The sequence below is a fragment of the Borostomias antarcticus genome, assembly GCF_949987555.1.
Source record: "Borostomias antarcticus genome assembly, chromosome: 17".
Classification (NCBI taxonomy): Eukaryota; Metazoa; Chordata; class Actinopteri; order Stomiiformes; family Stomiidae; genus Borostomias; species Borostomias antarcticus.
Window position 1 is genome coordinate 8,816,624 of NC_140250.1, and position 72,089 is coordinate 8,888,712.

Genomic DNA, 72,089 nt, shown 5'->3' on the forward strand with positions numbered 1-72,089 from the left:
CATTTAAACATGTGCTGTGCACGAGCCTCGGGGACGCGCTGGTCGCGCGTTCGTGAGTCCTGCGAACTCGGGAAAGCACGTGACCATAGGAAGACCCGCCCTACTCTGCCTCTGATTGGATAGGAAGTCATGTAATGACGTCGCTAACATTTGCTATGCTTTAGCAATGAAGCTTATGATCATGCTAATCAGAACGTATGTCTATGATGCAAATGATCATGACATGTGGTTACTTTAGGACATCGTTGGAAAAGATCTAGAGGGTAAGTGGGTCAATGTTGAATAACTTAGCTAACATTATCTAATGTTACATTTCTTTATATTAACATCAACTATATTGATAGGCTAGGGAGCTATGCTAACGGTAGCTAATGCTAACGGCTTAGGGTTAACATTAGATGCTAACGTTACGTTCGGAGGTCTCAGATGTATTTCAATTTTAACAATGTTGAGCATGATCAATGTGACATTGTTCATACATTGATTACAGTCTGTAATCTTGTCTGGCATTATTTAGCTATAGTGGGCTGATGCTTGCTGCTGCTACTATAGCATTTGCCACATTATACATCAAATTAATCAAGCATAGTGTTATTACCTGAAGGCATTATTACCATTGCAAGTAAGCATGCCATGTATATGCCATGCCTGGAAATCAAATTAATAGTGTAATTATTCCCCATCATAGCTCATTGTACACTGATATAATCATTCTCCTTGCCTTTGCTAATACTCATCTCTTTTATCAAACTTTGTGCTAGGAAAGAAATCTGGCTGTGATTCGTCGCTAGTGCTCATCCAGGCTGTTGTCATCTCCCGCCTGGACTCCTGCAACTCCCTACTTGCTGCCATCCTGCAGCGTTGGCCATCAGACTCCTGGAGAAAGCTGCTGCTAATCCCGTGTTCAACGGCCCCATGCTCTTCCACACAACTTCCCTACTCCTATATGTATAGTCTATATGTTTTTACGTGTTTCTTTACATGTCTTTACATGTGTATTTGTCAGGGTTTGTCTGTTAGTGATTGTCGTGTCCCCACTCTTGGCCTGCACCTTGACGTGGTGAGTGGGCTTTAAACCAAGCCAGGCCTTTTATAGTTGTGTTTTGTGTTTTTCTGTTTGCTTAAGTGTCTAATATTGAAGGTACAAAACCTTTAAAAAAAGAAAGAAAAAAGAAGCCCCTTCCTTCCCATAAAATTCCTGCGATTGTAACAGGTGTATTGATTCCACCACACTTGCCCACACTGGGTTCAAACCCGGGTCCTCTGACTTAGGAACGCACATGACCACCTTTCTAGAACACTGCCACCAGCTATCCCAATGAAAAGCTAGCGAATCAATTGTGCACATGGGCAGTACTAATACTGAGGACAGAGTTTAAACCAGTTCAACCAGATATTCACTGAGCCTGACGGGCACCTGCCAGCTAAAAAACCTAGTACTGTCACCCTCCACTTCTGCTGCGCCTGTATCCAGCCATAGGGGCTGATTATTTATAATGATGTTGATGAAGTTTAAAACCTTATTTACACATAGTGTTTGCTGTTTTAAAAGATAAATGCAGTGATATGAGGCGCCACCTATTGGTGAGGACAAAATCATTTTTTGACTGACTAGATGAGATAATGAATTCCTGATGTGCATAATGATGTCACTAAATCCCACTGTGATTGCTTTTTCAGTCAGTGAACAGGAAGCAGAGCAACCCCTCTGTGTTCGATCACCTGATAGAAGAACCTCCTAGGTGAGATCACACTACAGTACGTTGCTCCAGTAAACATATGAAGACCCAGCTGTATTTAAGCTGTCTTGTCTAATTTGAGCTGTCTTGTGAAGTCCCTGTTTTTCACATACTCCCCCCAACCCCCCCCCCCCACCTACAGATGTGTAGTGCTCTGATCTACAGTCCCCCAAGTACAGGCAAGACCCCAGTGGCGCGGGTGCAGACTAACGAGTGTAGGCAGGGAAACACAAAGGTGTCTATAAGGAAAGGAGCTGACTGCCTTAGCAAGTGGGTTGGTGAATCAGAACACATAATCAGCTCTGCCTTCTCTTTGACCAGGTTAGCCAATGGGGCAACTGTGGCGGTGGGGGGAGGGGGGTATAATTATTGGACAGGACACCTGACCATCATCCTCAGTGTTGACTGAGAGCTTGTGATGGCTGTTTGTTGGTCTCTCCCAAGGTCAACCTAATGAGACCCTCCTTCATCTTCTTCCACAAGATAGACCGGCTGGCCCCAGTATGCTCCAGCAGACAGGACCAGATACACAGGTGAGGCCTGTCTGTCACGGAGCCACCGCCTCGCTCCGCCTCTGATGTAACTCGGTTCTTCAGCTTGGCTGCGTACTTGATTGATGTTGCACATGGGCGATTGGAACTAAACTAACCTTGCGTTGCATTTGTCTCTCTCTCTCTGGCTCTATCGTGTCCACTCTGCTGGCGCTGATGGATGGGTTGGACAGTCAAGGGGAGCCAGTGGTCCAGTTCCTGTTCATGCTTGGTTGTTGCCTACTCACCTTCCCATCTCCTGCATCACCTGCCACCTGTCTCCGCTCTGCCCAGCTGCACCTCATCCGTCATTACTCTTAGCATTAATACCAGTCAATTTCCCTTGGTTCTCTGTAAGATCATCCAGTCATCTACCAAGTCTGCTCAGCTCTTCTGTCTGCCATATTTTGGAGTTGTTTATTGAAATTGAGTTAAAGTAGTTTGTATGGGTCAAGCATCCTCCAGTTTGTATGACTCAAGATCTGTTTACTGCCATGTATATGGTTCACACATACTAGAAATTTGACTAGGGTTAAGGCATACACTGGTGACATGTTTTTAATTGTTTTGTGATCACTGTCTTTGTGATATTTTCTGATGACCAAGCCTTTGATCTAAGCAGAGCCTTAGCACATTATGGAGGAACCATGTCCCTTTCTTTTACCGATCCCTGAGAGCAAGACCTGTGAATGTCCTGAACAGTGTGGTGGCCACATTTGTTGGGAATTTGGGTGGAAACAGTGTGGAACATCATTGCATAGTTTGACTGCCATTTCATTCCAACATTAAGAGAAAGTGGAGAAGTAGGCTATACCTAGAAAATACTATAGTTGTGCAATTCGTTTGTACAGTCTAGTAGTTAAATGGTTAAAAATGGGCAAGCAATAACATTGGAGGGAAATGTATACTGACACTGATGATTGTTTCAGAAATGGTCTGAGACAAAATAATGAAATGTTATACATCAGTATTGTGAAACACTGAACATATTTTAATGACTGACAAGGAGAGAGGAAACAGTCCAAGTTAATCAATAATAACTAGGCTCACTATGAACAGTGTGTATTATTGGCTCTGTTCTGACATCAGTGCACAGTTCATTCCACCACTGTGAGGCCAGGACAGAAAAAAGCCATGGCCGTTACAATCTGCCGTAGGGGGGCTTGGAGCAACTGGGGAACCAATCACCTCAAGGCAGCAGAGCTTGACCACAGCCTGGAGGTCGGAGGGAGCTGTTCATTTGCCCTGTAGGCTTGAACCACAGTCCTAAACTGGATGGGACAGCGCAGGGAGCCAGTGCAGAGAACAGAGTAGGGAAGTTTTGTGGAAGAGCATGGGGCTGTTGAACACCAGGTCAGCAGCAGCTTTCTCCAGGAGTCTGATGGCCAACGCTGCAGGATGGCAGCAAGTAGGGAGTTGCAGGAGTCCAGGCGGGAGATGACAACAGCCTGGATGAGCACTAGCGACGAATCACAGCCAGATTTCTTTCCTAGCACAAAGTTTGATAAAAGAGATGAGTATTAGCAAAGGCAAGGAGAATGATTATATCAGTGTACAATGAGCTATGATGGGGAATAATTACACTATTAATTTGATTTCCAGGCATGGCATATACATGGCATGCTTACTTGCAATGGTAATAATGCCTTCAGGTAATAACACTATGCTTGATTAATTTGATGTATAATGTGGCAAATGCTATAGTAGCAGCAGCAAGCATCAGCCCACTATAGCTAAATAATGCCAGACAAGATTACAGACTGTAATCAATGTATGAACAATGTCACATTGATCATGCTCAACATTGTTAAAATTGAAATACATCTGAGACCTCCGAACGTAACGTTAGCATCTAATGTTAACCCTAAGCCGTTAGCATTAGCTACCGTTAGCATAGCTCCCTAGCCTATCAATATAGTTGATGTTAATATAAAGAAATGTAACATTAGATAATGTTAGCCAAGTTATTCAACATTGACCCACTTACCCTCTAGATCTTTTCCAACGATGTCCTAAAGTAACCACATGTCATGATCATTTGCATCATAGACATACGTTCTGATTAGCATGATCATAAGCTTCATTGCTAAAGCATAGCAAATGTTAGCGACGTCATTACATGACTTCCTATCCAATCAGAGGCAGAGTAGGGCGGGTCTTCCTATGGTCACGTGCTTTCCCGAGTTCGCAGGACTCACGAACGCGCGACCAGCGCGTCCCCGAGGCTCGTGCACAGCACATGTTTAAATGGCTCGATACCGGTATTGGTGGCTTCAAAAACCCCAAAACCACATTGAATTAAAAGTTTATATTGATAAGATTGGTCTCTGATGCTGAATGATACCCAGAAAAATTTTGTTTTCCTTTTCTAGCCCTATCTATCATCATCCACTAACATGGGAAATAAGGGTTCTTGGGCCGCATGCCGTGACATGACTTGCAATACCGGGCTTGGCCTGAAAGCCCATGGTGGCTTCAATGCGCCAAGCTGATCCTGGGGGCTTGGGTCCAACCTACAGCAGTGTCTGAATGGAACTGGCAGCCTTTTATACTACTGCTAGGCAATTAACCTGGACCATACCATGTCAAAGGGAAATGCAAATAACACTCTAATTCAATATTACCACTACACATTCCACATCTCTATTAATTACAAAACATCAAATACATTATCATACAACATTACATTTACTTCAATACATATCAGCTCCTATGAATAATCTAAACATTCCCATCAAACAAACACTCTACCCCCCCTCTATAATTCTAGCACATGGTTCCCTCCTGGAACTATAAATACAGGTGCTCGGAGATCTGGGGACTCTTTTGCCCGAACACCTGCAGACCAAAGAGAGCATGGTAAGTACTTGACCAACAATTCTAAAATGTGTTAAATTCCACCATCCTATTGCACAAATCCCATTTTATGATACTTATGACATCTTTTGTTTGCTCTTCTCAGGTGAAGTTCACAATACTGCTGAGCAAGACAAACGTGCACCAACAAACAATTCAACAATCAATAAATACTATAAGTATTGCCTATATCTCATCATTATATTGTGCAAATGTATGTGTAACCCACCCACAAAAGTGGTTTAGTTATCAATGCTTATATATCTTCATACCATACATTTCAGACACTAACTTGACATAAAGTATACTAATTTTCATCTAAGTTATAGGCCTGCTGCGTATTTGGTATAATGAACATCTCTTTACGGCAGCGCCCCCTAGCTTTATACAGCTGCGCCTGCGTGCACGTGCTGTTTTAGAGAAATGATTGATGGGTGACGAGGGAAAGTTCTGCTGCGCAGCCTATAGAGAAATTATTGAAAGGGTATATTATTCCCAAGTATTTGGTGTGTCTACCACAGAATTGTGTGTCTGAAATCCTGCTTCTGTATTAGGTAAGCTCATTTGAGTTTGAGTATTGAAAATAAGTATTTTGTTGATAACTTGACTAATCCACATGTAGTCTATTGTACTAGCTAGCGACAGAACGTAACTAGCTGTCTTACTCTTTGCAATGCGAGTGACAATTCGTTTTCCTGGGCATTCTGTTTAATTGCAATACTGTTCTAGAAGGTTGTGCATGTTATCAAATGATCATTTTGATGTTTGTCATTTTGCACTTTAGGTTGTCATGTTTTAGCAATGCAATTCAATGCAACAGGTTTGATACTATTCTGCACGGTGTGCATTGATTCGTGCATGACGTTCTCTGCAAAGCTAGCTTTATACAGCTGCGCCTGCTTGCACGTGCTGTTTTAGAGAAATGATTGATGGGTGACGAGGGAAAGTTCTGCTGCGCAGCCTATAGAGAAATTATTGAAAGAGTATATTATTCCCAAGTATTTGGTGTGTCTACCACAGAATTGTGTGTCTGAAATCCTGCTTCTGTATTAGTGTGCTGCTGCGACATCTGCGCTGGAGAGACGGGACCTTTGTGGGTTCACGTGACGGGTGCATGCGGACTGCTTGGACTGTCTGGACATCACGCCAGCATTTGGCTCCTTTGCTTCAAAACAAAGGACACTAGGAAGATTTCTCTTCAATCAGAAGTAAGACCATTCCGAGCACCAGTGGCTCAGAACACTGTGGGACACGGTTGTGCACAACAAATAACCTTGATATTGCTGCAGCTAGGCTCTTTATTTTATTTTGCATTTTTGTTATTTCTGAGTGGCCATCTCATTTTGGATGTGGAACAATAATATTGTATAAGGGTTGCTAATTGATTCTAAGTGATTTTGACAAATCCAATATTTTCAAAATAATAATATTTTTCTAAAACCTGTGTTTCCGGAGTTTGATTCAAACTAAGTATTCCCACAGCCCGTAAGTGAGGAAATAGTTGTATGTCTTCACAATTATCATCCTTCTTCATACTCCAACCCAGGACTCTTGCTGTAGTGATCCTAGACCCTGTAGACTTGTTTCAGCAGGAAATTATAGGTTTTATGTAATACCTGGTTACATATGCTTGTGCAAATATTGCAGTTATGATAAATATGCACCTTGTATAGGTAAACAAAGTACCACAAGTACCCCTTTGTTACACGGTGGCTGGCCCAAAGCTCTGGAACAGCCTCCCTCCACACATTAGACACGCACAGAACCTAGGGCTCTTTAAGTCTCAGCTTAAAACGCACTTGTTTTCACTGGCTTTTGAGGCCTGATGGCCTACATCCCTTGTCCTGTTTTGTGTCCTGTCCTTTTATTGTTTTGTGATTATGTGCACTTTATTGTTTTTTGTTTTAGTTTATTTTATATATTGTACAGCACTTTGGTGCAACTTCGCTTGACCTTGAGCCTGGATAGCCTACATTCCCCTCAGCTCAGTTCGTCTGAAACTTCTGTCTTTGTCTCATCAATTGCCCATGAAATAAATTGGCCTTTTTCTACATACAAAGTCGTTGTGTGTTCTCTGTGCTTGCTGTCCGACAGTGAGCCGGTCTGGTCTACCCCACCTATAGTAGGAGGTGTATTACAATATCTAGGACCTTCAAGGATCATAACCTGGGTGCACAACCTGGTCAACTAGCTACTAGAAACCTACAGGAAAATTGTATCAGTACCACAGGAAAAAGGATCGCCTATACTGTACAGTACATACCAACCGGTTGAAATTGCAAACTTTGAACAGGCATATCTCATGCCTCGTTTGACCTGGACTCATTCACTTTTGCACACACATGCCTCTCCTCACAACAAACTAATTTGCCTCACAAACCCATAACTTCGGGTTACTCAGATTTTGAGCCTTTTTTTTTTTTTTTTAATACTTCAAATCTATCTCCTTCTAGGAAGTTTCACCAATCTGCATTATACTTGGTAGCCACAATCTAGGGACCAATATCTTAAGTTCCATCTTGGCAAAAGTAAAAAAAAAAAAAAATATTATACTTATACTTGGTAAAAGTAAAAAACAGCCACTATGAGCCATGAACGTTGCGGAGGGTGTGGCTTTTCACTTAAAGGTGTCCTATTATGCTAATTTTCAACAATTTAAAGGGCACCACATATGCTGTTTTTACCTACCTAAAATCGGTTTCTGGGGTCCCAGAAAAGTGAATATTAATGTCCTATGCAGAAAAAAACCCTCACATTTAGGGTTGTGACGGTATGGATTTTTTCTGACCGCGGTGAAAAGCAATGCATGACCGCCTGACCCGCAGTTAGGCGGTTATTCCCCCCCCCCCCCCCCCAAAAAAAAAGAATCATAATAATTTGCAAAAATAACTAAACAATCCTGTTTATTGCACAATTTTCAAAATGCAGATACAACTGTTTCAAAGGCCTTTTTGAAATCCAGTCTCAAAATGCTAATAAAACAGACTCAAATAAATAATAATTATTCTTTAAACTGCAATAATTAGACAAAATTACACTTAAAATAATAATAATTAGGCTTTAGTTTAGGCCAATTTGGCCTTTTCAGAATACAAATAAAGGTCTTGAATAAAGGCCTTTTCAAAATGCAAATAAATCGTAGGCCTACTTACTGGGCCGAGGCATATCCTGCTGGTTTATTTTTCGGTCTTCATGTTTCGAGCAAGGAAAACCGATGGTTACGTATTGTAACCCTAGTTCTATGAGTGGAGCGGAGCCCCACAGGGCTAGCTCCTATTGGCTAGCGAAACCCAGCTAGCTACATTGACTGAAGAAAAAAACATACACGCACCTGTGTCCAACCAGGTCCGGTGCACCACTGTATAAGCGGGCTACGCCCGCACATCTGCTCCTAACCAAAATTTTCAGCGAGCAGACTGCGGGGTCAGCAAGTCTGTTCCCTGTGGGGCTCCACTCCACTCATAGAACTAGGGTTACAATACGTAACCATCGTTCTATTTCGTGGAGCTCCGCCCCACAGGGCTAGCTCCTATTGGCATAAGCGGAGCTACACGACCGCACCATACACTCTTGCTGGCCCCAGTAAGGGAAAAACCAGTCAGGACACAAGCCAGGGCTCCAAGGCGAGACCATACTAACAGTTGATCCGACCCAAGCACTGGCCCCACCCCGCCACACTCAGTCTATCACAGCCGAGGGCAAGGAGAGGTACGTGGGGCGAGAGCTGGACCAAAGCGGTTACTCCGTAACAAGCCCGTCCCAGCCCCACACATAAACAGGAGCGGAACGTCACTAGACGGGCCTGCTCCTACCTTAGCTGAACCGGTGAGACCTGAGTGAGTCACGTCTGCTTTCCTAGCAGGAAAAGACCCCGCGGCTCAAACCGGTTCTCCAGTAGCGGCGAGACCTGCCGTGGTCAATTCTGACTCTTTCACAGAAGACCCGGCGACTCGAGCCGAACACCTACATGAAAAATCCTGTCTAACGCCGGCTCGCACCGGCGGCTGTGTTTAGCACAGATGACGCCAGAGACAGAGGACATGGATAAAAGGTAATAACGGACAAAAGGAGACGGGGACGACCAAGTCACCGCCGCACAGATGTCCTTTGCGAGCTGAAAATTTCGTAGGAGCAGATGTGCGGGCGTAGCCCGCTTATACAGTGGTGCACCGGACCTGGTTGGACACAGGTGCGTGTATGTTTTTTTCTTCAGTCAATGTAGCTAGCTGGGTTTCGCTAGCCAATAGGAGCTAGCCCTGTGGGGCGGAGCTCCACGAAATAGAACAACATGTTCACTTTGTCCAGTTTAAGTGAGGGTCGCAACGGAGTGACAATATTGCCAGCCGCACTGAATACACGCTCTGAGGGAGTGCTCGTAGCGCATACTGTGGGAATTGACCCTGATTGTCCCGCCACCAGGCAAGTGGATCCGCATGCGCATCAAGGGTTTCCTCCTGCATATACCTAGTGAGTTCCATGTCCGCCCTGATTCTCTTGGGGACCACAGCAGAAGTCTGTTCTTTTCTTTTCCCAAGCAGGTCTGCGAGATTCTCTTTCTTGGGTGGAGGTGGTGCATTTGCTCCTTATTCATCACCAGCCATCGAGGTACTGGGCTGCATGGCCGCGTCTCCACCCCATCAATCCGCCGCTCTCTAGGCACTGGCAGTGCCAACATCTCCAGGAGTGCATCTTTGATGTCATCTCCGTGCTGGTCGTCCTTGTATCTTGGCAGTGGCGATTGCTCCTATAAGCCAGGGTAAGCCTGGTTTACCCATACAAATCCAAATAAAACTTGTTTTTTGCGCCCCCTTTCAGTGAAAGAAGGCACAAAAATCGACTTTCAGACTGTTTTTGACTTAAATGCGTCTTGTATTCTGCCATATCGCTTCATTTTCAACAGTGTTTAGCGTTTTGGTAGTGCTCCGTCTCCCCCTACAGTCCTCATGAAAATACAGTCCACATTACGGTCCGTTGGCAGCTGTTTTACTAGCTCGTCATTCACTTAACATTGTAGGCCAGGTAAAATGATTCTGGCTTACGGAAATCAAGACCGAATGAAAAATAAACCAATCAAATTAGCCCACACATACAAAACCGCGAAAAATGTCATCATCAGTCGAAATGTAACCTAATCTGTCATTTGTCAAAATGCTTAAAAGTGGGTGTAGGGTAAGCCAGTTCTCAAAGTGCTTACATTGGAATTCCCATTGACATTTTGACATTCAACACGGACGGTATCCAATCAAAACTTGTCATGACTGTCCCGTCATTCACGTCACCTGTCAATCAAATTACCCACTTTAGCTATCTAGCTAGCATCAATGAACATGGAAAACGGAGATCTTGAGTATTTGTTGAAAGTTGATTCCAAAATGAATTGGATTAAACGAGTTTGGGTTACGATATAAGGTAGGTCTTTTGTGATTAATTACCAGTTGTTATGGCTGTGCATTTTGCTTTGATTAGATTTAATCAGCACTCGAGAGCGTGAACTTTGCTTCCTGGAGCGGTGGGCTAATAGGGCTAGTAGCCTAGTAGTATCCTAAACATTGTATTAGTGAAGTAGGGGCATAGGCTATTGAGTGCTGTGCCCTAAAGGGGTTGTATTTTATCATCCTGTCATTCCTCTTCGTGGTGCTTGGCTATTGTTGTCATATAATGTCTCTGTAGTTTATTTAGTGTTTCCCTAAAAGCTTGGTTGTTTCGGCCTAAATATTGTCCTCTTATTCGCTCGCTCTAAAATTATTGGCCTTTGTTGACGTGTTAAAAAACATCAGTAGCCTAGGCTACTGTAGTTTTCCTGTATGTTTTTTACATATAAAAATGCCACTGCTCAGCGCCCTTCTGGTGCTGTGAAACCGCCCATCAGGGAATGCTTTGAAAGCGCAGCCCCAAGAAAATCATGCGCGCTGTGCGTGCGTGCTTCATTGGTCCTGGCTTACCCAGTTTTGGGACCCACCAGACGCCACTGTATCTTGGGTCAATGAATGAGGCCTTTGCCAACAGTTGCTGCGTTGCAAGTGCACTGTATTTATTTTTCAAGACTTCTCACCCATCATCTTCCGGCTCTGCCTCGATCGTAGAGGGTGGATTAGTCGGGTTCAGGAGTTCCTCAAAGTGTTCCTTCCAACGCTCAACAACCTCCTCAGTTGAGGTCAGCAGTGTCCCCTCCTTGCTGTATACAGCTTGGATGGTCCCCCGCTTTCCCTTCCTGAGGTGTCTGATGGTCTTCCAGAAACTTTGGTGCAGACAGAAAGTCCTTCTACATGGTTTCTACAAACTCCTCCCACACCCGCTGCTTTGCCTTGGTCACGGCCGAAGCCGCAGCCCTCCAGGCCAGTCGATACCCTGCAACTGCTTCTGGGGTCTCCCGGGCTAACATATCCCAGAAGGCCTCCTTCTTCAGTCGGACGGCTTCCCTGACCACCGCTGTCCACCACGGTTTCCGAGAGTTACCGCCCCTTGAGGTACCTATGGCCCTCAGGCCACAGCTCCCAGCCGCAGCTTCAGTGATTTCAATTAATTCACGATTAATTTTGCAGCCCTACACCGCAGCGACTATATTGGCCCCATTGTCCGGGGTTAATGTAGGCCAGTTTTGTCTCATCCAGGGAACACTCTTGGAAGGAGGACCTGAGGGCTTCTGCCAGGTTATCAGCCGTGTGGCTTTCTGGCGTGAACACGGTCTCCAGGCACTTGGATTTTAGTTCACAGTTTGTGCTGAGATAGTGTATGGTCAGGCTTGTGTAGGGTCAGGCTTATGTAGGGCAGGCTTGTGTAGGGTCAGGCTTATGTAGGGCATCATGTTCACGCTTGACCACATATGTCGTCACTGAGAAATGGTCAACTTCTTTCAAGTCCCGTTTTATCTCATCCTTGACTGTCATGTACATTTTAGGGATTGCTGTTTGAGAAAAGTACTTTCGGTCGGGAAGTAGGCTACATAGTGATTCTCAAAGGCCTGTAGCATGGCTTGGAATGCTGGCTTCTCGAGGTACGGAATGGCACAGACTCTTCAACCAAGTAGCGAGTCACTGTTTTAGTAAGCCGTCGCCACTGATCGCTGTCTTGTCGGTACTTCACACCTCTCACAAAGGCCTCAGAAACTCCCAACTGTCGCTGGCCTGAGGTTGTAGGTGTAGTATATTTTTATACTGTATTACATTAATCACATCTGTATAACTGTCATGTAGTAATTAGGGATGGATATTGATAAGATTTTAGCGATTCCGATTCGATTTTCGATTCTGCTTATCGATCCGATTCCTTAGCGATTCTCTTATCGATTCTCATTGGGCAAAAGAGTACAAACAGGTTTATTAACATTCATTTTCTTTTATATATACTTTGAACATGCCAATTACAGTGCTGTTTTTTTTAGGTGTATTCACCAAAACTGACATAAACAAATCAGTATTTTTTCTATAGAAAAAGATAAATAAAACATGAATTAATCTGTTGAATTTTAAATCCAATAACAGTCTTACATGTGACTAGTAGAAATTACAATGCTCCTTCCATTCAAAAAGGGTATATGAGCTGAGCTGACAAAAATAAAACTAGCAGCGGCAACTGGCAACAAATACAATCAAGTGAAGTCCAAATGGAACTGAGTAGGTCTGCAACCATCAACTGTATGGAGAATTAACAATTCTACTACTTCTACAAGAAGTAGCCTCTGACCCAGACCGACCACGAGCCTGACTCTGAACGTCATCATCTAAATTACATGGATGGAAATGGAGATTATTCATATAGTGAAAGCTGGTTTACACAATTAAACAAATGGCACTAACACAATAGACAGGGACTCTGGAGGAGTTTACCTTCCTTTACCTATATGTTAGCTGCACTGCTGTCATCACCCTTAAGTGCATCAAAAACGGGACATTCCTGCAAAGTTATCGCATGCTGTGTGGCCAAATGTTTTTGCATATTTGTAGTACTTCCCCCCTTTGATGATATACATTTTTTGCAAGCATTGCAAGTGGCCGTGTTGTCATCTTGTTGCGTGAAATGTAACCACACTTTCAAACGTTTATGCCTAGACGACATGTTGCTGGCCTCTTCTACTGCGGTCTAATAAAACAAAACAAGGCATTGTGCGTGCGACGTCATCACGGAATCGTTAAAGGAAAATGCTCGTTTTTGACAACCTGGACCTTATTTACGACATATTATAAGAAGTTTGACTCACCGAGATCACTCTTGTGTTGTTCGGAGGCCTGTAGAAGAAATTTAAAATCCAGCGCGAGCCAGTATATCCATGTAATGGCGTCGGACGGGGCAATGGGAATGCAGTTTCTCAAAATCCATTTTCGGCCGCTAAACGGTTGTTTTCATCAATCAGATTGGATGAATCGACAGTTGAGATTCCTCAACGCGAGCCATTGTTGTTTTCGTTTTCAAATACGGGGTCTTTAGCCTCTGTAATATGATCTTTACACGCCTTTCCCCACTTGCTCCAGCACGCATGCGCACAGGCCAGCGCGCAGACTGGCTATTCTCCGGCTCACATTCTCTGCGCTACGATCGGATTGTTGCTGACGAATGACGACGACAATATTCTCGGCACCAACAACGACAAGTGATCTCGGTGAGTCAAACTTCTTATAATATGTCGTAAATAAGGTCCAGGTTGTCAAAAACGAGCATTTTCCTTTAAAGTCCAGGTTAACCCAGTTCAAATTTTTGTTATGAGCTTCACACACCACAGGAAAACATGTCATTAACCGCCCAGCCAAATCTGAGTGATTAAAAATGTCGCTAAGTATATAAAATAAGGCTTCAAAATCGGTTAAAAATCAGCAGCATTCTCTGGTCTGAGACTGTGGGGGCGTGTCTGCTGAAGGCACCGAAGCCACACCCAATTGCGTGGGGAGGGGGTGTGGAGGGAAGAACCTGTCAAATAGTACCGTTCTCTGGTCTGCATATTGTCACACTGGCACGCCGTCTCTTTTGTGGTAGGAAGGCACAGCTTTGTGAAAACAGAGAGGAGTTGAAATTACACTTGTCTAATGAGTGAAACGCACAGATGCTTCCTCCTAACCTACCTCCTGACAAACAACACAGGTAAAACTGTAGCTACTCTATACCAACGCGCCAGTGTTACTGCCCTTAGATGCAAAATACAAAAACAGGCAACGCGGAATGTATGAGTCTGTCCCTATTTTCTCCCTGCCACCTCCGGACCCATTCCTATCCCTCCCAGGCGATCCTGTCGTCCCTTGGGATCAATGGAAAAAGTAGTTTAAAATGTACCTTTTAGTCACTGGCTTGAACAGCGCTGATAGCGCGAAGAAGCGTACACTACCGGAGTTGATAATCGGGACAGACTCATCCACTCTCGTTGGCAATGTTATGTGTGAGAATAACGAGCACTCGGCTTCAACTTTCCCGCAACATATCCAACAGAACTGGAATGTTCAGCCAGTAGCCGCCGAGCACCGCTTCACTGGGAGAGGGTGCGTCTTTCTCCAGCTGCAGCTCGTCTACCTAACCACCCCCCTCGCTCCCACCTCCCGGTCTCCCGCTGGACAAATATACTGTAACCATTACCGGTGAACCCATACGCACATCAGGTGCCACAAACATGGCAGGCAGTTTCTGTATAGTTAACGCTTATAGTCATAATATATCATCCGTAACGTTATTTGGTGGGTGGTCGCCTGGTCGGTGCTGCTAGCTATGTTAGCTAGACTAAGGTTATATACACACTCCCATCTGCAACAAGCTACATAGCTAATGTTAGCTATAATTCCTCCTAAGATTACATATAATTCATCATAGCTGACATTACCACATAAATGTCAAGACACATTTTGTAGATGAACGTGGCAGTGTATTTTCCTATTGCTTACGTTACCTAGCTAACGTTATAACGTTAATTAGCTATAAGCACACAAGGCAGCGGTGTCGGCACCAAAGGTTGATGCGACAGGAGGAGAATGGAGGCCGGGGAGGGAGATGGTTGGCTCCGCCGAATTCACCAGGACCAGTCGTGAGTCCGTGAAACCCAAAAGCCTCATATTATAATTGCAGAAGCTTTCGGGAGTGAAATGTTTGCTGCAGAGGCGGGCGCTAGCGGTGACAGACTCTGTAACACCATGGCTCTTCAAAAATGCTAACCATTTGCTTCTCATTTCAGCTTTACTCGGGAGTGAAAGAAGGAGACCTTATCATCCCATTCCTGCTGGCATCCAGGAAGGATGCATTTTCGTTTAGTTTTATGCATAGGCATTGCTAACTAAGAAAAACTAGCTAATTCTAGACTGCTGGTTAAAACTAGCTAATTCTAGACTCAAGATTGAGCAGAAGAACCGAAGATTTAAATCCATTCTAGCTTTATATAGTGTTAGGGCGGGGATATGCTAAGAACACCGCTCTACGTCATCCGGTACCGTTTTAAGCCCGCCCAGAAAATCCAGAAATCAAAACTGGTGAAAAACACAAAACTGGTCTAACTTCACAATTCAGTACTACACATGGTTCATCCCATTTTTACATGTTATCAGCAATGCATCACTAACACATAGAATGTGTTTTCAAGCAAATCTCTGATTTTGGTTAACTGGGACTTTAAGGATTTTGGCTAACGATTCCAAGGAATCGGCAGTGGCTAGTTGCAAAACTAGAATGGAGAAGTAAGACGCCTCCTTCCCTCCACTAGTCTGGGGGTCCACCTTGGGCAAGTGGTAGTACCCCCTAGCCCCCCTACCTGGGGTTACAGGAAAAACCCTGATGACATTACAACAAAAAGGAAGAGAGACCCGGCCCGGAGGAAGCCCGGGGCCCTCGTCTGGAGCCAGGCCCAGACGGAGGGCCCGCATGCGAGCGCCTGGTGGCCGGGCTTACCACGGAGCCCGGCCGGGCCCAGCCCGAATAAGCAACGTGGAAACACCACCCGCGGGAGGAATTGTCGGGGTCGGGTGCGCTGCCAACTAGGTGGCGGTGAAGGCGGGGGGCACCGACGGACCGGACCCGAGCGGCAAAGGCTGGCTCTGGGGACATGGAACGTGACCTCGCTGGGGGGGAAGGAGCCGGAGCTTGTGAGGGAGGTGGAGCGATACCAATTACACCTGGTGGGGCTAACCTCCACGCACAGCACCGGCGCCGGAACCAAACTCCTGGATAGGGGTTGGACCCTGTTCTTCTCCGGAGTTGCTCACGGTATGAGGCGTAAGGCAGGTGTGGCTATACTAGCTAGCCCCCAGCTGAGCGCCTCTGTGCTGGAGTTCACCCCAGTGGACGAGAGGGTCGCCTCCCTGCGCCTTAGGACTGTGGGGGGGGGGACTCTGACTGTGGTTTGTGCTTATGCACCGAACAGCAGTTCAGAGTACTCAGCCTTCCTGCAGACCCTGAGTGGAGTCCTTTTGGGGGCTCCTGCAGGGGACTCCAGTGTCCTACTGGGGGACTTCAATGCACACGTAGGCAATGATGGAGAAACTTGGAGGGGCGTGATTGGGAGGCATGGCCACCACGATCTGAACCCGAGTGGTGTTTTGTTGTTGGACTTCTGTGCTAGTCACGGTTTGTCCATAACAAACACCATGTTCGAACACAAGGATGCCCAGAAGTACACCTGGCATCAGAACACCTTAGGCCGAAGGTCGATGATCGATTTCGTTATCGTATCATCTGATCTGAGGCCATGCGTTTTGGACACTCGGGTAAAGAGAGGGGCAGAGCTGTCCACTGATCACCATCTGGTGGTGAGCTGGTTTCGATGGCGGGGGAAACTTCTGGACAGACCTGGAAAACCCAAGCGTGTAGTGAGGGTGAACTGGGAACGTCTGGAGGAAGAGCCTGTCCGGAGAGATTTCAATTGCCACCTCCGGCAGAGCTTCTCAGGCATCCCTGTGGAGGTTGGGGACATCGAGCATGAGTGGTCGGTGTTCAAAGCCTCCATTGCTGAAGCTGCGACTGGGAGCTGTGGCCTGAGGGCCATAGGTACCTCAAGGGGCGGTAACCCTCGGACACCGTGGTGGACAGCGGTGGTGAGGGAAGCCGTCCGACTGAAGAAGGAGGCCTTCCGGGATATGTTAGCCCGGGAGACCCCAGAAACAGTTGCAGGGTATCGACTGGCCCGGAGGGCTGCGGCTTCGGCCGTGACCAAGGCAAAGCAGCGGGTGTGGGAGGAGTTCGGAGAAACCATGGAGAAGGACTTTCGGTCGGCACCAAAGTGTTTCTGGAAGACCATCAGACACCTCAGGAAGGGAAAGCGGGGGACCATCCAAGCTGTATACAGCAAGGAGGGGACACTGCTGACCTCAACTGAGGAGGTTGTTGAGCGTTGGAAGGAGCACTTTGAGGAACTCCTGAACCCGACTAATCCACCCTCTACGAACGAGGCAGAGCCGGAAGATGATGGGGGGTCGTCAATGTCCTTGGAGGAGGTCACTGAGGTAGTCAAACAACTCCACAGTGGCAGAGCCCCAGGGACTGATGAGATCCGTCCAGAAATGCTGAAGGCGCTGGGTGTAGAGGGGCTGTCTTGGTTGACACGCCTCTGTAACATTGCGTGGAAGTCTGGGTCAGTGCCGAAGGAGTGGCAGACTGGGGTGGTGGTCCCCATATTCAAAAAAGGGGACCAGAGGGTGTGTGCGAATTATAGAGGCATCACATTACTCAGCCTCCCAGGGAAAGTTTACTCCAAGGTGCTGGAAAGGAGGGTCCGGCCGATAGTCGAACCTCAGATCGAAGAGGAACAATGCGGATTTCGTCCTGGTCGTGGAACTACCGACCAGCTCTTCACTCTCGCAAGGATCTTGGAGGGGGCTTGGGAGTTTGCCCAACCTGTCTACATGTGTTTTGTGGACTTGGAGAAGGCTTACGACCGGGTCCCTCGAGAGGTCTTGTGGAGGGTTATGCGGGAGTATGGGGTGAGGGGGTCCCTACTTAGGGCCATCCAATCCCTGTACACCCAGAGCGAGAGCTGTGTCCGGGTCCTCGGCAGTAAGTCGTCTTCCTTTCCGGTGGGTGTTGGCCTCCGCCAGGGCTGCGCTTTGTCACCAATCCTGTTTGTGATTTTCATGGACAGGATATCGAGGCGTAGCCGGGGGGAGGAGGGTTTGCAGTTCGGTGAGCTGGGGATCACGTCACTGCTTTTTGCAGATGATGTGGTCCTGATGGCATCAGCTGCCTGCGACCTCCAGCACTGTCTGGATAGGTTCGCAACTGAGTGTGAAGCGGCTGGGATGAGAATAAGCACTTCTAAATCTGAGGCCATGGTTCTCAGCAGGAAACCGGTGGCCTGTCCGCTCCGAGTAGGAAATGAGTCCTTACCCCAAGTGAAGGAGTTCAAGTATCTGGGGGTCTTGTTCACGAGTGAGGGAACCATGGAGAGGGAGTTTGGCCGGAGAATTGGAGCAGCTGGTGCGGTTCTGCAGTCGCTTTACCGCACTGTTGTGACGAAAAGAGAGCTGAGCCAAAAGGCAAAGCTCTCGATCTACCGGTCTATCTTCGTCCCCACCCTCACCTATGGTCATGAAGGATGGGTCATGACCGAAAGAACGAGATCACGGATACAAGCGGCCGAAATGAGTTTTCTCCGGAGGATGGCTGGGGTCTCCCTGAGAGATCGGGTGAGAAGTTCAGTCATCCGGGAGAGACTCGGAGTAGAGCCGCTGCTCCTTTGCGTCGAAAGGAGCCAGTTGAGGTGGTTCGGGCATCTAGTGAGGATGCCTCCTGGGCGCCTCCCTAGGGAGGTGTTCCAGGCATGTCCGGCTGGGAGGAGGCCGCGGGGTAGACCCAGGACTAGGTGGCGGGACTACATCTCCGCACTGGCCTGTGAGCGGCTAAAGATTCCCCAGGCAGAGCTGGTTGATGCTGCTAGGGAAAGGGATGTCTGGGGCCCCCTGCTGGAGCTGCTGCCTCCGCGACCCGACCCTGGATAAGCGGATGAAGATGATGATGATGATGATGATGATTCCAAGGAATCGATTCACTCTCAACAAGAACCGGTTTTCGATGCGCATCCCTAGTAGTAATCATTTTTATAGAATAATGAATAAACCTCAACTAGTTTGAACCGTGTTAATCTAAGGAGTTTAACATGTGAGTTACAACAGATGGGTTTGTCTCTGAGTCAGCATGATCTTTTGTCTATAGCAAATGGTCACCTCTGGAGTGAGTAGCCTACAGTCTTGTAACATGATCCTAGGAGGACACAGGAAGCTCCTAGGGCCCAGAGGGCAGAGCTCAGCTGATGCAAAGACCATTCAGAAGACTAGTTGACCTTTTGTGACCATATCTGTGTAAATGAACCTTCCTTGTATGCAAATTTGTTTGTCATGTGATTCCTGGCTTGAAGCCAGGATAAAAGCTGAAGTCACGACACTGAGAATTCAGTATTGCCTAGAGATTCGGCCCCTGTGTTAAGCATGCTCAATAAATTGTTGATTCAACAGTTTTTGCCTCCCTGAAGTTCTGTTCCACACGAAGATTATGCATTTGAAATGCACTGCATAGGCCTACCTCCTCCGGTGTCTGATGTGCTGGCTGTGCCGAGCCTAGCAAATGTAGCATGATGGTTAATTCTAAATTGCGGTCTTAGATTCGATGTATTTGCTCGCGAGACGGGTATTTTTTTTCTTACAAATGCGGCATATAGCCTCTTCTAAAGTCACCGGCTGCCCCTTGTCGTCTGGCTCAAAGCCAAAATGTTCCCAAATGGGCGAAGTCACATTTAGTTTAGGTACCAGACCTGCTGTGGCCATTTTTTAAATGAATTCCCTCCGGCTAGATTCCCTTCTGCCCCTCCCCCTCGCACATGAATCTGAGTGACTAGCTGATAAGTTTCATTATTACAGAAATTCTTGCACTTTGCGCATGGCGCTGAAGTGACGGAAGTTTTGTTTGTCCAGAAACTTTTTTTCTGCATAAAATTGCGGTGATGACGGTAATGAGCTTACCCTGCGGTAGGCCTCACATAACCGTGTCATTGCGGTAATGCAGTTACCGTCACAGCCCTAGTACCAAGTCCCTTTTATTGATGCCTGATTAGGTCTTTTGATGGGGGGCTTGAAAGATGTGTACAACTTGTGGTTCTGTAAGCATACAGAGTAAAATAAATAAGAATACTAACATTACTCTCAATAGTCTATACAAAACACCCCAGCTGGCACACGACCGACCTTCAACATTGAAATGTAGTTGGATTAATGTCAGTTTCAACCTTGAAACAATATTGAATGCTCAATGGTTGAAAAAGGTTGATAAAATACTTATGTCTTCAACCTGCCTTATAGCCCTTTAATGCACAATATGGGTAAAAAGTGGCCCAATGAAGATTTTGCTTTATATATTTGATTGCTTTGCAATCTTACATAGAGAGCATAGGCCTGTTGTGGTATTTCACATGCCTCTGTAATATGATCTTTAGAAACGTCTTTAGACACGAAATAGCTTCCTCACTTGCTCCAGCACGCATGCGCACAGCGTGCTGGAGCAACGATTGCGCGCTGTGCGAATGCGTGCTGGAGCAAGTGAGGAAGCTATTTCGTTTAGAAAGACGTTTCTAAAGATCATGGCATGTGAAAACCACAACAGTTATGCTCTATGTAAGCACAACTAGCGATTCATCAAGAAAGATTGATGAAAACAACCGTTTCGCGGCAGAAAATAGATTTTTAGAAACTGCATTCTCAGTGCCCCCACCACCGCCATTACATGGATTTACTGGCTCGCGCTGGATTTTAAATTTCTTCTACATGCCTCCGAACTACACCAAAGTGATCTCAGTGAGTCAAACGTCTTATAATATGTTGTAAATGAGGTCCAGGTTGTCAAAAACGAGCATTGTCCTTTAAGGCTACATACGGCATGACTAGAACAAATGTAGGCAACTTACATTCTCATGGATGCACAAATCATACCTATATGCCCACTGAACTATACCTTACCTTAGTGAATTCATCACCAAACTAAACTCTCTCTTGTGACTCTAAACTACACTAGCCAACTCCTTTTCAGTGGAGCCAGTCTTCCCTCTCGTGAAGCATACTTCGTTGCGGGCTAGCGATTGGCTGCCCGGTCTGCTCAGCTCCACAGTCTTAAAGAGACAGACGGCCTTTTGAACAGACAGCAAGCAACTCACTATCGCTGACGTTAATGTGTTCTCTTGCTTCCTCCAAGTGGTTCTGATGTGCTTAGAAAATTTTAGCTAGCTAGCAAGTTGGCCAGGGCAGGGGCAGTAGCCTGGCTTTGCCATCCTGATCACGTAAGCTCACATTCTGTTTCTCTCCACAGATCAGTCTGGTCTCGCTCCCATTCAGACTGATTTCTACCCAGAAAATATTTTCTGGGCAAATCACAACCGTTTATCTAATATGGGGAGGGTTTGATACAGTGACAGTACCCACTTGATAGGATGACGATGACTAACCCATGTTTCGTTGCTCTGATTGGTTATACGTCTAACCAATTGCGTCCAGAGGCATTTTGATCTACGGCCGTTGATAATGCTATCCTGACGTGCCAGATGGTTTGTTTCTCAACCATCTGGGAACTCTCCATTGGAAACTGTTTGGAAAAGGGCTGGCACTTTAAAAAAAGAAAAAAAAAATACTTGGCAGGTGATTAGATGAAAAACCGTTGAAAAAGAGGGGATCTAGAAGATGGTTATCTCACCTAACTCAATAAAGCTAGTATGAAGTCTAGGGCCTCTAAAGTGTGGATCATAAGAGCTGGCAGACACTATGGGGGTGTGACACCCAGAGAGCCACGGAGACAGGTCACAGGGCAAGGGGAAAACAATTAACATGAACACATTTCATTATCAATAATAAACCATTACTCCGATCAATAATCCAATCAGTAATCAACGAAAATAATGAAGGCAAATAATAAGGTAAATTGGCATAAATAATGAATCATATGCTCCCTACAATGGGGGCGCCCCCAATCTGGCTACACAGTGCAAAATGAATTACTCATTACTGAGCATTGACAAATATCCTAATAATGGTGGTTCTACACTTTGGCATACACTGGCATTCAATAGACATAGACAGCAGTCCACATAAACAGTGAAACAATAGGCAACGTGATGCACTGATGTAACTCAAACAACAAAATGCATGTCATTCATCACCACGGTGCTTTCACACACTGAAATCTCACCACCATGGACGGAGAGCCAGCAGTGTGTTAAATGTAGGCTATTCTGATTCATAGTTTCTAACTTCCAATAAGGTGATCAAGGATCAAGGCATCTGTTATGATAAACTTTGACAGTTTCCCAGCAAACTGATACAGGCACATACTAACACATCAGGGAAAGTCTGGCCAGCTATGTTTCTTGGGTTTCTCCACGGGTCCCTCTCTGGGTGGGGCTTTTGCAAACTAATTACTCAAATTAATTACTCAAATTAGTCACTAATTACAACTAGCCTACTTGAGGCAGCTTGAAAACAGCTGTAGGCTACAGTGGGTCCCCAGTCAGGAATGACGTAACAGAACTCTGGATAAGATAGTGATCAGATCTAGAGGCTGCACACAAGCAGGCACAGACCTTTTCTATGAGCCATTAGTGACCTCTCCTGGTGGTTTATGGCAGTGTGGGAATGTACAGAATAGGGTAGGCTTGACTCTTTAAATAATTTAGGTATACATTCTATATTAAAACTAGTGTTTTTTGGACAGCCTCCAAGACACTGAGACTTTTTCCGTACCTTTTCGGCCTAGCCTACAATCACTAGCCAGGACCTAGAGAAACAGAAAGGCAGCCTCCAACCTACCTGTGAATCCTCTCTATACATTGGTGTATATCCTGCTTTGCACTGTATGTATATCGAGATGTGTACAGAAGCTGGTTGCCCTGAAACAGGCATGTTCTGTTCTAATATCTGTGTTGCTTCTATTGCTCAGCATGCTACTAACCGTTTTCTGTCTCCCCTCTCCCTAGTGCCTCTCTCTCTCCCTCCTACCTTCTAACCAGGTCCAGTGGATGCCCCACTATCACCTGCAAACTATCCGATAGATACCCCATTGTCAGCTGTGGATGTCGTAGTATTTAGTTAACACACACGTACACACACGTACACACAGACATACATCAGTCCACATCCGGCTTAGGCCTGGACCTGGGCCCAGTCCCCCTTCCCCTCACCCTAACCCGAGTCCGTATCCTTTTCCCACCCCCACCCTACCCCTGACCCCTGCCTCTACCTGGACCCAGGCACACTCACGCTCACACACACACACAGACATACATCAGTCCTGGGCTCAGATCCCCTCCCCCTAACCCGGGTCTGCATCCTTTTCCTAACCCCATCCTACCCCAACCCCTGCCTCTATTTGGGCCCAGGCACACTCACGCACACACAGACATACACCACTGTTTTCCATACCTCTCCCATGATGCTCTTAGCCTTTCTTGCTCTGAAAATGTAATTTATTGCTCTATAAATGTTCTTAGCCGTTAGACAAATATACTCCAGGAGTTTGCTCCAGGTTGCCTGTTTTAATATCTGTGTTGCTTTTATGGCTCTGTGTGCTACTAACCCTCTTCTGCCTCCCCTCTCCCTAGTGCCTCTCTCTCTCCCTCCTATCTTCTAACCAGGTCCAGTGGATGCCCAACTGTCCCCAGCAGACCACCCTGAGTCCGATAGATACCCCTGTGTCTGCTGTGGATGTTGTAGCATTTAGTTAACACACACACACATGTACACACAGACATACACCAGTCCACTTCCGGCTTTAGGCCTGGACCTGGGCCCAGTACCCCTTCCCCTATCCCGGGTCCGTATCCTTTTCCTACCCCCTCCCTACCCCAACCCCTGCCTCTATCTGAGCCCAGGCACATTCACGCACACACAGACATACACCTGTGTTTGCCATGTCTCTCCTATGATGTTTTTAGCCCTTCTTACTCTGAAAATGTAATTTAATGTAATTTATTGCTTTATAAATGTGTTCTTAGCCGTTAGACAAACATACTCCAGGAGCTTGCTCGATCGCCTTGTTGAGAGGAGTCAGGGAAGAATTTTTACAGCTCATTTTTCTGGCCCCCGGGTGATACTGTTTTTTTGCTTCCCTCTGGAATATGTAGGGGTGGGGCGTATGTCCATGTTCTCTGTAAAGCGCATTGTGTTGCCTCTGGGTATAAAATGTACTATACAAATATAGATTTGATTGATTGATTGACTTTTATATTAACCTAACATGCGTACACCAATGTAACCAACTCACATACATACAAATTAAATGCCAGCGTAGAAGATGATAATCAGGGCAACTATTTGTTGGTGTAACTTGTGACCGTTATATGATTAGAACCGGTGATCTTTGTGAAGCTTGATTGTTTGATTCATAACCAAGTTTCCTTTGAGCAGGCCAGCGTATCGCTGCTGTTATGCCCTCCAACCACACATATTTCCTTGCTTTTTTTTTCTTTTTATTCTGTTGCCAGACATTGGTGTCTTTGTCTTTCCTTTCAACAGAGTTACAGGACTCACATACAACATTTAAAACCAACACGTACTTGTAAAACACTCAATAACACAGTCTGTGCATGTGTGGCTTGAACATAGATCTTTCTTACATGAAGCAACATTTTTGCTGAGGACTTACAGGGTGACATGCTTCATCATATACCCTCTAGTCCAAAAGCTGTCTTAGTCCAAATCTCTACAAAGTATTGTGAAGGACAGTTTCTCGGTAGCTGACAGTGTGTAACTCTTAGCTAGTTTGTCTTTGTCTTTTATGGGAGAGGCTTCCCCCTGCGCAGTGGCCCATAATGATGACCCAGAGAGCCGGCACAGAGCTGTGGAACAGGGGGTTGCGTTCTGTGCTGAGCTGCAGGGGGGGGGGGCTCGCCGCAGGCCTCGGGGTCAGGAGGTCACGGACCCATTGTGTCGGGTAGAGAGAAGGTAGGGTCACGGCAAGTCATGTGGCACGTTCCCACTGTAGTTGGATAGAGCCGTCCAAAAAGCTGAACCGTGAATCTGTTTCACAGACCTTATTGTGCAGAGTACAACTTCCGAGCTTCAGCACATTCTAGAAATGTACCCCTGTGTCCTAATTACGAATATAGTATTTCATGTATAATAGGACATAACTTTTGACATGGAAGATTCTGGGAAGACATTCCCGGCATCACATGACTGGAATAAGGAGGAGGGCTGGATGGAGTGTCGGCGGGTGGGCAAGCATGCCCCTCTTCAGGGGAAGTGGTCATATGAACGGCCCATAGTTCAACATTAATGACTCCCACTGTGCCTTTTTGACCAAAGGCAAGGATTACCATTAAGCTCCAGTCACATCTTCTCACATGATTCCAGACCGTGCAAAGGTTCGCTTTACTTTACTCACTCTCACACACACACACACACACACACACACACAACCAGAGTAGTTGGAAATAGGATTAAAGAGCTGTGCTGGCTAGAGGATATGTGCAGTAATGTGTTGGCCCTTACTCTAAGTGTTGTTTTTTTCTGGGTGAGTCTTCAAATCCACACGGGCTGCATGTAAACAGTCATACCGAGAACATCTCTACCTGCAAGGAGCTTCATGGGGCTTTGTCATCATAATGTATGGTGTGTGTGTGTGTGTGTGTGTGTGTGTGTGTGTACACACTGTACAGTATGTCTGTGTGTATCTGTGTGTGTGTTGTAACATTTGTATTAAACTATTGACCCTACTGCTATGTTTAGGGAACTCCAGCTGTAATATCTGCCTATAACTCCAGTAACTATAACTCCAATATTCATATCTGCCTATAACTCCAATAACTACAACTCCAATATTCATTATCTGCCTATAACTCCAATAATTATAACTCCTATATTCATATCTGCCTATAACTCCAATAATAATATCTCCAATATTTATATCTACCCTAACTCCAATATCTGCCTATAACTCCAATAACTATAACTGCAATATTCATATATAACTATAACTACAATATTCACCATCAATTTACATCATGATTTACAAGCCTGTATAGCGTGCCTATTTTTGTGTATTATACAATTGTTGCTGTGCACAATCCAACCATAGGACCGATTTTATGTCAAGTCTGACATTACGTATCAGGTCCTTGTTCTGATTTAATAAAAACGACAGAGATGAAGCAGCCACTGAATGGCTTTGCAACCTCTTCAGATGTGCCAGGTCAACACTGTTGCTTTTCAATTATTCAAAGGCTTAATGGAAAATCGCAATAATGATAAATCACTCGAATTGTGCTCAAGTCTGACAACAAGCAAGTACAGTATACTGCTAAATAAGTGACATTGTCTTTGAAATATTTGTATCACACTTACAGGTATTACTGTGTATATGGCTTCCAATAAAAGGAAAATAAAAGGAACCCTGAGTCTAAATTAGTTTCAGGGTAAGTGATGTTTACAATAGTTGTATGGAATTTGGTAGTATTTTGATAGTATTTCATGAGAATGGGATTATAGCTTTGTGTAATCCTCACAGGCACGAATCTGTTATGATCTTGTACTTGGTCTGGTATGACCTACAACGTGAAAAGCATGTGACTTCTCTGTAAAAAAAAAGATTTCCCTTTCTTGTCACCCAGGCTAGAAGAACTCCAGGTTTTCAAAATGGCTATTTTTTAAAGCACAGATCCCTATCTGACCTGTAATTTATTACACACAATAGTAAATACATCATTAAATCGGGCATGATACCTTTCTGTTCTGTGAGAAAATACTTTAGAAAGACTATATATTTCTCATTACTTCACTGGGGTAATACCGCTTCAATAAGAATACATCAGAGGGAGTTTATTTATTTGGAGGTATTTACCATATATGATACTATTACATAATTGTAATTGGGTCAAAGACATGACGCTTGGTTTTTTGTGTCCCTTTGGTTAAGTTTACATTTTTTAGGTTAAAATTTGAAAATAAACTTAAAGATTACTTGCATACATTCTTTTCTGACAACCTGCCCTAAAAAGTTGTGGTTTTAATTCATTTTGAGAGAATGGTGTATCCATAAAAACTGAGTAGAGAAAAATTGTAATTGCTCAAAAGAGCTGAAAGTCTAAAAAAACAAACATATAAACTAGTTTGGCATAATCTTACATAAGAACTATTTTAAAGTTAATAAAAGAAGTGGAACTATATTGTTCTGGATATTATAAATAATCTGGGGAATCATGTCAGTCAGGTCAACTTACATAAGTGTCTAGATGGTGTAACCACAATATAAGGAGTTTTTTTTTCTACAAGAAGACAATTTTGGTGGGAAATGTATCAGAGAGAAGGATCCCTCTCTGTTCTTCATGGTTGCATGTCAAGGTTAGTAACTCTCTTAGAAATATTGAGATAATTTGAAATTTTAGGGTATGGTCAAGCATGATTAGGTTTACATGTCAAATGGTGTAACCAGAGGAAAATGGTGTAACCAGTGAAAAACATTGATTATTGATCTTTATCATAAAAACAAGTATTTACTTTAAAAAGTATGTTTGAAAGTAGCTGGGTGTCCATGTAAATGCCTGACTAATTTGATTTTTAATGTAAATGTCAAATGGTGTAACCAGTTACACCATTTAATTCAAATATGATTCCTATTATAAGTCTTTCTGTTTGATACTATTTTGGGCAAGGACCAATATTTTATGATGCAGCACAAGGACAACTAGCCTTAAGAATCTTAAGAATAAATTTTTTGTTTATCAATCAGTTTTATTTAATTTCCAAGTATTCTTTCAAGAAAAGGGGAATTGTCATTTACATCATAGCCTACATGTTATTTGGCCAGACATTCTATGTTGTGTTGAGACTCAGAGATGGCCTGCCTAATAAGTCAGATACTTGTCTGCCATTTCATCATTAATACAATATAATAAATGTGGTAAATGTGGATGGTTACACCAATTGACACTGGGTTGTGTCAAATTGTGTAACCAGTGTTTGTTCATGAAAATATGAAATTATACAGGAATATTAATTATATTCATATTCCTATCAAAGCATTTTATCCTACTGTAGTGTAACAACATGTTTTAGCCATTTTGACATACATTTCCATAGATTATAACAAAAACCAAGGTGTTTTTAGCATACCATATGACCCACTCGATGTTGCAAAACTGGTGAAATATTAAAATTTGAGATCACCCTGATAAAATCTATTGTTAGGTAACATGTTGCAATTGATTATTATTAGTACACCTACATACACTCTAGGTAGATAAAATATTGAATATTTACCACTTTTCTCTAGTTACACCCCTTGACATTTTCAGGTGCATTTGGTCTTACATTTTGAAAAAAAAGTGCAAATGTAATTTCAAATGACATAAAACCAACATAAAAACAAAATCCACATATTAACACACCTGATGCATGCTTTTAAAACAGTATTTCCCCCAATTCTTTTTTCATCTTTCCCACCCTTATTTGTCACTGACCCAATTACACAATTACACTTCTATACATTATACTTTTAGTGACATGGTACCAGGTACTGATATTAAAGCAACTACATGGAGTTTTTGGCTGGTTAGGGTTAGGGTCTCATTTTAATACCAATGCCTGTACATTACCCACCAGGTTACCTATAGGGGCGGCATGTAGCTCGGGAGGTAGAGCAGCCGGCTGGGGATCGCAAGGTCCCTGGTTCGATCCCAGCTCCCAGCCTGTGCTCACGTGGTACACAGTACCTAGTATTGTCGCCTCACAGCAAGGTCTTCTTTCTGTGCATGTTCTCCTGAGGCGGCCTGCTGGTGACCTGGCTATTGAACGGCGGAGATTGTCTGGTAGAGGACTCTCTCCGGAGATTGTCTGGTAGAGGACTCTCTCCGGCAATGAACAAAACTATTCAGAGTGCACGGACGGCTTCCACTTCTTTGGTCTACTCTGGCAAGTGAGACACTTTTACTCAACACCTGGTAGATCATGAGGATGCCAGTCTAGCGGTGTATGCGTGCGCTATTTCCACATGTCATGAGGGGTTTGCCAAGACTATGGTCTATGGGCATTCCCTAGTCAAGCGTGTTTGACCGGCGTGCACCATCTTCGCTATGTGCACAAAGCTGCATTGCCGCCTTGGGTTCTGCTTTTGGCTTTGAACGCGCTCTGTGGACCGTTTGAACCAATGGAGCAGGTTTCCCTCAAGTGGCTTTCGATTAAGACTGGGTTGCTCCTCGCTTTAACGTCGGTCAAGCGGGTTAGTGATTTGAGAGTGCCGACAGTCTTTCTCATCACGGGTGATGGGAGTAAGGCTGTTTTGTTCACAGATCCATCTTTCATCCCGAAAGTGGCTCCGAGCGCATTCAGCGCACAGGATGGCGGGTAAGGGCCAGTGCTTGGGTTGGGCCAACATTTGGTATGGTCTCACCTTGGAGCCCTGGCTTGTGTCCTGGCTGGACAGTTTTTGTTAACGGGTCCAGCAAGAGTGTATGGTGCTGTCGTGAAGCTCTGCATATGCCAACAGGAGCTTGCCCTGTGGGGCAGAGCTCAATGAAATAGAATGAAAGTTACGTATTGTAACCCTAGTTCTATGAGTGGAGCGTAGCCCCACAGGGTGCAGACTTTGCTGAGCTCGCTGAAAGTTTTGGTTAGGAGCAAATGTGCGGGCAAGGCCTGCTTATACGGCGGCACACCGGACCTAGTTAGGCACAGGTGCGTGTATGTTTTTTTTCTTCAGTCAACATAGCTGGCTAAGGTTTCTCAAGCCAATAGGAGCTACGCTCGACTCATATAACTAGGATTACAATACGTAACCATTTAGATATTTAGACAGGAAGCGTTGGTGCTCATGGGAAATGAAGTCATCTTTATTTTGTTCACATGGTGCTGCTAAAATTTACAAAAACTGAAAACCTCTTCGGATCTTTAACATTTACTAGTTCTGATACCTTTAACATTTACTAGTTCTGATAACACATTGGACACCAACTTAAAACTGTAGCCATCTTTTATCACTCCAGCTTAGCCCATCCAATCAACTTATCTGCTATTGATACCCATACCCCCCCCCAGAACATAGTGGACGTTGTGTTTGGCAAATCCGTCTGAATCCCTAGTATGGTTTGGCTAGGGATGGACCAGTGGACTGACAGCGGACAGGCTGGCTGAGGGTAATACTTGTATGTGTTAGATATAATTCCCCAGTACATAAAGGGTAACTGCTTCATCCCAGTTGTGCATGTATGTAAATTCAGGGCTGAATTAATGTTTTTTTTTTAAAAAGGTACTAGGCAAGCACTGCAAGTTGGTGCACTTTATTTGCCTGTTAATATTGCCACCCACTGTAGCTACTTTTTATATTTGGCAACGACCATCTGGGGCTGCCTGTACGTAGTGCAGCCTACCTTTGTGCCTGTTTAGATTTTTTTAAGGAATGTCAGATTCCTGCCAGTTCGTTCTTGAAAGCAAGATCTGCCTTTGCAAAGCTGACAGTGTATGAGGGAAATTATACAGTAGCTATGACTACTAGGAATCAAAAATGCTCTTTAAAGAGAACTCATCTGCCTCACCAATCATGTTCCAGTCTTTGAGGATTGCTATGATGATTTTTTGGTCAAATATTGAAAATGTTTTTATATGTCTCATACATTTGCAGTTCACAAATGTATTGAATGTCTTGGACAATGACGGGGCAGTAACAAGTCCGCGTGACCTGGACACTGAGTACTGCCAGGATCAATTCGACTTTTGAATAGTCTACACTATTAGTCTACATAATGACCTTTGAACGTCAGCACCATTTCAGTGAAATACAATGTCCAATGACTGTCAGCTGAGAGAGGGATGTGAACATCCTGGGTGCAACCCTGTGAGACCCCCTCCCCAAGAGATGACCAGCCTCACATGCTGGCCCCCGAGGGTGTATAGCTCACATGAGGAGCTATTGTATTGGCAGCAGGGAGGAGGCACAACTGAGAGGTGTGTGTGTGTGTGTGTGTGTGTGTTTGTTTGTGTGTGTGTGTGTGTGTGTGTGTGTTTGTTTGTGTGTGTGTGTGTGTGTGTGGGGGGGGGGGGGTAGTATCTCAATTCTAACCCTAATCCTAGTCCTGACCTCGCAAACCTGCCCAAAATTGAGTTTAGACACTGTGGGGAAAGAGCAACATTTCACTGTAACTGTGCACCGTACATTGCATGTGACGAATAAAAGAGTATTGAGCACAGGCATAGGCCTACCTCATGTCCAGATCACATTCATCATCAGTTATCAGATAGCTGTGGGCTGTACATGATTTTGTGTTAGTACCAACAATGTGAAACAGTCAGTCTCTATGGCAACGACTTCTTGGTCCAAGTAAACTGTGGTTAGTATAGTATAGTTTTGAATATGAAGAACATTCCATGAAATGGTCAGTAAAGCTGGATATGTCGGGAGGCGGTTCAGCGCAGTGTCTTGCTTGATTAGGGGGAATTTATTTGCATGCATCTATTGAAGACATGGTGATAATTAAATTATTTGTCTATGTCATTGGTAGCATTGTCCATGGCATTGATATAAAATTGTCCATGACATTAATAACAATATGCTTTGGACTTGGTATAACATTTTAGGCTTTTATTTATGAAAAAACACCATGATGAACCCAGTTTGTGGACATAGCACTGTAGTACAGAAATGCAAGCAGCTGCATGGTTTTTTGTCTCTCTTCTGTTTAATAGTCTACACAGTATACAGATCCTTTAAAAAAAAAAAAGAATATCATGGAAAAATTAGTTTTTTAATAATGTAATAGATTATAGATTAATTACACAAGTTAAATATGTATAGCCTTTATTTGTTTCGTTTTTCATAATTTTGTCTTACAGCTCCAGAAACCCCCCAAAACAGTATTTCAAAAAAATCTGAATAGTGTGAAGAAAATCAGCATTTACTACTTCAGAGAAGGGAAGTTTTAGACTGAGTGTCACACTCTAATCATCTAATTAACTCAAAACACCTGCAAAGTTGTCCTATGTCGTTAAATTGTATAGGTAGGCTATATGACATCTCACAGCTATAGGATACTGTTTGCATGAGTGGATCAGAAATGTGACGTGATCACGCGGGCAGTCATGCGCTAATCCGGTATTTAAGGCCAAGGGGTTTATTTGACAGCGGAGGCAATTAGAACAACTGTGTCCACTGCCTTGCAACCGAAAACTCGGTTTGGAGTAATGTGAATTCGGTGTTCTACAAGAAAGTTGAATCCGGTTGATTGAGTCGATAAATAATAATTTTACTCCTGTCTGGGTGGCGTTTTCGTGGGTATGTGGAAGTACGGAGTTCTGGTCATGCTGGGCGCGGTACTGGTGCGCGCACAGTTTCCAAGGGAATGCGTCACTCCAGAAGGGCTGAGAAGTGGTCGGTGCTGTCCGTCTCCCTTTAGCCTCAACGACGATGCTTGTGGATCCAGCACAGGACGTGGGCAGTGCGTTTCATTATCAGTAGACTCACGACCTCACGGCCCGCAGTACCCCCACGACGGACGGGACGACCGGGAACGTTGGCCCATACGCTTTTTCAACGGCACCTGTCAGTGCAATGGAAACTTCTACGGTTATAATTGCGGCCGTTGCAGACCCGGGTGGACCGGGGTAAACTGTGATCAGCCAGTCACTGTTGGTAAGTTAGTCTGACTCAACGGATGTAGGTTTTGGGGATAAAAAATACAGCCCCCCCTCCATCCTAACCCCGAATGGTAATGACTCCAGACAGACCTTTCTCCAGCGCTGGCACAGTGTAAACGAATTGTGGAGATAGATCTGGCTATGCGAGACTAGTAAACTATTAACTTTAACGTAACTATTGCGGTAACAGCCGACTTTTTTTTTTAGTCGCTGGTAACTTATTGCCTGAGATATAGGTCTAGTGCATGTTGTTGTCAATAGCATGTATAGCCCTGCGATCAAGCGCAGGCTGGTCTTTACGCGTGGGTACCAGCCAGCCCAGAAGAGGTTGAAATGTTGCTGGAGACGATACTGGACGATACAAATCGATAATCAGATGGGAAACACAATCGTATAATGTATACATTATTGAAATCACAGTATGATGTAGGCCCATACATTTTATTTTTAATAGTGTAGGAAATATGCTCGTATAGCCTAATTCTCGCGCCATTACGTCTGGTGTCATATACTAAATAGTTTAGGCATAGGCCTACACCACCTTTGAGCTACTATTTTGTCCTCATTAAACTCATTTCGGATTAACGCATGAATGCCTCACATAATCTCATTGTTACCATCCTGTGGTCTTTGAGCAGTTCGGAGAAACGTGATGCAGCTCAGCGCAGACGAGAAGCGGGCGTTCGTGAACGCGCTCGACCAGGCCAAGCGTACCGTGCACCCGGACCTGGTGATCGCAACCAGGCGGTACCAGGAGGTCTTCGGGCCGGATGGGAACACGATGCAGTTTGAAAGCATCACTATTTACAATTACTTTGTGTGGACCCACTACTATTCGACCAGTAAAACGTTTCTTGGAGCCGGCCAGCCGAGTTTCGGAGGAGTGGATTTCTCGCACGAAGGCCCGGGGTTCGTCACCTGGCACCGGTACCACCTTCTCCAACTAGAGCGCGACATGCAGGTGAGCGTTGCTTGACAGTGAAAGTCCGTTACGTTTGCCATTGACAAATTATAGAGTGCCAATTTCGTGCCATAATCAAGTGAACTCAGCAGAAAACTCATTGGTTCATTACCAACAAAGACCATCATCTGTAGGCTATTTCAGAGATCTTACGTGTTATCTTTATTAGACTTGGCAGATTGGAAATCAAGTGAAGTCCATTTGAAATATTTGAATAGTGTAGGCCTATATTAGGCTATAGATGTAAAGGCAAAACGATTATTTCAATTACTTGTAATATATATATATATATATATATATATTTATATATATATATATATATATAATAGGCTAATAATAATAATAATAATAATAATCTTTCAGGCCAATTATTGAATTGAATGCCTAAAATCTGTCAACACCCCGACCCCCACAGTCATGCACCACCAATGAGACTGTAGGCGTTTAGTGGAATTATGGCCCAATCCCAATACTCCCCCTTAGCCCTAGCCCCTAGTTTTGGAGTGCCCTCGACTGGGTAGTGGCCCTTCTGAACGGAGCCACAAGGGATATGGAGTGAAATCCACTCGCTACGTCTTCAATCAGAATGTTATTAGAGTCCCTTGGGTGTTACAGTATGACTATAGGATATTATAGTAACACATCTGACCAAATTTCAGGACAGGACAAGACAGATTAATCAATTGTACAGCCAGGAAGCATGTTTACACTTAACGTTAGTCCTGTCCATAGAAATGCACGAGCAGAGAAGTGCAGACAAAATGCTACTGGATTATTTTTCGGACTTCATGAACGGGACATGGAATCAACTGTCACTCAAAAATAGTTGTTTACACAAAGTGCTATTGATTAGATTAGATTCACCATTGCATCGTAGCTTACTGGAACATCAAAATGTGGTTATAAATGCAGTTGACATCGTGAATAGCGTTTTTTTCTGAAATGTGTCATAACAATCAATGACATGTTCCTTTGCATCTACTATAAACTAAGCTATTCCACGGATTTTACATTTTAATGTTTATTTGTGAAGATGTTGGACTACTTTCCCATGTTTTTTCACGGCACCGGCAGCTATGTTTCACATCACTGCCTCTGTTCGCAAAGCATTGTGTGAATTTTCATCTACCCCTTGGTTTAAAGTCAGCATCTGAAAACCCTCGTTTTAAAGGGCTGTTTGAAAGTCCACTAGTCCTCAATATGCCCCCTAGATATAGAAGCTAAAAGGAATGGGACACACTACCCCACGCGTGAACGCGCAAAATGTAGGGGTAGGGCCAAGGGCTATGGCTAAGTGGGGGTATTGGGATTGGGCCTATATCTCCCTACTAGCTACTCATGCTTTCTTATAGATATTGTACTATAAATCCAGTGTGGTTGGGCATTATATTTTGCATGACGTGCAACAGCTGCACGCGTTCTGGCCTATTGTCACAATCCTCACTAACCCCTCTGTGGACCCCCAGGACATGCTGCAGGACCCTTCGTTCGCACTGCCCTACTGGAACTTCGCCATCGGCGGTAACACGTGCGACATCTGCACAGACGACCTCATGGGCGCCAGGAGCAGCCTGGACATGAACTCCCTCAGCGTCAATTCTGTCTTCGCCCAATGGAGGGTCATCTGCGAGAGCGTGGAGGACTACGACACGCTGGGCACCCTCTGCAACAGTACGTCGTCCCCCTGTAGTTGTCCAGACCTGGGTCAAACACCATGATGACCGCGTGGAGGAAAAGTTACACTAGAGTGGTACAGAGTTTTATCAGAGTACATTCCACTAGCATAATTACCCCTATATACCAATGTACATCCCTTTGAAATCAACAAGGGGGAATCAATCAGTGTGTAGGCTACCGAAGAAGAGTTTATAGTCAGTCTGAAGCCCCCTCACGCTGGAAAGAAAATATAGAAGTTACATTACTGATTGTCAGGTCTCCTATGAAGTATTTAGTCCATGTTTATTGCTCTATAAATATTCTTAGCCAATAGAGAAACATTTTCCAGGAGCTTGCTCGATTGTCTCATTGCGAGAGGTCAGGGAAGAATTTTTACAGCTCACTTTTTCAACCCTTGGGTGAGTTTTTTTTTTTTTGCTTTCCTCTGGAATAATACAGTATGTAGGGGTAGGACCTATGTCCATTCCCCCATTGCTCTCTGTAAAGCGCATTACTCTATGTTGCCTCTGTGTATGAAATGCGCTATGCAAATAAAGTTTGATTTAACTTAGAAGAAACCTACTGTTTATTTGTGAAGTTTAAATGACATTTTCTCTTCCTGCCCTCCTCCCTCAACCAGACACTGAGACCACCCCCATCCGGAGGAACCCAGCCGGGAACGTCAACCGTCCCATGGTGCAGCGTCTCCCCGAACCTCAGGATGTGGCCGACTGCCTAGAGGTCAACACCTTCGACACCCCTCCCTACTACTCCACCTCCTCCGAGAGCTTCCGCAACACCATCGAGGGTGAGTGTGTGAACCGATGGACGTACAGTTCATACTGTAGGCATAGTCTACTGTAAACTCATCTTATACGTCAGCCATCACCAACAGGCGGACCACGGTCCGGACCCAGAAGCCATCCAATCCGGACTGCGTCTTATAACCCGATAAATTAATGAGAATTTCTCCCTTTTGACGGAGCATAGGCAACTAGTTTGAGCCTGCGCAGCTTTTGTAGTATTTTACGGCATTTGTTTACTATCTCACGCGTCGCTAGCCAATCGAATATGTGTGTTCATTGCCTGACGTCACCCAGTCTACATGTGACAGCCTAGCTATCGTTAACGTTAGTGTTATCAGTGGAGATGGGATTTATGGCTCTTTGAAGGGATCTGGATCTTGAGGATCCGTTCCTTTCAAAGAGCCGTTCAAAAGACTGGCTCATTTTTATATTTATTTATTTTTAAGAAGCCAGCCGTGGGGGACCAATTTTATCTGGGAAATAATCACTGGGAGGATGATAGGGTAATATTTGGATCAGAATCATTCAAACTTAGACCTCCAATATATATTCTATTGGTGGGATATTCTGAAATAACGATTAGGCTATAATTTCATTTGGTAATGGCTTGTGTGGACATTTGTGGTAAACATTCCACAGGGGGGCGGCACATGCCTCTGCTTTGACAGCAAGATATTTTTTTTCGATTTACCCTTTGTATAAAATGTGTTTGTGTTTAAATAAACCTGACTTATGTAATCCACGCAACACCTAAAAAAAATAAGCAGGCTACAATGAATCACTGTGATCTCCTCCTGCCTGTTCGCCAGTGAAGTAGTAGGGAACAGCTTGAGTGAAAAAAGAACGGCTATCACAACTGCGAATCGGTTCCAATCGTTCGTTTTAAAGAGCCGTTCAAAAGAACTGGATCGTTTGCGAACATCACATCACTAGTTATCAGAGCGATTCCTTGCTAATATTAGTTGGAGTTGGACACTGCATGACCGGAGAAACGTAACGACAAACGAAGAGGGAAGTGAGATAATATAAGACAGAAGTAACGTCAGCCTATACATGCCGTGCTCTAAAATAAGAAAAGTAGATGTTGAAAATAGGGCGTTCCATCAAGTGGACCGAGTTCTATAGCCTACTGTATTCATTCTCCCCGCGGGTACAGTAACTCTAAACCTGTTTGTCTCATATGTTCAGAGAAATGTAGCCTACTTTATTTGATTTCAAAGTAAGTTGTGGACCATACAACTAAAGTCAACAATATTTTAACTTCCATGCGTATTTCACAGTAACATACATACATACATAAAACAATTTCATAGGAATATGCAAAGAAACAAATCTGCGTTGAGGGCATAACAAACGCACACATCACCACCGGATCCTGGCTTGAGGCCATTTTGTCAAACTGGACCTCTTAGAACTTTACTTGATTACCCCTGTTATACATTAATGCGGACACAGGCCAGTACACACATTGCTTTTAATATATTTTTAATACTGTATACACACACACATTACAGCATACACACTCACAGTTCCTGTATTTCCCACAAATGTACCTGAAGGACAATGTTGTTGTTGTTGTACCTGAATTGTGTGCACTGGCAATAGTGATCCCTCATGCAGTTGTTTTTCCCCAAAATGATCTGAGGCTGCATTCCGAATCGCATACTTCCATACTATATGGAATGCAGTATGGCAAAAATACCAGGATGTCCTACTACATCCGGTCATATTTTGCTGTATGCAAGCCAGCAGACTTTTCTGGCTATTCTGACCCACAATCCTGTGCTCAGCGGAAATTATGTCACATGTGCGAGTCAAGCCGGAGGCGTTTTGATGAAAGTCAGTTGTGGACGAATGTCACGTCATGGACAGCGACAGATGTGGTTGAATTTCAAGGCGCAATATGACAAGGTAGTATGTCCCAATTGTATGCATACTGCGTGCGAAGTACATACTTTATAGGGGCAACTGTAGTACATACTGGTAGTAAAGTACAAGTACAAGTATGCGATTCGGAACGCAGCCTGACACAATCTGGTTGTTGTGCTGTGTGCGCAGGCTATAGCGCTCCCCAGGGCAACTACGACCCGGTGGTGAGGAGCCTACACAACCTGGCCCACCTGTTCCTGAACGGAACAGGCGGCCAGACCCACCTCTCCCCGAACGACCCCATCTTCGTCCTGCTCCACACCTTCACAGACGCCATCTTTGACGAGTGGCTCAGGAGACACAGTCCTGGTAAAGACACCATGCCCGACATTTGACCGTTGACTTCGATGTTTAATTTGTATACATAAAATACACGTTGAGGTGATACACATTAATAAAATAATACTACACTCTATCTCTGTTTGATGTGTGTGTGTGTGTGTGTGGTTGAAAGTTGAACATCCTGCCTGATCTTGTAGATTCAGCGGTCTACCCTTCGGAGAATGCTCCCATCGGTCACAACAGTGGGTACAACATGGTTCCCTTCTGGCCGCCGGTGACCAACGCTGAGATGTTTGTGATGGCCGCTAATAATCTGGGCTACTCCTACGACGCTGAATGGCCAGGTATGGAACCAGACCTCTCCGTAATAGTGATAATAATAAGTCTTTCAAATCTTTTGTAGGTACATTGTTGCATCGGCTCAATTAGTCTCGCATTCCACTGAGGTGGTGTGTGTCAACCTGACATGGCGTTTAGGTCTTGTATGACAATCAATCAAAGTCAGTTGTTTGTCTATGCCCATCTTTCGCCGCAGGCGCAAAACTCGCCTCTTGAAGAAGTACTACCACAATCCTCCCTCTTAAGCACTTATTTTTAGTTTGCTATTCTTGCACTTTGCCTTCGGCACTAGATTATGCTTGTTTACTTACACTAAATGCAATTATTGTAAGTCGCTGTAGAGAAAAGGGTCGGCTAAATGATGGTAATATAATGTAAAAATGTAATGTCTTCTCTCTCCAGCCAGCCCCTTCACTCTGACTGAGATCATCACCCTCAGCATCGTGGCAGCCCTCATGGTCGTAGCGGTCATCTTCGCCACCACCACCTGCGTCGTGCGTTCCAAGTCCAAGGCGGAGGGTCGCCAGGCGCTGCTGGTGGAACAGTACCAACGCTATGACGACGTCAGTCAATCTGTAGTCTAGGAGATGAGTGTTCTAACTTGCAGACTTGGCTGAACAAATACTAATTCCAATGACATTATCATTCGCTTGAGTCGTCCCGGAGTGTCAGGTGGGCGGGGTTTGCATTCATGGGAGCAGCCCATTGGGTTCCATTGTGTCAGATGCAAACAATCCAACAGATAAGTAATTCAAGTGATTTTGAATAGTATTCTGACCTAGGTCTTGTAACCAAAGGCGTTGCCTGCATATTTTTTGTTTTATTTGCATTCTCTCCTGAATGCCACAGTTCCTTATGTACATACTGTACACAATAATAGAATGTATCACACACACCACTGTTTATAATAAAATACAATGTTGTCTTTAACTTACTGAACCAAGAGTGCCTTATGTACATACTCTACACAATAATAGTATGTATCACGCGCACACACACACAAACACACACACACACACACACACACACACACACCACTGTTTTTAATAAAAGACACCACTGTTTTTAATAAGACTGTTGTGAAGACCTTGATAGATAGTATTATATAATGCTCACTTTTCTGTCTCAAAAGAAGGATAACAGACAGTATTCACTGGGCGGCTAGAAAAGACATGTGCGGCAGTTCTTATTCCAGCCACAAGGGGGTGGTAGTACGAAGTCAATTTCTCTACAAAGATGTGATCTGTGTTAATTTCCAATGTTCCTTGCATCTCTTTGACCTTAGGCACTAATAATAGCCTACAATTTTAGTAATATTATTGTTCAATGTATTGTCCTACGTATAATTTTAGCATTAACAATATCATTTAGCTTTGTAAAAAAAAACACATTGATTTTCACATAATTCAATATTAAACATACTTCCATTAATTCTATGTTTAACTGCACATATGAGCATGTTTGTTCAGTTCGTTCATGAATAGTGAGATAATACAGATAACTTCGGTCAACTTATATGTCATAGGCTGTTTCTTTTTTTAACCTTCTTAATAAACCTCGAACTTCAAAAATGATGTCACCATTGAACAGCCTTGGCCTTGCATTTATGTCTCGAGGGCACTTTACGCAGTTTTTTTACGCACACAATCATAGCTTCAATAATTATGACAGATAGCCTATAGGCGCGATTTCCGTCTCCCACCTGTTCGTGGTGTTGGGTTACAGAGGAAAGGCTGTATGGGCGGCTCTGGAGCAGAGCACGTTGTCATCAAACCGTCTGTTCTCAACTGCTAGACTTATCGCAAAGTTCCAATGGACACGACTGACACCGGGGGACAAGGAACACTTCTGTGTTGTAGCCTACACGCTGATTTACTGCTGCATTAACCCGCGCCTGTGGAATATTTGTTTCGGATTGCACTGTTTATTTTGCGACTGCTTTGGAGTTGTTGCAACTTGGTTTATATATTTAAAACCTTAGGTTTGCCTTGTTGGAAAGTCGTTTTCGATCGAGCTTCTCACCGTATGCAGTCTGCTGACAGGCTCATTCTGTGTGCAGTCAGTCAGTGGAGTTGGGGCAAGTAAACCCATAATTTATTTACTCGTCGTTTTTTCTAGAGCTCCCAGTAGGCTAAAACCCCTTTTTGTTCTGGCAGTAGTATAGTCTGCCATGGACGAGGATAACGTCTTATCCGATTTTAAGGACATTGAGACAAAGTTGGGTCGCAAAGTCCCCGACAGTCTTATTCGCTCACTCGCCGGAGGAAAACATCACGACAAGCACGAGGAGAAGCCAGCCGCACCAAGGTGGAAAAACCAAGCGAACTCTGCCGACCTAAAACGACTGGAGAGCAAGATGTTATTTTTGAAACAGGAAATGGTATGTTGTCTACTCTTCTTCCAATATGCATCTGTGGCGTGGCCCCTCATGTGCAATGTGTTTCTGCCAAAGCTGTAAGCCAAACAATTATAGCCCATGAGCTCAGGCTACTATCTGTGTAAATTGTGTAATACAACATTGTAAACCAATTCGACTGTAGTGGATATTCATTGTTGTTGCCCAAGGTCATTGTGGTCCTGTGCTTTTAGATGTGTCGAAAGTTCACTGACCTTGTGCACTGAATTTATGCTATCAGAACTGATTATGCAACAACCTCTCCACACGTGAGCCCATCCAACCTTAAGGTTCCTCAGAGGTGACTCTGCCTAAGCAACAAGTATTGAACTGGACTTCCTAAAGGGACTTTCATTTCTGTTAGAGAAGTTTAGACAAAGAGGAGGATACGTGTCACTGCATAAGGCCTACCAGTCTCTTTAACAGTCTTATATGCATGAGATGTGCATTGTGCACAGCAATCGATTACTCGCATCACAGCAAAAAACTCTCGAAACTGGTGATTGTGATGCAGTATCTTTTCCGGGTGTGAAACCACCCATTTCGCGACAGCCATTCACACTTAACTATCTACAACATGCACACTGCAGCGACATGTTGACAGACCATTCTCTCACCTTGTTAGTCTCAAGTGTGATTCTAGCCTGGAAGCCAGACTTCCTCGCAAGAAAAGAAAAGTTTTTGTTTGCACTATTTTTTGTGTTTGGCTTTCAGGGTAGAAAATAACGCCACCTTGTCCATCATTTACATTTTCTTTTAGTCTGCTTCTTAAAATTGCTATTCTACGGCTCAAAACGTTGTAGACTGCTTGAGGTGGTCGTCTGTAGACCCCCCCACCCCCACCAACCCTGTTCAAGGCTTAATGTCAGTAGCGGTATTAGGATCCTTGTACAGATGGTCAAGTTGACCGAGTTCTGTTGGATAGGGGGTCTGTCTGTGTCATGGCTAGGTTGACTGACCACGACAGACACGTCTTCATGTGAGCTTTCTTCTCTGCGCTGATCTGAAAGGGTGGCTTCCACAAAACCATGTGGATGAATGGGGTTCAATCTGAGACGGATCTCAGAACCATGTGGATGAATGGGTTTTAATCTGAGACGGATCTCAGAACCATGTGGATGAATGGGGTTTAATCTGAGACGGATCTCAGAACCATGTGGATGAATGGGGTTTAATCTGAGACGGATCTCAGAACCATGTGGATGAATGGGGTTTAATCTGAGACGGATCTCAGAACCATGTGGATGAATGGAGTTTAATCTGAGACGGATCTCAGAGAAGATATCCTGTTTTTTTCTGAGCAGCATCCTCCAGTGACTGCTTCAAAGAGAGCATTTCCTGTTTTAGATGGGTAATCCAGTCAGTAGAGCAGAGAAGATTAGACACAAGTTTGCCTAGACTCATTTCCATTCACAGAAAACCAAATTACATCCAAGTGCTAGTAGAATAAAGCTGTGAAGATTCTATTGTCAACCAGTAGTCTGTTTACTCCTTTCTTCTGCCCAGTATTTCGGGCCATCTTGGGCTTTTGTCCTGCTGTCACTTCCTACACTCACAACTTAATCACTAATCCAATCAGAGCCTGCTTTTCTCATGGGCCCTCTGCTCACACCAGGCACACCACTTGTTAATTTACTCATTGTTTTGACATGATTAAGATCCAGTAGCCTGAGACATTTTTATCCTGCCAAATTAAAACATTAACCATTTGCTGCGCTTTTGTTTTAAACATTTTTAGTAAAACGGTGCTCCGTGTATAAAACAGGAACATTCCAAGCTTTGAGATTAGTAAGGCAGTGGATATTATCATCATTGGCCCAGACTAAAAAAGCCGTGCTCTGTTAATGACATTACCCAGACTCATCTTGTGATTCCCCCAGACTGCTCACGGTGTGGAATTCCAGCAGGGGCTCTGGTCTGGACTGAGCTGCACATGAAGGGAGTCTTACGCCAGCAAAGCAAACTCAGGCATCATTGTGAGCAGGAGCGGGCCCTGTCTGTCGCGGATCCACTCCCCAAGAAAGGCTATGTTTTTATTAAGCCAGCTGTGTGGAACATTGTGCCGGCCTTGTCAGCCACCATCTGGATTAGTGCTTTCTAACCGGCCTGTAGGCCACAATCACTGGCACTGTCCTTTTGCCTAATGGGTGTCTATTTGTCTCTAGCCAGGGGGTGAGTGGGTGGTGAGGGGTGGGATGAGACCACAGTTTAGCTGCCCTGCCACCCCCCCCCCCCCCCCCACTATTCATGCCAGAGAGCTTAAATCAATGGCCACACTGTATGGGCACTGTATCTCCGTGACTGTCCTGCTATGCCCTTACATGGAGATCATTGATTATTTCCTGTTGCGAGTGTTAAGTCTAGTTGCATAGGGCCACCACAAAGACACACATTGGTACAAGTGGAATGTATATCTATGCGTTGTGTGATGCATTCTTTGGAAGTGTTATATATCTAGTGTGAACTTGCATGATTAGCTTCATGTAAAAAATGTGTTTTCCATGTCTGTCTCTTTCAAATCCCCTAAACGATCCTTTTTCTCCGACACGCAGGCCCATCTGCGTGCCATCGACTTGAAGCTGATGCAGCAGCTGATGTCAATCAACGAGGGCATCGAGTCCATCCGCTGGGTGATGGAGGACAAAGGGGGCGTGGCCAGCCGGGGGAGCAGCTTGACTGGCAGCCTGTACAGCCTATCGGACAGCCAGGATGGCGCCTCGACGCAGGGCAGCTACACCAGTCTTCTCGATGGAAATAGCGACGGTTTGGACGGCATATCTGTGGGCAGCTATCTGGACACACTGGCAGAGGACCTCCCAGACCACCCTTCCCCAACGGATCTCGACAGCTTCTCAGAAGAACCCATTCATGAAGAGGGCACGTTCAGCAAACCTGCCATGGGACTTAGAGTGGAATCGGATGAATACTACTGCTTTGGATAATGTTCAGAGACTTGCCTACCATGGGCCAGTAGGATATTTTACACAGGGTTCTCAATGAGTTAACATTTGAGATGGTAAAGATGAGATCCAAATGATCCCGTTGAGCTCACTTTGGGAATCTACTCTGGGGGGCAGGTCTTCCTGATTTTGACTAGTTGTGTTGTGTTTACCAGCTGCTGCACAGTGCTCTTATTATAATGTGACAGTGACATTCAAGTGGCTCTGGAATGGCTTGTGCTGTTGTGTTTCAAAACCACATTTCTAATAATTCAACTGTTGGCCCAGTGATATTTCCCTAGGTGCACAGATGTTATTTTACTACATTTAGATTGCAAAATTTAACTGCATTACAAGTGTGAAATTATACCGACCATATAACAATGGCACTGCCTCCTTGAGTACAAGTTCTTATCAAAACCACAGTGATCCTTAGATTATTGTGATAACAATCTGTTTGAAGAAGCTTTATAGTTTTTACGTTATCTGCTCTAGACTGCATGGGTTGCTATCTAGAGCAGATAAAGCAGATTGCCTTCCTCTTTCAGTTAGTCACCTTCAGACTCCCCATCCACCCCGGTGTGTCTGAATGATAGATTACCAGTCATTTGGAGTCTTAGTGATGTCATTCTGAGAGAGGGGAGGGTCTCTGTATCCAGAAAAGCCACCGCAGTGTCTTCATCTGGTAGCAGTATTCAAGTGCAATTTACTTTATGTAGTAATGCCAAATCTTTTACGTCACTGGACATTCTGCTTGTTTTGTTTCTTGTATGGTGTTATTCTCAACAGGTGGCATTCCTAGTTGCCATACCCAAGTCAAAATGGCAGAAACCTTTCCATTTGCTTTGCTTTGACCATAAGAGATTAATTGAAAGAAGGTTCTGATGCAGATTTCTCAACACTTAAATTAAGTGCTGTGATTGATAAACTTAAGCTTGAAGTTAGCAACACTTGAGTAATTGGTTGTTGTTTGTTTTTTTTAAATACTAGATGGACTTTTTGTGAATATTTGTCATAGTTTACTGGTAAGACAGGTTTTATGTACAACAGCCATTGATTACTGTACAAAGATGAATGAATATAGCTGTTGATTGATTTTACCTGTTTGGACTTTCATGTTGCCAACTTTTTAACTTTCTATTTCTAACTTATTTTTCCCACTACTGTGGACACTTGTTTTTACTGGTTGTTTGAAGATATGTTGGGGAAAGAAATAATATATTGTGATTTTCTTTTTTGCTCAAATTCCGTGTACAGTGTAAGTTTTAAGAGCAAGACACACTCACGTTGAGTTAGAGTTTCAGATCAGTGTACCTGAAACCTCTCAGCTGTAGTGACACAACTAAAAGCAAAGTGGTTGATTATGTATGCTAATTCAGGACATACACGCTAAATTCAGGACATGACAGCCTATTCTCCCTTTAATCACCTTATTGCTGTTAGAAAGGCATTTGGGATCACAGTCAGGAGTGACAAGGTCAGACTTCTCACAGACGAACGAGGCATCACATCTTTTTTCCCTCCAATATTCAACAGCCCTTGAGTATCTATAATAAAGTTTGGTGCTGGGATGGAGTCGATGGCACTAGAGAGAAACCAGACAAAAGCATAAGGAATGCTGAGCAGGCGGTGTAGTTTTATTACTGTTTGAATTCATCTCGCTGGTGTGTTGCTATGTTGAGAGGGATGATTGAATTTCCAGACGTGACTACATGGGGAATGTCGTTATTGGAAGTTTGAGCCTGGTCATTGATGCCAGCAAATAAATCATGAGCAGGCAATACTTCACCAGACTGGTGACTCCCTCCACTTTATTTTGCTTGACATCGGACCTTTAGTTGTGAATACTCTATCTCTCACACACACACACACACTATTCTTACTCTCTGAAAGTGCCAAGTACAATTACCGTGGCGATCAAATTGTTTTTTTTTAGCACGGTGAGCTGAAAAGGGTAGAAAGACGTATTGCTCGCAGTTGCTACCAAATGTAAAATATTGTCACTAACTGCAGTTTGTACATCATTGTAGCATAGAGTATAGCTAAATTATTTATCTTAATATCTTCAGTGTTTGTGTTCGTCAGCCTGATCGTGTGAGCTCACATTCTGTTTTACTCTTACTCTGTTTTACTCTTGTCACACTAACATTCAGACTGATATCCACCCAGTTTGTTCTTGACCGGGCCAATCACGACCGTTTATCTAATATGGGGCGATTTGATGTAATGGCTGTACCCACTTGATATGATGGTATGATGACTACCCCCCGTTTCATTGCTCTGATTAATTATAGGTCTATCAAATTGCGGCCAGAGGCATTTTGATCTACGTCCGTTGATAACGCCCCTTGGAAATCGAAAATAAACTCAGCGTTTCCAGATCCTTTTTTGTGAATTGGGCCTGGCGGAGACAGCCTAGCTCACACCATGCAGCACTATAAACCACTTGGTATCCATGGAGGGATGAACTGGACTGAAGATTCACCAAAGCAGCTTTATTTGCGTCATGTGCGTAGCATCAGTGGCTCTTCTCCAAACCGTCTGCTGGCATAAAAACTCTGTAAAACAAAGCCAAAAATCTTTCCACCAGGAAGTCTTTTGAATGACAACATTCCCCTTTGTACGTGTAAAGACTACACCTTTAGTCTTTTATCTGTCTGTGACAGACTGATGAACTGCCTTTTACTCAATCATTCACCATGTCAAGTCTTGACTCAGCTGAACAGGCCTTTGGTTGGTAGTGTAAACAGTGAACGTTGTACATAATTCCCAGCATGCATTGGGTGTGCAGTTGAAACATCTGAAAAGTTGTCACCTTGAACCCCAGACAACAGAAACATGCAAGGAGCCACCTTTACTTACAGTAGTTCCATGCTGTTATCTTGTTTAGACTACATTATAGATAAATTGCACTGTTGCAGTATCAAAGACAACAAAGCTAGATACAAATTTACTGTAGATACAAAATCTACAGAAATCCAAGTCCAATACAAGAGTATGAATAAAAAAGTAGCCTATGTTGCTAGCATGTCTGGATTGTGCAAAAACATGTTTAGTGAGTGTGTACATATATTACATGTACATACACCCTTGCTAGACATGTTTTTGTTTTTTTTAACAATCCAGGCATCCTAGGAACATACTGTTATATTTATACTCTTTACACTGTTATACACAATTTTTTCATTCACACTCATGCAAATAAATACATATATCTTAGAATAATATCTTAATTGTGATATTTATTCATTTATTTACTTACTTATTAATGTACCTGTCTGCCCATAACCCATCCATGCAGTTTAGCAGAGAGCAGAGATATGATGGGTCATGGTCCACTAATTTCTACTGTGACTACTGCTATTTTTAAGCTTAGGAGTTATATTATTATTTGGTGAAATTTTAGCCGTCACCACTGACATTTCTCTTTGAAAGATATGTATAGGAAACAAACAATCTCAAAACTGTAAACCCACATCACACAAGTGCAAAACAATGATTTATTCATTCAAGTAGCTTAGACGCCAGTTACCCCCCTTCCCCCCGGAGTGAGTAATTCCTCCCCCATACATCTGAGGGAGAGCAGGATTCGCTGGGAGCCATTAGTAAATTAGACAGTGGGGTTGGGCCTGAGCCACGAGGCCAGGGAAACCAATACGTCTCTGGGCTCTGGGAAAGTGTCAGTGTGCGTCCAGAGTGGGACAGACAGGATACGAGATATGGGTTACTGGAGCAGGACAGGGGAATCAAAGGACCCCATAGAGTGAAGGGAGGCCTCTCCAGCCGGAAGGTGCAGATAGCATTCAGACCAGGGAAGGTCCTTGAGTCAAATTAGAGTCATTCAATTAGGTTTTCTATGCCTGTAGGATGTGATGTGATGTCAGAAGCCAGATGCCTCAACATTTATCTTAATATCATAATTTAGGTACATTTACAATCGTAGGCCTATTTGGAGGCCTTAGGTTGTGATTTTGTGTGTGTGTGTGTGTGTGTGTGTGTGTGTGTGTGTGTGTGTGTGTGTGTGGGTGTGTGGGTGACTTTAGGGAGAGAGTTGCTAAGCATGCAATCTTCCTCTGAGCTAGCTTTCTCTGAATCATTTTATAGGTCATGGTTTTGAGAAAGTATTCGAAACCCTGACAGTTGTAGTGAACTGGATCCATATCCCATCAGCCCTTTCACATTCCCAGACATAAAGGAGTGAATGTTGGAAAATTTATGAAGCTGTGGAAAACTTAATAAGGTCTACTCCTTACCATGAATATCTCGTTTCTGCTTGGAAAAATACTTTTTGCATGTCAAGGTTAACCACACTCCTCATGTCATGTTTCTTGGGCGATTTTATGCTCGGCCAATATCACATATGTTATTCTAGTTCACAGTCAGGATCCATAGTGGATTATACCTCTTTTGTATAACTAAGCAACTGTGACTCGTCCTGTTTTGGATGTTTTAATGTCTGAAGTGTGAAATAAGTTTTCAGTTGGACGCTGGTCATGTTGTAGACACATTACGTTGAATCTTGGGCACCAGTCTAACCAAATATGGAAGAGCACTTAAAACCTTTTTTGGTCCTCTGTGCAAATGGGGGACTCATAAAGTCCTCATCTGAAATGTACAAGAATGCCATTGGTAAGCTTTTGTAAACACTAAATGGAAAACGAAATATACAAATTCCCACCATCATGAGAACTGCCCTCGAGTTCGTCATGGTACATTCCAGCCACTGATATTTTCTTTGTGCGGGTATTTTTATCGCAATAAATACACAAGCAGAGACATTTTTTAATCATCTATCAGAGGGGGTTATTTTAGTTTGAATACCACACACAATGTCCCGTGGGATATTTTGATGGTCTATTATCCTCTGTAATATTTACAAAGTGAAGCGAAAGCCACATCATGCTCAAGATATAGTTGAGTGGTTAAGTGTTCCCTAACACGTCCATCAGTCTTACTTACCCAGGCACCATCATTACCCCCCTCTGGTGCTCCTGACCCATGCTGTGGGATATTCTCCATGAACAGCATGGAGCAGTAGAGGAAGTGGCATCTGACGAACAGCACTACTCTGTTAGCCTCGCTGTTTATTCGATCAGAAGGATCTACTCCATCTTAAATGGTTTGGAACCCCTTGTTATTAGAACTTTTTTCAAAGTCTAAATGATTTAAATAGCTTTGGCGTGAACTACACCTTAAATGATATGGTATTTCCCCTATTGCGAATACCTCAAGGACACTTACATGTGCTCACAGTTACCTCCGTAACTGGTGGAACCAGTGTATGACCAATAATGTCAACATAATATCTTAGTTGGGATGAAACTGTTCTGGTAGATTTCCACGGACGGCTTTGTTTGCATGTAACTACAGTTTGGATAATTAGTCAGTATTTGTCACACAGTCGGGGGTGTGACCCCTAGCCTTCAGACTGAAGTTGCCATTTTGTCTGACCAGAATCTGATGGCTTAACTGTGACCTCTTCCAGACAAGGCCCCTGTCGTATCCAGATATGAGTTAATAATGGCCATGTGCTATTTGATACGTGAGGGACATGTCTCTCTCAGACTGATTATCTCAAAGTTGAAAAGCGATAAAGCACATCACAGCAGTCTCACAGGAATCTCACCATCTCTTTTGTCACAATGTCACACTCCCACACAAATCCAGCTTCTCTCTCTACTTCTCTCTCCCATCCCTCCCTCTCATGTTTATGTCTGCCAGGTCACCCTGACACCCCCTGTGCCCCTGTTTGAAGTGTCTCTGGGATATGCTTCTTCCTCAGACTCCACAGTACCCAGCATCAAACCCAGGCAGTGAGCTGCAGAGATCAAACGCACAGCAACGTCAGCCAGGAAGCCACGACTGTCAAAAAAGCGAGAGGCACTAGGCTATTGGAGTTAGCAATAGCTCCTCGTCATGTGTAACCTGAGTTATGAATGTTTACCCTTCTTCACTACAGTGAGGCCATGTGAGGATAAGAAAGGAAACTATTTTCATCAACACCATATTGTATTTTGTGGTAGAAAATCTTTACATTTGGAAGTCATACATTAAACAAAATACCACTAACCTTTGTAGTTCAGTTTCTCATATCTACCCCAGGCATTTTTTTGTTTCTCAAAAGGCTTTGAAATGACATTGTTTAATGAATTACATCATTAAAAATGTGTAATCTAATACTTGAGTTATTCAGTAGCCTGTTGTCTCATTGCATTGTGACGTGAATAGATTCCTCTATGTCATTACTGAAATGAAAAACTTGAGGAAAAGCTCCCATTCCAAAATAGGGTAACACTTTATATATTAAGGTCCTCTTATTAAGCAGTTAATAGGTAATAAGGTCCTTATGAGATGCTTATTAACATTAATATGTGTTAATAAGACATTTATAAGTTTTAATAATATCATTTATACATCTGTTTATTGTTTGATTATGAGACATAAGAAACATGTTTAACACTTTATAAACTGCTTAAGAATGTTAATAAAAGCATTATATTTCTAATGCTAATAACCATCTTATAAGGACCTTATTACCTATTAATGTATACGGTCAAATTCTCATCATTATAATTCTTTAGCTTTGTCTGCTTTCCCCCTCTCGTCACACTCCAGGGCTTCGTCACTGCAGTTCCTACTCATTAGTATACCTATATGGACCTATAGTCTCCCACCAAGTCTTCTTGTTGTCATAATGGATGCCCATCTATGCCTCGTCCAAACAGCGCTGCACTCCCTCATAAATGGTCTTCCTGCCTGGGAACATTTTGACAGTGACTAGAGGAGACGTGATCCCCATGGGAACGAGCGTAACTCAAGCCCCCGTCCATCTGTCCCCCCATTTGTAGCCTTTCCCCAATGCGACCCTTCACCAGTCCCTTTACAGTAGGCCTACAGGGTTGGGCAAGGCAACCTGACTTGTATTTTTTCACCTTGTCTTGAAGACCTGAGTTAGATTTCATCACATCACTCAGAGCTCGTTTTGTTCTTTTGTATGATTGTTATGAGGTGACGCATGAGGTTCCCTATTAATCCTTCTAAGAGACCTGTGGAGTAGTTTTAATGTGATAATGTAATGTCCCTCTAGATCTTTCCCTTTCAAAGTCCGCCAGTTGTTAATGCTGTATCTGATGAACCTGAGATGGTGGTTTCAGTGGCCCAAGTTTGATGATTTGACACCATGATACACACAAAGCTGTGCTTGTCATCCTCTTGGCCCAAGTCTGGTGGAAAGTGCCAGAAATGGGTATTCACTCAACAAATCTGATGCTGGACCGCAACAGAATCCTCCTTAGATGGTACTGACGGATCTCAGAGAGGAAAAAAAAAAAAGGTTCCAAGAACCGCACAACCCAATTTTCCCTCTACCTAGAAAACCCTCTAAAACAGTGTAACATGACCTTGAGGAGCTCCATTCAAGTGCTTTGGTTCAAGAGGTAAGGGACCTCTAATCACGGGGAATATTAGGAGGCCATAGGCTGCTGGCAATGTTTCCTTGGCGCCCACTACAGCCTCTTCATTCAAATACAGAGCTTCACTGAAAAAAAGAGTTCATACCTACTTATTCAAGGGGTTTTGTAGAGTGCTCACCTCCAAAGTGTTATTTTACTATGATGCTGTTACCACTGTGGCGAGCACCACTATTAAGTCCTTCATCCTCCTTTCATAATATTTAGATTGGGAGGACTTTTGCCTTGAGTTACTTTTACAGGTATTTTGCCATGCACACTATGATATTAAAGCTGGTCAATAACTAAGGCAGTGAGCAAGCAGGATGTCAGCCACCTTAAATATTAATCTGACCGGTTGTTCATCACTCCTTTACGGACAATGCACATTTCTGAGGGAGCGAATTTCACGACATCCCTCACTTCTCTCTTTCCAACTTTTTGTGCGTGGCTGTAAACCAGCGCACCAATGATAGCAAATGTCCAGTTGTCACCCCCTCCTTCCCTCCCTCCCTCCCTCCCTCCCTCCCTGGCTTCCTCCGTCGTGTTGTTGACCTGCAGTTCTATGTTGCTACCACAAGAGGCAGTGGTCCCAGAACATCAAAACAAAAACACTATGACACCGCACATTTTCCAGGTCCTCGGTGGTCTAGTGGAAAGGGTGTCCACCTCCCATGCTGAAGGCGGGTTCAAGCCTTGGTGTGGACAATATTTTGTAATTGGATGATATAGAAGCTATGTAAAAATGCGGTTACCTGGTGCTGCTATGTCAGTTATTGAATTTATGTGCAGTGATTGAACATTTTAAATACTCTTGTTTTGAAATTATACCTACAGTATAGGTGTCTCAGTAATTACCCATTATATATTAGGTTATACTTTGCATGTATTTACCAGGTTAGAGACAGGAGAGATCCCATGGGAACAAAACTTTTTTTTTTATCTGTAAGGAAATTGACTGTGTCAAACTGATTGTGCCACCACAAGACGCAGTGGTCCCAGAACATCAAAACAAAAACACTATAGTTGTCTTTCCACTGTCGGGACGAACGGTTGCTAGGCAGTTTCGTTCGGCTCCGTTCTGTCCCGGACTCGTGAGGAACCGTTAACATCTGTTTTTCCACTGTCGGGCCGCTAACAATATAGAGGAGGATTTGGTTTATTTTGGACTATTTCTGTTTTTTCTTTTTATGCGTCTACGTGAGCGCACAAACCGTACCTGGTGTGATGGTGTTGAAAGAAGCAGACAGAAGAAAGAGAGAGGAAGATGCCTACAAGTCTTTGTTGGCAGAATATAGTAGGCACAGGAAGAGGACACAAATCAAAGTAGGTAACAACTAGCGTTATACACTAACTAAAAAAAGTAAACCTGTTGCGTTCTTGTGATTGAAACAAGTTCAGGTAGGCTACAGTAACATTATATTACACAGGCTAGCAGCAGTGTTTCCCCTACAGTTGCAGAATAAGCAACAGCTACAACCACTGGCGGACTGGCAATCTGACCGCGCTGGCAAATGCCAGGAGGGCCGCGGGACTCAGGGCCACCTGAGGGGAAGAAAAAAAAAGCCATTATTCGTTATTATTCAACTGCTTTATAGCCCTCATAAACGCTGAAGGCGAAGCGCCATAAGGCTCGGGCACCCACGGAAAAGTAAATAGAGAGAGTAAGTAAATAGAGAAAATATCTCAAGTCTTAACCGGTACAGGTCGTCATTCCTCTGTTGTAGATTTAAGTACTGTCACTGTAAACATCAGGACTTATTGAGGTGCACACAGCATGCATACCTGGGGTGGTAGAAGAGGACAAGGGAGTTGGTCTGTCTCGCACTTTGAGACTTATCAAATGTAGTGCAAGTCCCAATTCTAATCTGATGGGCACCATTTAGCATAGACATTGTATTTCCCCCCTGGCAGGAAAATATCTTAGAGCACAGGTTGCATTTCGCCTCCTCCTTTTCTTTTACTTTTGTGAAATGTAACCACGCCTTAGATCGCTTTGTGCGCTCAGACATTCTCTCCGCCAAAATTAGAAATAAAGCGGTGGGGGAGGCCATTGTATCTTTTTTTATTTAAAACGCTGGATTGGATGGATTGAAATGACGTGACTTGTCTCACGAGATTTAAAATTGACATTCTTGAAATGAGTTTCTTGAAATCCTCGAACCAGGTCTTAATAGAACTGTTTTTTGAGACCCATCCCTAATCATCAGTGTAACTGCTTTAGCCACTGACCGCTACCATTAATGTTATAGAAGCTGGTAGTTGTTGTGAGCCCATGAGCTAACTGGCTATCCCGCTCTTATTGTACTGGATTAGCATTGGAAGCATTGGAACTGATGTGTCCAGGCAACAAGACCTATCTTAAAGGGGAACGCCGTTGTCATAGCAAGTTTAGCTTCCTGGCGCTTTCTGCCTTGAAAATGCATGTTTATCATAGTTTTTTAGCAAAGGCCCATAGACCTCCATTATAAAGGGGGTGCGCACACAGAGGAAAAAGGAGCTAGCTTACTACTGCACAGATCGGTTAAGTGTTGCTGTGTATGGATCGGTTTCATTGAGGACAAAGCGACATTTGAGCTAAACTTGCTATGACAGCGGCGTTCCCCTTTAATTTATCAGACATTATTTCATGTCATTTCAATTCACAGCTATTTCAGTGGCATGACTAGCTTCCATCCTACCAGTCCTGAACAGAAACAAGCCAGCCACGCACATAAGCCAGGCTGGACCTGGCCTGGTTTTGTAGCTGCCATCTTCATGTAGCTTTAGTTCCAGAATAACCTATGAAAAGTTAACATAAGGTGTACGTGACGTGCTAAAACCACACTTAAAACCGTCACAACACCAGCCATCCATGGAGCAGTTTGAAAGCCACATCGTTGCGACCAACACCAGGTGTTTGTCTCTGGCCGGTTTCTGATTACCCTAGTAGTCACCCTCCCAGCCCCCACAAACACTCCCTGTGGGGATAGGCACCCGTCCCAGTTGACTCCTGGGATGCCCCCCCTAGCCTGGTCTAACAGACAGCTCTTTGTGCTGGGGGAGACAAGCCTCTTAGCAGCTTGTCACTGATAGGACCCCAGGGGCATCTTCTGTATCGGAGGAAGCCCAACACTACTGAGCTTTGTGTCAGCTGTGGTCTGTCAACCATGGTGATTGTATAGTTGTTTTTATTCGTGAATTCCTGTTTTCAGAGAGTTACAACTGTATGTAGGCAGAGGGATTGGTGTGACTACCCTCTCCTTTTCAATTGTGCAGGATGTATCATGTCCTAACTAACTAACTAAAAAAGCAGGAATCTGTTTGTATGTCTGTATCATGATTATCTCAAAAAAAAAAGTGTAGTTTCGAGTGTAAAGTTGTTTGGATGAGCAATTCTTGAGAAAGCTGCACTTAATCACTCCGTATCGAACAAGCAAGTGTTCAACAGCCACTAGGATCCATAAGGTAGGTTTTACGTCACACAACAGACATGGGAGAACCAGGCCAAGTCCAGCCTGGCTTATGTGCGTGGCTGGCTTGTTTCTGTTCAGGACTGGTAGGGTGGAAGCTAGTCATGCCACTGAAATAGCTGTGAATTGAAATGACATGAAATAATATCTGATAAATTAAGATAGGTCTTGTCGCCTGGACACGTCAGTTCAAATGCTTCCAATGCTAATCCAGTACAATAAGAGCGGGATAGCCAGTTAGCTCATGAGCTCACAACAACTAGCAGCAGCTTCCATAAAATTAATGGTAACGGTCAGTGGCTAAAGCAGTTACACTGATGATACCTGTAATGTTAAGGCTAACGCAAGGCTAGCGGACCTACAGCGGGTCCCCGATGGACGAGTTGGCGGATCTCCGGTGGAATACAACACAAGGCTAGCGGACCTACAGTGGGTCCCTGATGGACGAGCTGGCGGACCTCCGGCCGAAGCCGCTGGCGGTTTCCTGGCTATTGCTGTCCCACCATTCCACCGGTAGTTTATTGTCTATATCCTAGGCCCATTGGCCCTAGGCTTATGGATTTCTATTGCTAAATTAACTTACTCAGAAATGTTTTTTGGTAACCATTCCTTTCATAGTCCCCCAATTACTAAACATTTACCTGGTATAATATATAATGGGTAATTACTGAGACACCTATACTGTAGGTATAATTTCAAAACAGGAGTATTTCAAATGTTCAATTACTGCACATAAATTCAATAACTGACATAGCACCACCAGGTAACTACATTTTTACATAACTTCTATAACATCCAGTGACAAACACAAATGACACATCACAATGCTCATATTTATTAAAATGCTTTGAATTATATTAATTATAACTGGATCCACTCAGGAATCTGGGAGTGGGACCGAGAACAGGAGTAGCAGAAAATAAAACACAGAGTTGCATACACAGAGAAACATAACAGTAAGCACAAGTCTAGTATATCAATGGGACTTGTAATTGGTCACTTAATTGGTCACACAGTTTCTACAATCAATTTGACACAGCTAATTCATCTGCAAATTCATCTGCAAAACAGACTGTACATGTACATTTTCTTAAAAACAAAATCTTCCCCACCGGGGTCTTGAACCCTTAATCTCTAATTTGACGACGCCCATTTGGGAAATGACTATTTAGGATTTTCAAAGGAAGGATTGGATGCGCTATCCCAGACGAGGTGTACTTGTGGTGCTAAACCAAAAAAACATGTACTTCAAACTGACATCCAAGGATGTAGGTAGCACTCACCCCTTGAAAAAGGGAAAAAAAAACAGGGTCAAATCCTCAATTTTACCAGTTTATTGTTGGTCGTCAATTCCCATGATAACGTTTCGGCCTTGTCATAGAAATTGTAATTTCACCACCTCCCTTTCACAAAGCTGTGCTAACCTCATTTATGACAGGATGACCTCTCTAGGAGGTCGACACACCTAGACGTTGTCTGCCCTGGAATAATCATCCTTTGTTCCATTGTCCCTGCAAGATTTACCGCCTTTTCTCATGTCACGTGTCTGTATTCTCGACCACTGTTGATGATGTCCGCCATTTCTTATGACGTGTACAGATGAGTTAGCCAATCAAATCTCTGATAGCGTCACATCCATGTATTGCTCTAATATAAGGCCGCGTAAGACGAGTCTACTTCACTTCTGTTGGATGAACCACTCACATGCTTTATCCTGAAGTCCTTGTGCTCGTATGTTTTCTCAATAAATCAGACTGGACCTCTTTGAGCGAACCTTGGCAAATCGTATTATTTTAGATCAAATAATTCCACTACAGCCTCTCGGCCTTCATCAGAACATTATGGACTATTTTGGAAACACTATTAATACAAGAAGTTTGACACCAAAATCAACTTTATCTTGTCTTGTCTTATCTTATCTTGAACCCCCACCCCTTGAAAATGAAAAAAAATAACACAACAAATGGCGTTTTCTGGCTATTCCGCCATGTGTAGGCACTGAATCGTTTTTTTACTAGTGTGTATAAATAATTTCACTTCATTCTGAATATTTTGAATAATATACAATTACAATACAGTACAATAATGTAATTTCAATTTGAAAGCATTCATAAAAAAACATTTTTCATTATTATTGAGTTACAGTGGCATGGAAACTTAGACTTAGGAAGATGCCAGCCTCTCAAGACTGCTGGAATTTCTCATATTCCAGAGTGGTTCTGTCACTCCTCCTGCCCAGGTAGAACATGAGGGCATCTCCAAACTCCTGTGCAGTTTGCATCCTCCTCTTCCCACTGGGTAGTGTCGCCTGGATTTGGAAGGTGGGGTCAACTCAGGCAGAAGCATGGTGCTCTCTCTAGTGAACTGGACCTCCAGCTTCATCCTCTGCTGCTTAATGTTGTCATCCAGAGTTTCATCCATGAGAAACGTCTCTACTTCTCCACCGTCTGTGAAGGGGCCAACACTAGATTTCAGTGTGTCCAGCATGTCCAGTCTTTTCCTTTCCTTTTCATCTCCTGCTTCTGTTCTGCCCCATTCTCAAACTTCTCCTTCATGTGTTTACTCCATTTGAGTTCAGCCTCCCTTTTAGCTTGGGCTGCTGCCTTGAAGCCCCTGAAGGAGGGAGTTTGTCCAGCCCTCAGCTCCTGGCTCTTCTGCAAGATGATTGACCTGCTGACTGCATTCAGTGTGCCTAGCTTTCTCAGTCTGTAGTCCACCTTGCCACATTGTCTTTCCATGCTAATATTGTGCACGGGGTTCCATCTATGTTACTCGCCTGATTGCTCACAGGGTAAAGGTTAGGTTAAGTTAAAGTCCCACCCACACCTGAGTGTGTGAAATTTGTTCTCTGCATTTGACCCATCCCCTGGGGGAGCAGTGAGCAGCAGCGGTGCTGCACTTGGGAATCATTTGGTGATGTAGTAGTCCATTTTGAAGGCCTTCTCATCAATTCCATAGTCCCTCCTGTCTGTCCAGGACAGTCTGTAGGTGGGGCAGCATTAGGTTAGTCAGCTTCTTCACTTCCTCCTAGTGCTCTGCAGTTAGGTCAGACACAGAGCTCAGGACCTCATCCTTGTAGGTGTTTTTTACGCCACTGAATAGATCATCAGATACCCCAGCATATTCAAGCTTTGTGAACCTTGTGAAGTCGTCACTAATTGGCTGGCCCAGGCCTGTATGCAGTCCCTTGTAGAACTCCCTGAGCTGAGTATGGGTAGCATCTTTCTTTATGGTCCTGGCATAGAAGGGCTCCACCAAGTGCACACCCAGGCAGGCAAACACTACGAGGATCACTTTGAGGTAGGGAAGCTCCATTACTTCTCTGACCAGGCAGGCTAGGCGGTTGTTGATGTGAGGATTCTGGCTTAGGAACTCTGCCAGATGGTCATAGTGGTATATTAGGACTGCTGCTGCCCTGGAGAGGCACCCAAACCTACTATCTTTGTAGGCAAACTGCACACTTGATACCTGCCTTTGCTCAAGATAGAGGAGGAATTGCTTTTAGCGGTTCCAGGGCTTGTGAGAGAATTCAGGAGCCACCAACTTGAGGCACATGTCTAGTGCTTGTCCAGCCACACTGAAATTATTGCTTACTACGTCCAGATCCACCCTGAAACACTTCAATACTTGCTCCACCTTCATATCTGCCTCCAACAACCGCATAACCGTATTCATGGCACTGCTGAAGCCCAATGTAGTGTGGGTGCCACAAAAGAGCTGTCCTGCTGGTGTTTCCAGGTTGTACATCTCTGCTAGCAGCATTGAAAACCCCATGTTGTGCTCTGTACTGTCTGTCATATGTGTATCTACAAGCTTATACACATCCTCCACACTGGCTCCTCTGACCAACGCCAGTATCTCAAAGCCCATATCCACCTGTATTGCTATGTCCTGAGTTGTCTCTCCTTGGATTGGCAGGATAGGCAGAGGAAATGGGTTGTCTTGACCCACATGCAGCCCCTGCACCATGAACTGACCTACACCTTTCTTAGTGGTACTGTCTGATGCGTGGATAATCATCATACCCTACTGCTTCTCCTCCTCAACCTTTTCCACAACTGGACATAGACATTGGGTCTCAATTTGCTGCATAGCTACCTTTATGGCCCTGTTAGTTGGCACTGTATCCATGTCAACGATCTTGTCGCATTCTTCTGCGAATTTCCAACTTCATCCAAACATTGTGTTGCCAACCTCAGTGACAGCTGAGCTTGACTCACTAATGGAAAGTTCCTTTCCTGAGAGATTGGCTACAGTTTTATAAAACTCATCACGAACCGTTCTCTCTGACAATCTTATATGCTGAAACTTTTGTGGCCGTGGATCATCTGTTTCTGCTTGAGCTGCATCCATGAAGAGTTTATTCTTTTCCTTGGGTTCTGCTGCAACCTCACTCTCTTCACCCATCTCTTGAAGCTGACCATGCGTGTCAGTCTCAGAAGTCTTTTGTCGCTTTTGGGCTCTGCCCTCTGGCTCTTAACAATATCAGGAAGACCACAAACGAAATCTACATGCGCATAAAAGAAAGAAGACCGGTATTTACCTGCATTGAAGACATCCTTTCAGAAAGTCCTTTGAAGTAGCTACAATCTTACAATCCAGTCTGCTCCACGCGCCAGCGAGTGAGTGGGGGATTGTGGGAAGTGTGGTTCTTAAAACACAGTGCCGACTTCATCACGCCACCAAAGTGCCGAGTTATCTCATGTTTGTCACTCAAAATGAGTTGCAAAATATATAGATGTTTCTACAATGCTTACTACCTGCAAGTGCAGCACCGATTAAACATCTGTTTCAGTCACTCTAACAGAATGACCTCATCTCAAAAGCAATCAGCCCATCTGTACTTTATTTAGACGGGTGTTCTACCTTTTCCACAACCCTTCATTGCTGTTGTCGATATTGTATATCTGCTGGGACTAATAAAGACAAATGAGCTGTTGGTCATTTGGATGGTACGGTCTGTGTAGACTAACAAGGGCAAGAGGTTCCTCTGAGCTCAGAGCAAGCTGTATGGGTGGGCTGGCCAGTGCAATGGAACTGCACATGAACACTTCTGTTCAAAGTTCTCAATTGGTTTTTAGACCAAAATGTACTTTATTGTTTAAACACTTCTTGGGGGATGACATTGAGGACAAACAATACCCATTCAACTTTGTTTCCTTTTGTTCAATGTTGGTGGCAACTTTGGAAAGACTTTTTGCAGACATTTTACTTCTTGCGTGCTTTCCAAACCCTTCCTTATATCTTTGTACTGTAGCCTACCAAATCTCTTGCTACTGTCTTTGAAGACTATCCAAGAAGAACATAGGATATGAGAAATCACTTAATGATACCATTTTGAGTCACCCTGACAAATACAATTTATATTTTATTGTGAGATGAAAGACAACACGCAGTCCGTTCTGGATGTGAAGGTTATTAAAATAAACACAGACACACTTGATGTACAGGGTGGAGTAAATGTGAAATTGAGTGTTTGTATAAAGAATAGTTACTGAAGCATTAGCATAGTGATAAGTAGCTAGCAGTAGCTATTGGCAAAGTTGCCCACAAAATTAAAATGCATGGGGAATATCTGCACCTCGTTGTCATATTGCAGGAATTCCACCACAGCCCACTGAGTGAAAACAACAGGTTAGTTTGCAACTGGCCAGGTTTGGGGGATTCTGTTTTCTTTCAGATGAATGCTATATTTAGCATCCTGGCTAATGTGAGCATCATTGGAACAAGCAACTGTTTATTTGGATCGGATTCATGTGCATTCATGTGCACACAGTCATTTTTTGACCTTATGTTTGCAACCTTGGCATGATGTATAAGTTGACTGTTGAGGTTGCTGTGCTGACAGCCCTCACAGCTAGTAGTCCTCACTGCTTGTCTCACCTTACATCACTTAAGTGGAGCTGACTTAAAATACACATTTTGTCCCTGCTGTACTGTTTGAAATAAATGGTTGGAAATGACTGTGGTGACGTCTGCTGGAATGCTAATAAACCCAGACCCCAGGCCTGATTACATCTACATGAGAAAACAAGAGTTTAGGGACACCATTCACACAAAAACAACACAGAGAGGGAGATATATTCTGTCAATTACATAACTGTCCTCAATCACTTTGTTGATTATCTTGTATCACGACTGCAACTATCTTGGTGCTGTGGGTGGGAGGTTTGAATAATGTTCTGCTGACTGTCAACAGGTGGACTGCATTATAATGTGGTTGTAGGCTACATGTTTATGATAATGTTAAAATGCATCCTGTTGGTTTACTTTGGGTACAGGACAACTAAAACTCGGTTCATTTACATTTCTTACAACAGTGGCGGCGTTGTGTTAGTGTAGCCCTGCAGCGATGTCTGTCAACACTTTACTCCACCTGTCTGTCAGCAAGCAGAAACGTGCTGATGTGATCATTTTCACAGCAACAGGAAAGCTTGGCTAAAGGGTAGTCTTTACCAAAGACTGAAGTTTTTATCAATCTTCTAAATAGACCTATTAACTGCCCTATTACCCGCAATCTATTTTATATAGATTTAATGTTGAATTGTATCATGCATAATGTCATTTTATAGACTTGAACAATGACATATTGTGCCTTCTTTGACTTTTGCCTGTAGGAAACTATTATTGTGAAATGAGCACATGTGTTAGATCAGTTGCTTCAACAAGTTCACACAAGCCTCATGGAAAAGTTACGTTTTGAGAAATATCCTTATTCAGCGGTTCCTGTGCTTGGTAGAATTGGAGACTGTCACTGTTGCTTCCTCTTTGACCTGTGCTGCATATGTGTGTGCCTGTACGTGTGTGACTGTACATCCAAACTCCAGGGTGTGTGTACACTTACAAATTCCCACAATCCTTTAACTGTAACTACGCGTTCCTGGAATGCCATACACATGCCTTCAAGTGGCACACATTTCCATCTATTGCTCCCATTCAAAGCTCTTAGCCTCAGGCATCATGCAGCCTGTTCCAAACCAGACTCGAGGATCCAGTCATTGAATGAATGTCTTCCCTAATTATCGCCCATGGGGCACGCAATGGCACCCAGCAACATTCCTCTCGCCTCCGTGCTAGGTGACAGACAGACAACTGCACTACGAGATGCCTTCAATGGAATCTTGTCTGAGCAGAGTGCATTGTGATAACAGACCACGCTACCTTCTTACCTTTCCACTAAGCTAAGAGGACTTGATAGGCCAAGGCTTTGCGGAGGCAATCCTCCCATAGAAATACGCCATCAGCTTTGCATCTTCAAATGATCTAAGATGGCGGAGAGTACAGCTCTTTAGGCTATTGACCCGCTCCTCCCAAAGTTTCCATTAACCATACAAAAGAACATCATGTACCTCTAGTGTGTATGTTCCCTCCCCTCCCCCACCCCCTTTCATCTCACTATAGCTGATGTAATGCCCAAACCAGCCCCCCCCCCCCCCCCCACCACCTGGGGGATTATTAACGTTTTATCTTAACTTATGTGTGGTGAAGGCTTCACTGCCTACTTGCAGCGAGGTACTGTATCACCTAGCTGGGCACTATACATTAGCGTAGATGAGCTACAGACCCCTCCCCCCATTAGTACTTTGAGCATAGTGCTTTGAGCTGGAAAATACAATGTATTATTATTATTATTATTATGATTGTTGCTAATATTAATATTATTACTATGTACTCCCTCTTATGAAGCATGGCCTATCAGTCTATAGTGGCATCTGGCAGTGGAAGTGTACACATGTTTAAAAGCACTGTAGATGTGTGCACATGTGTGTGTGTGTGTGTGTGTGTGTGTGTGTGTGTGTGTGTGTGTGTGTGTGTGTGTGTGTGTGTGTGTGAGTGAGTCTACCTACCTACTGCCTCTTCTGGTCTGCAGGTTGGGGTCTTATGCAAGCTTTGATCCTTAATCAGCTGGAGAAATAGGATTCCAAAACAGGGCACGACCACTGACACACACCCCAGTAGGTCAGGGCACGACCACTGACACACACCCCAGTAGGTCAGGGCACGACCACTGACACACACCCCAGTAGGTCAGGGCACGACCACTGACACACACCCCAGTAGGTCAGGGCACGACCACTGACACACACCCCAGTAGGTCAGGGCACGACCACTGACACACACCCCAGTAGGTCAGGGCACGACCACTGACACACACCCCAGTAGGTCAGGGCACGACGCCGATCTATCTATCTACTGTATCTGAGACAATTATCTATTCAACTCTGTCTGGTTCAGGTATTTTTTATTTATTTATTTATTTACCCTAACCCTATTACTGTGTTTTACTTTTTATAGACTAGGTCTTCCTGAGAACCTACATTTTCAAGAAAGTCCTGAAATTAGGTAACACCTAACCTTAGGTAACAGGAACACCACATGGGTGATGAAATCATAATAACACTTCAAAAATGCACAGGAGGGGTCCATGTGGTCGGCCATTAAACTACCTCAGACACTGATTCTTTATTGCTCTTGATCAAGCTTTTGTAATGAAGGACAATAAGAGGCTGTCGAATAGCTTCTATCTGGACGTGATAAGCTTTTAACTTCAACAATGTCCTGTTCAAGTTTGAGGTAATGGCAGAGCAAAGTTCTGCATGAGTTATGGCTTATACAAGGGATTGCTCTTTTCTTACTCTTTAGAGTCAGGTGCTCTCTAAGAAAAAATCTCTTAGAACAAATTATGACAACGCTGTAGTCTTGGATGCTGCAACAGTGCAATTTCCCCCCTGGTAATCAATAAGGTACACTACTACTGAAATGCATGGAACATTTCTGATCCATGGCGAGGTTCTGAACCTTTGCTGGTTGGCTCAATCCTCTTGATCTTCTGACTACTAGGAGCGGAATTAACCGCTAACATGCTAGCATGTTGATAATGGGTCTTTTACATGTTTTACCACAGCACTTGAGGACATTTAACTGGTTTTTAAATCAAAGCTGGAACTAATGTCTTTGACACCATAACAAGGACTGGCTTACCTCTGCTAACCCCTGCCCTGACCTGCACTAAACACCACTCCCGCCGCGAGGAGGGAAGACATCTGGCTACAGCAGAGCCTAAGGGCATAATCCCAATGCATCATGGGACGTTTATTTAATGTTTTTTTTTATCGTTTCCCCTCACTCACATCAATAGGCCTGCTTTATTTTTACAGGCCTGGCAACAAGCCCTAATGTCAGTCAATAACGTTGCCCATTAGCCCATCAGAACAAGCAGGTGATGGACGTTCTAATTATAGAGTGGCCTCACATGTACATTCCTTCAGCACGGTAGGGAGTTCAGAAACGGATGGGACATTCAGGCTCCTATTAATAACGTAGCCTCACACAGTTATGTTATCTCAATTACCAGGTGACAAAACACCCCCTCTTCTATCTTTAAAAACTCATCTATCTTACATATTAAATATGCAGATATTGGATAATAATTCAAATTAATTGTTTTCATTCGACCATATTCTACATTTGGATGGCCTATTATACCTCAAAGGAACTATGCATATAGTCGACCCAATGCAGGACAGCGTTAGATTCAGCGCTTCCATTGAGCCAACGTCAAGGAAACAAGCTTGGAAACCAGTCTGAAGAAAGGTCTTATGGGTAGTTTAGCGGTATGTTGTGCTTCATCAACTAGCCCATGGCGGGCTGTCTTCAGCCAGGTTAAGCACGTGCCGAGATTCAAGATTCCTTTATTTGTCACATGTAATGTACGGTGTACAGTCACAGTGAAATGTTGCTGCCGGCTCCAAGATAATACACTCAACACTCAATTACAAATTTACAAATAACAAACCTGTCAGCTCAACAGCATTTCCCCGCTGTTGATATAATAAGTGCACCGATTGTTTTCCCTTGTTTAACTTCTCCCCTGTCTGCACCTGGTGCGAATTTAGCCTTGATTGGGATAGGTAGTGGCACGCACCCTTTTTGTTCTTATTTAGCTCAGGGGTGCAGCTGGGCTGGAGGCGGCGCTTGGACTGTGATCAGACAGGCCCGTAGTGCTGACTGAGAGAACGCCTGTTGGGGATTCGGGAGGGTGTGCAAACGGAGTTATCTCGCTCATTGGTTTCCCCATAAGTGGGGACTGCTGCACACACCATTCCGGAGTGTTCCTGTCGCGTGTTACACGCTGGTGACAGTTAACGTTCCTCTAGCCGACAGCTGTGTGGACACTGACAGCTGGAGTGCAGTGACCCAAACCCCGCCGCAACTGCCCGACTGCTGAAAACTTCCCAGATTCGAATCCTGCTGGAGCTGTGGTCGAGAGGCCTGTTGGGGATGTGGGAGGGTGCATGCAGCGCCCCTCCCAGAGCTACAGTAAGTAGCCCTTCTTCTATCTGACCACCCCATGGCGTGGCTCATGGCCTACATTCACCACTGCCTCTGAGGAGTGTTTCCACCTATGGCATGACCTCAACATACTGTAGTAGACGTAGCTACTTAGGGTTAGCGTCTCCACCGTGAGTTAAATGTGTTGCTTTGCTGTGATGTTCTTCAGTAGCCAACTGGGTTTATTTGGTTACATTTGTTTCCTTGGGGGTGTTTGAGCTAACGTTGGAATGCCCAGCTCATCATCGTTTGAGAGTCAAACAAACTGAAAAAGCTGGTGAGGAGGGCCGGCTCTGTTGCCTGTGGAGGATGAGGGACAAACTGAAGTCTATTCAAAACAACCCCTCCCATTCCCTCTATGATGAGCTGTGGCAGATGGGGAGCACTTTCAGCCACAAGCTCATCCTACCCAGGTGCAATACGGAGCGGTTCAGACGTTCCTTTGTACCAGCGGCCATCAGACTGTATAAGAGTGCCTGAGCGTTTCCGAGTGTTATGGTATGTTGTGGTGTCCATGTGTGTATGTATATATGTGTATTATTAGATATGTGTGTATGTACAGTATATATGTGTACTTCTATATATATATATATATATATTTATACGGACTGGATGTATATTTATACAGACTGGATGTATGTGTGTATATATATTCTTTATTCTTTACTTTATATGTGCTGTACATATGGATGTATATAGTCCCTGTTCCCCCTCTCTTTTATTCTTACTACTCTGTATCTAGTGTTTTTCTTTCCAGCCTTGCTGTACTGTCCATTGCTGAAACACTAGATTCGCCAGACTCCACCTAGGGGCACCCCAGCAATAACTCATGAGGGGATGTGGTATATGGCCAATAATAATGGCACAAGGCGCAGCCTCGAGTGAATTATTGCTTTTGTACAACGGTTACATCATCAGGAAACATTTATGGGATAAATACCTACTATTTCAGTGTCTTAATATCAATTTTAGTGAACTCCGCCAAGAAAGATAAAAAAAACGATCATGTTGCTAGGGAGTTTCAAAGTGACGAACAATGAGCCTAGCAACCAAAACTGACCAACCTAGCGTTGGGTGGTTCTTTGCCTCCACGTCGCGCCTTAAAACCGTATAACGCACACCTCGTTGATTATCCCTTACAGATACAACGACTCTTAACCAATCAGATTGTGAGGTCGGAACTACCCGTTGTACAAGAATAACCCGGAGGGGGGGGGGGGTCGGTGAGTTATGTACATGCTATAATAAATAATCAGAATTGTATTTATTTATTTGACCTTTAACCAGATAAAATCAATTGAGAACCAATTCTCATTTTCAATGATGACCTGGCTAAGAGGCCACGGTAAGAATAAATGCATACAAACATTGAGAAATACACAAGATCAACACAGAACAATACATACAATACATGAGAACGGCAAAGACGGTGAAGATAAATGCATAAAAACAAAGTCAACTAGCACCATGTGTGAAAGGAGAGAGGGGGGTTGTGTGTGAGTGTGTGTGGGGGTGTATGATATTGCGTTGTAAGTGGTTATGTTATGTACATTAGGTATCCTAGTCCTCTGGGTATAGTGGTACTAAACGTTAGCCATTCAGGAGTCGGATGGCTTGGGGAAAGAAGCTCTTCCTGAGTCTCTCCGTGCTTGCCCTGTGTGTGCGCTATATTTTGTGTGCACAGTGTCTATGTGGGTTGACCATGTCAGGTCCTTGGTGATCTGGATGCCAAAGTACATGAAGCTGTCCACTCTCTCTACAGAGGTCCCGTTGATGGTTAGAGGGGTGTAGTTCCTCTCCTGCTTCCTCCCAAAGTCCACCAGCATCTCCTTTGTCTTGCTGACATTCAAATGGAGGTTGTTTTCCTGACACCACTCAGTCAGGAGCCTCACCTCGTCTACACAGTGTCTATACGTCCTGAGTAGGATGGAGATTTCTGGTCAGTCATGGTGTTTAATGCCTGCCACACACTTCTGAGGAATTTCAATTCCATTTTCTCACCGTATTCCCTCTTCGCTTCCTTCACTGTTCTCCTGACGTTGTATGGACAGATGACACATATAATTATCCATGTTGCCTGTTTCTAGCCCTAGTTTGAAGACAGCAGTGCGCTTTTTTTAGGGCATTGCGTGTTTTATGGTTAATCCAGGGTTTCCAGATCACTGGCCATCGAGCCTGGGGGTTTCCCCCCAGTCAGCTCGGACAACATTCCAACCGGCTGTCGTCATTGTGTCACTTTACACAGCAGGGACCATAAAACGGTGACTGAAAGCGTCCTTATCAGGCCACCCCGGAGTGATGTAATGAGCTGGAAGCTTCAGTTAGAACACTGTGTTTGCATTTATCAGACAACCGCTGCTCCCTTTCAGAGAACGGCCACCTCACAGTTACCAGTCCCGGGACGGGAGGTGTGTGAGAATGTGTTTCATGAGACCGTTGAAGCTGCTGTAAAAGCTGCTACTTGGCCAACGGCTAGCCCACATAACGCTGCTAGCACTACACACAGGAGAAGCAAGGCTAGGAATGCCGTTATTCTCCCAAGGTCCATTGACTTCATAATATTTGTTTTTTTAGGAGTCAAGACAGACTGGGTGGCGGTTTGCTTCAGGACTGTGTGCTTTAACATGTTTTACACTACACTGTGTGTGTGTGTGTTTCGGCACAGGGCGTTAGTGCAGAAATACTGGAGTAGTAGTACTTGTAGTTAGTGCATGTTGCATGCTCCTTCTTCTCATTATTATTATTATTCAATTCTTTTTATTGATTTTAAGCATGGAACAACAAACAACAACAGCAACAAACAACAGAACAAAACACTCCCCCTCCCCCCACCCCGGGAGACTGGCTACCCTCCACAATTACAGAAAAAGAAGGGTTACTGACAATGGCAATATTGCTACTTGTGGTACATATAGCAAAAAGAAAAGTGATGGACAAGGTCACATGTAACACAAATAAATACAAATAAGATAAATGGAAGTGGAGATGACAGCGGTTCTTCAAAGTTAGTAAAGGTCAGATACAGACACTAAGTTGCAGTCCTTGGAATGCATTATTGGTTTATTGTAATAAACCATGAATGGTTTACATACTTTACAGAAGTCCCTACTCAATCCCTGAGTGGTACATCTAAGCTTTTCCAGCTTCAAGTGGGCCATTACCTCGCAACCCAGCAGCTGTGCAGTGGGGGTGGAGTGGGGGATGGGGGGGGGATTTCCAGTTACACAAGATAAGACATCTTGCTAAAAATGACAAGAAAGCTAAAAATTGGGCTTAGGCTCAAGACAGAACAAGGTCCTTCTGAGCCACACCAATTATTGCTAAACTCGGCTCTGGGTCTATGGTCTTGTTGCATATGAACAAGAATGTTTCAAAAATCTTGTCCCAGATTTGTCTCAATTTTGAGCAGGACCAGAATCTGTGGAACAGGATTGCTGGGCCTTGACTACCCCTTTGGCACGTTGGATCATATTCTGTATGAAACTAGGCCAGCCTGTGCCTGGACAGGTGGAGTCTGTGCAGTATGTTGAATTGAATCATGCTGGGTCTAACAATAATGGAAGTTGTATGTATCCTAGCGACTGCTGCATACCAATTTTCATCTAAAATCCCCTCCAAAATCCTCTTCCCATTTTAATTTGAGGTGGTCCAGGGAGGGTGAAGTCACTGACAGTAAGACTTTGTAAATATAGGATATAGAGCTCTGAGTGAGGGACCTTCGTGAATACAGTCTTCTACACCCTGGCGTCTTCTCAACCACTGTCCCAGCTATGGGCAAATAGCAAGGGCAGTTGGGACCCAGTCATGGTAGGAAACCCATCTAGGAGAAGGTAACTCCGAACAAAAATCAGGGCTATGAGGTTTGGCAAACCCGTAGTCTGTACAACTAAGCCTGGTAAGACCCCCCGTGGAGTCTTACAGTTAGCCGCCCCTGAACATTATGGAGATACACAACAGTCCGCAGGAGCTTCACAGCGGACCGTGGTGCCGGTCCTCCTCTGGGAGGGCGGCATGACGACTGGACCCCAAACCCTGAGCAAGGGTCCTCGAGCCTGGAAGGGTCCAGTCTGATGACAGCCCACGGTCTAGCAAGAGACCACTCACCATCTGCCCCTCATGACAGCAGAAGTTACTGCTCTGAAGGAGGTTGAGGACTTCAAATACCTGGGAGAAAAGTGTGGAAATCCAACCTCCGTTCTCCTGTATGGCTGTGAGTGCTGGACCCTGAGCCACTGCCTGCAGAGGTCACTGGACGGATGCTGCACCAGAATGCTACGTGCAGCACTGGACATAAGTCATAACGCGCACGTCAGTATTGAAGATCTGTACGGAGAGAGGCAAAGGGTGAGTGGGAAGATGGCAGCAAGGAGAATGAGGCTGGCCGGGCACTGCTACAGATACCGGGAGCTTCTAGCCAGCAAGCTGATGTTATGGGAGCCATCTCCATGACGCGGACGCAAGTCACAAGGATGTCCTACCAAAGCATTTGTGGACATAATTAAGATGGATGTGGAAGTGGAGACCACCGATGAGATCGTCAGGTGTATGGAGGACCGGGATAACTGGAGACGTAGATGGGAGGCCCGTCTGTGGACGACCCGATGATGATACAATGCCTATTTACATGTGGAGATTGCCCTGAGGAGTAACGTGCTTGCAAATGCACACAACACCTAGGTGTAACCTCGTAGTCAAACATGTCAAACAGTGTGAAAGGCCGGCCCCACACTCCTTGGAAGCGTATTACGTACACCTCAAAGGTCCCTTCTGTTTGGCCTCCCCTTAAGAAGGGTTGGCGTTGTTGTCGTTGTAAACAAAACCGACTCCGCTTTGCGTCAACACACTGTAGGTGAAGGGATGATACTAGATGATGTCATTGTTTGGTTATCTCACACCTTCACTTCGCAGTCAAGTAACACAACATGTACTGAACTTACAAACATTTACCCCAAAAGATACATGACTATAAATCTCCCTAGGGCTCTATGGCCTCTTCCCTGTCATGTGTAGGTGTTGTATGATTCATGTTGCATGATTCAAAGTTATGGCACCATTCTTACTCAGGAAGGAACACCTTGGCCAGGGACTACAGGTGAAAATGATCTAATATCTAAATTATTTACTTTTGACTAAATTTGGCATATTTACATTTCGTTGTTGATGAATATGCAGTCCCTTCTTAAATAAACAACTGACTGGAAAGTACTTGATGTCCAGGATGACTTGGCTTTCCTCCTTATTCACCTTTCTTAGCTGTTTGGGTTGAAACATGACACCAGAGACGGCAAATGAGGACAGGTGTACCAAAATAAATGTTCTACAGGTATGTGTGATTACTTTGTCATGCAGCTTTATTCGAGATGCATGTTGCACAATTCAGTGGCCTCGTCGACCCATGTGACTTAAGTAAATAGAAATATTTTCTAAATATGATCAATGTGCATCAATCATTATGTCCATGTCCCAACTGCAAGATCTCATTTGTTTTATATATTTATTAGTTTAGTTTATTTAGTTTAAAAAGGACACAGACCTTTTTCTCACAAGGTCACAGACCTTGATCATTTCATAGAACTAAAAAGATGGGTGCACCAGATTGAGCGGGAAGCTAATTTCCATCTGTAGTCCTAACACAGTCCTTATCCTTAACTCACCCGGCGGAGTCCCACACAGCTTAAAACATCTGCGGCGAGGCAGCTGTACAGGCAGTGTACAGTACTAGTGATTCAATTTCATTAATTATCCAAGGTATCAATCAAGAGAGTCAGTGTGTAATCTGAGAATATCGTCACCGTTAGGGGTACATTACATTTAGTAGACTGTTATGTCTGCTAAATGACAAAAAAAAAAGTTAGATGTAGGCCAGATGCACAGTGTCACACTGTAAGCACAGTCTCACAGGAACCTTATTGTGTTGAGTGAGACCTGAAAGAGAGACAACTGTGTGTGACTACGACAATGGGGAGGACAGTGCAAGCACGTGCCCCACTCATCTCTTTGACAGTTCCTCATAGTCGAGTAATAAATCCACAGGCGATACAGTCACTTTGTGGGAAGGACAAACGATTGCCTCAGAGGACAAAACTCCCCTTTCCCACAGACGATGACCTTTTTCCCCCACCAACAGTAGTCCGTTTCAAGACATCCGTGGACTTCAATGAGGACCCTGTTGTACCAGACATTCCCAACCACCTCCACAGCAGGAAATTAAGATATGCTCACGCTTTGTGTACGCACACATTTCATTGAACCCGAGCTCATTCTGACGACCTTTGATCTTATGCTCTCTCTCACCCCAGAATGTTGGAACCTGATCAACCGGTTTGTAGAGTCTCCCTAGCCGTACATAGTAGGTCCTTTCATGTAAAGCAGAAGGCTGATCCATGCAAACGATAAGCAGTCACCTTTTGCATGAGTGAGCCCATTTTGGAATTCCAAAAGGGAGATCGTATGCCCTCGAAGACAGCGGTGTTGAGGCACTCGTTCAGTCATCCGTGCGCATTGTTAGCCCCAGCATACAAACATGCATGTGTTCCCTCTGACAGTCTGACAGGTCAGGGCAAGCTTGTGATCACAGACTGACTTGCACTACTATGCGTGAAATTGCCCTATTGACATTGCATATTATTCAGGCAACATTGTACACAACACCGCTTCAACTGAGTTTCAAGTGAAGACATGCTTTAATAAGGGAACTACTTCACTGAAAGCATGTCCCTATGAATATGGAGTTTTGTAGTGTCTCATACTGCAAAGGTTGATGACCATGTTTGATTTGTTGCAGCTTAGGCAACATTACCGACTAAAAATTGAGACGGTCCTCCATTTGCCTGTATGTCTACACAGCTCTTCTTGGTCAACTAGACCTAAATGT

General features: G+C 44.1%; 2 protein-coding genes across 2 annotated transcripts; both read left to right on the forward strand.

The window, feature by feature from the left end:
- Positions 1–32,316: 32,316 nt before the first annotated feature.
- LOC311320047 (5,6-dihydroxyindole-2-carboxylic acid oxidase-like) lies at positions 32,317–39,233 on the forward strand (the record flags this gene model as incomplete). Its single annotated transcript, XM_084451695.1, has 7 exons — positions 32,317–32,671; positions 33,315–33,637; positions 35,104–35,308; positions 35,934–36,101; positions 38,158–38,337; positions 38,508–38,654; positions 39,052–39,233. 7 exons carry the CDS (start codon positions 32,317–32,319, stop codon positions 39,231–39,233), a joined length of 1,560 nt encoding a protein of 519 aa, XP_084307821.1.
- Positions 39,234–40,819: 1,586 nt separating this feature from the next.
- LOC311320099 (leucine rich adaptor protein 1-like) lies at positions 40,820–43,986 on the forward strand (the record flags this gene model as incomplete). Its single annotated transcript, XM_084451760.1, has 2 exons — positions 40,820–41,029; positions 43,597–43,986. 2 exons carry the CDS (start codon positions 40,820–40,822, stop codon positions 43,984–43,986), a joined length of 600 nt encoding a protein of 199 aa, XP_084307886.1.
- Positions 43,987–72,089: the final 28,103 nt, after the last annotated feature.